General features: G+C 40.2%; 5 protein-coding genes across 16 annotated transcripts; 2 read left to right on the top strand and 3 right to left on the bottom strand.

Annotated features, from left to right (window-relative positions):
* Positions 1–14,014: 14,014 nt before the first annotated feature.
* LOC144703230 (polyadenylate-binding protein-interacting protein 9-like) lies at positions 14,015–16,618 on the bottom strand. 2 transcript variants are annotated; one of them, XR_013581503.1, is made up of 10 exons: positions 15,972–16,618; positions 15,766–15,873; positions 15,649–15,693; positions 15,241–15,313; positions 15,028–15,140; positions 14,885–14,944; positions 14,708–14,750; positions 14,560–14,628; positions 14,414–14,475; positions 14,015–14,333 (listed from the first exon to the last, which is right to left on the bottom strand). XR_013581503.1 is itself a non-coding variant. In XM_078575353.1 (10 exons), exons 1-10 carry the CDS (start codon positions 16,272–16,274, stop codon positions 14,282–14,284), a joined length of 933 nt encoding a protein of 310 aa, XP_078431479.1. In that variant the 5' UTR covers positions 16,275–16,617; the 3' UTR covers positions 14,015–14,281. The 2 variants fall into 2 exon arrangements, 1 of the variants encoding a protein (XP_078431479.1); XM_078575353.1 differs by having other exon boundaries at positions 14,703–14,750; positions 15,972–16,617.
* Positions 16,619–19,795: 3,177 nt separating this feature from the next.
* Positions 19,796–24,309, top strand: LOC144703247 (E3 ubiquitin-protein ligase DA2-like). 3 transcript variants are annotated; one of them, XM_078575371.1, is made up of 10 exons: positions 19,796–19,941; positions 20,045–20,317; positions 20,529–20,725; positions 20,807–20,858; positions 20,927–20,972; positions 21,049–21,130; positions 21,212–21,338; positions 21,533–21,611; positions 22,555–22,896; positions 24,285–24,309. In XM_078575371.1, exons 3-10 carry the CDS (start codon positions 20,534–20,536, stop codon positions 24,292–24,294), a joined length of 930 nt encoding a protein of 309 aa, XP_078431497.1. In that variant the 5' UTR covers positions 19,796–19,941; positions 20,045–20,317; positions 20,529–20,533; the 3' UTR covers positions 24,295–24,309. The 3 variants fall into 3 exon arrangements, with proteins under 3 accessions (XP_078431497.1, XP_078431499.1, XP_078431498.1); XM_078575373.1 differs by lacking the exon at positions 24,285–24,309 and adding an exon at positions 23,037–23,233; XM_078575372.1 differs by having other exon boundaries at positions 19,824–19,945.
* Positions 24,310–41,056: 16,747 nt separating this feature from the next.
* LOC144703385 (phosphatidylinositol/phosphatidylcholine transfer protein SFH3-like) lies at positions 41,057–47,854 on the bottom strand. The gene is made up of 15 exons (XM_078575565.1): positions 47,604–47,854; positions 45,635–45,653; positions 45,517–45,583; positions 45,102–45,396; positions 44,755–44,854; positions 44,262–44,528; positions 44,098–44,175; positions 43,920–44,021; positions 43,797–43,846; positions 43,623–43,722; positions 43,447–43,548; positions 43,077–43,383; positions 42,175–42,575; positions 41,443–41,520; positions 41,057–41,347 (listed from the first exon to the last, which is right to left on the bottom strand). The coding sequence occupies exons 1-15, from the start codon at positions 47,852–47,854 to the stop codon at positions 41,330–41,332; spliced, it is 2,235 nt and encodes a 744-aa protein (XP_078431691.1). The 3' UTR covers positions 41,057–41,329.
* Positions 47,855–56,961: 9,107 nt separating this feature from the next.
* On the top strand, positions 56,962–63,163 carry LOC144702970 (bifunctional dihydrofolate reductase-thymidylate synthase-like). 7 transcript variants are annotated; one of them, XM_078575003.1, is made up of 13 exons: positions 56,962–57,128; positions 57,480–58,006; positions 58,087–58,462; positions 58,644–58,688; positions 60,214–60,279; positions 60,401–60,462; positions 60,528–60,602; positions 60,673–60,838; positions 61,212–61,335; positions 61,811–61,917; positions 62,013–62,176; positions 62,293–62,366; positions 62,864–63,163. In XM_078575003.1, the coding sequence occupies exons 1-11, from the start codon at positions 57,081–57,083 to the stop codon at positions 62,121–62,123; spliced, it is 1,707 nt and encodes a 568-aa protein (XP_078431129.1). In that variant the 5' UTR covers positions 56,962–57,080; the 3' UTR covers positions 62,124–62,176; positions 62,293–62,366; positions 62,864–63,163. The 7 variants fall into 7 exon arrangements, with proteins under 7 accessions (XP_078431129.1, XP_078431128.1, XP_078431130.1 ...); XM_078575002.1 differs by having other exon boundaries at positions 62,293–62,768; XM_078575004.1 differs by lacking the exon at positions 62,293–62,366.
* Positions 62,326–66,308, bottom strand: LOC144702971 (interactor of constitutive active ROPs 4-like). Of its 3 annotated transcripts, none has more exons than XM_078575009.1 (5): positions 65,608–66,308; positions 65,041–65,118; positions 64,865–64,949; positions 64,574–64,712; positions 62,326–62,986 (listed from the first exon to the last, which is right to left on the bottom strand). In XM_078575009.1, exons 3-5 carry the CDS (start codon positions 64,876–64,878, stop codon positions 62,393–62,395), a joined length of 747 nt encoding a protein of 248 aa, XP_078431135.1. In that variant the 5' UTR covers positions 64,879–64,949; positions 65,041–65,118; positions 65,608–66,308; the 3' UTR covers positions 62,326–62,392. The 3 variants fall into 3 exon arrangements, with proteins under 3 accessions (XP_078431135.1, XP_078431134.1, XP_078431136.1); XM_078575008.1 differs by having other exon boundaries at positions 64,865–64,919; positions 65,608–66,307; XM_078575010.1 differs by lacking the exon at positions 65,041–65,118 and having other exon boundaries at positions 64,865–64,919.
* Between the last annotated feature and the right edge of the window lie 653 nt (positions 66,309–66,961).

Here is a 66,961-nt window from a genome sequence, read left to right as displayed (position 1 = left end):
AGGAGAGGAAAGAGGAAGAGACGAAAGGCCACACTTGCCGCTGCCGCCCGCCGCCCCGCCGCCGCCGCCGCTGCCAGCGCCGGTGCCGCCACCTTCGCGCACCGCAGCGCCCGCTGCTGCGCCAAGCAGCGCCCCGCCACTGCCGCCACGCGCCGCGCGGCGCCTGGGCAAGCTGCCCCAGCACGCGCGCGCCCCGCCCGTCGCGTTCGCGCGCGCGCCTGTTGCCGGCGCCGCTGCTAGCGCGCGCGCGCGGCCGCTGCGCCGGGCCGCCGCTGGGCCTCGCGCCCGCTCGCGCACTCGCGCGCCCGCCGCGCGCGCCGGTCGCCCGCGGGCCGCCGCGCAGCCGCGCGCTGGCCATATGCCCGCCGCCGCCGCGCCCGCTGGCGCCGCGCCGCCGCGCGCGCGCGCTGCGCGCGCGCGCGCCGCCGCGCGTATCGCCGCGCGCCGCACGCACGCGCGGCCGGCCGGGCTCGCCGCCAAGCTCGCGCGCGCTGCCCGCGGCCGCGCCGTCGCCCCAGCCGCGCGGCGCCCGCCACGGCTGCCTGGCGCCGCGCGCGGCGCGCCGCCAAGCGCCGCGCGTAGCCACGCCGCCACCACCGCTGCGCACATCCGCCGCAACGCTCGCTCACGCCACGCCGCGCTCCGCCGCACGCTGGCATCCTCTCTCGCGCACCTCACAACTCTCGACCCGACAACTCCCTCCGAAAACTGCCGCCCGCTGCTCGCCGCGTCGCCCGGTAGCGCTCTAGCCTCTTTCTCATTTATTTCCGTCGCCATTTATCTTTTTTCGTCCGCTGCCGGCCGCGCTAGGTTAGTGGGGTGGGGTGAGTGGAGATTGAAGAGAACAAACAAAACAAAGTTTCTCTGTCTAAGCTGGACGGCCGACGGGACGGACGTGAGACGTGGCGGGAGCAGCCCCCATTCGACCGGCGTGCGCGCCTCGCGCTCCTCTCGCCGACCAACTGGACTGGGCTGACCGACCCAGCTTGGCGACTCCCCCCCGCCCTCCGGCGGTTGGTTGGGCGCATTGCGCGCACGCGCGCAGAATCATTGTCCTCGTGTCTCACGCTCATATATATTTCTGTTCTCCGCATATCCATCGGTTGACGTCGTGGACGTAACCCGATTAGTTAGCGATACGACACCGAGTTCCTTCCTTCGGTGACGGTCGGACGCCGTTGAGACGACGTCCGGCATCACTTAGGGTATCATCATTCGTCAAATGCTACTAGGCAATCTGAGTTAGTATTAATTGGTGAACTCAAAATATAGGGTGTTAATTTTCTCATTGGTATATAATTGAATCATTAATAATTTATAACCCTTTACTAACACAATTATTTGACTAGTTAGTGATGAGCAAGGGTTGTCTCCATAGGGAACAGATGTTATGCTTTAAATACTCTTTAAATGATGATTCAAGAGGGATCAGAGGAGATGCGTATAAAATAGGAGATTGCGATGTGATGAATAGCAAGTGGTGAGAGGGTGATAATAATTATTTTATAAGGGTGATGTGAATAATTGATGTAATACGATGTCGGCCGGGATCGAGCAGCTCGTATTACGTCACAGGGAATGAATGGATGCGTGAGATCCAAGCTGATGAAGTGAAAGAACGAATGAGCAGTTGTAGTTATCGTTGGGTGAGAGGTGTAAGTCACGCCGGACAACGAGGGGAATGATCCTAGGATTAGACTCCCAATGACCCACTAGACCTACTAGACGACTAATTAGTGAGGGGCGTTTTACGGCCCACGAATGTTCAGTGTCTAAAAATCAAGCGAGAATCCTTCAACCTCAAGAATTCCTACACTCGACGACGGTGGCTATCCTATCCGATATTTATGACGACAATAATGGCAGAGGACGCGATAGCGGAGGACGAGACTGAAGAAGATAATAATGCTGGAAATATGGAGGGGAGACGAGACTGACCTTTGGGTATCGCTAGTCCAAGGCGTTCGTGTAATCCCGTCGAGTTGAAGGCGAGATGTCGACGGCTCGGGTCATACGATCGATTAGCGACGACACGTTCCAGTCAGCAGGTTTCCCAGCCTGGTGGCGAAGGTACTCGGTGATGCTGGGTCGGCCGACCTTTGTCGCACACGCGGGCTGGCGCCGCCGCGGGGCGCGCGCGCGAGTGGGCGCACGGCGCTTGTCGCGCGCAGCCAGAAAGGCGCGGTGGCGCACGCGCAGGGGAATGTGGCGGGGTGAATGACGCGGGCGAGCGAAGGAGAAGGATCAGGGCGCGAAGGGGTGAGGACGATGGGGTAAGAAGTTCAAGAAAGAGGGAGAGGGCGGACAGTCAAGAAAGGTTGGAAGGGAATGGGGAAGGGGTGCAAGGGTGAAGAGGGTCAAGAATTGGGTGAATCAAGAACATGGGGAAGGGGGGGGAAGAAATGGTCAAGAACGTGGGAGGAGGGGATCAAGAACGCGGGGAAATGGATCAAGAACGTGGAAGAAGGGATCAAGAACGTGGTAGAAGGGATCAAGAACGCGGGGAAATGGATCAAGAACGTGGAAGAAGGGATCAAGAACGCGGGGAAATGGATCAAGAACGTGGAAGAAGGGATCAAGAACGCGGGGAAATGGATCAAGAACGTGGTAGGAGGGATCAACAACGCGATGGGAAGGGGAATGGATGGTGGAGGTGGGAAAAGGTACCAAGAAATGACTTTCTTGAACTGTAACAACCAAGAACCCTCCAAGAAAGAGGAGTTCTTGACGGATCTGGGGTGTGCTCCCTCGACGGAGCAGATTGCCCCGATTGATGGCATGTCGGCGATGCTTCTTGAATCTCCCAAGACCCCCGGAGTAATCTCGACGAAGGCCTCTTTCGATTCTTGATGGCGGCGGCTTCTTGAAACTCTTTCCTCGCACCGGAGTGATCTCGACGGTGCACTTTAACACGTCTCCCTCGGAGTGATCTCGACGGGAGAGACGTGGGCTCTACCCACGGAGTGATCTCGACGTGGGGTGGGGCTAGCCAAACCCCCTACACTACTCTCTACGATAGGGGGGAGACGAATTGTGAATAAACTTTTCAACAATGACTCCAAGGTGTTCCTTGGGCATGCCATCAATAATAATATTAGGAGTAGGTAGGAGGATGTGGATAGATCAAACAGAAATGAGAAAGTGAGATAGATGAAGATGTGAAGTGATAATGAATGAAAGAGAAAATAGGATGATCAGATAGGTTAATGGATGTGAGTAGACATGGATGGATGATGGTGAAATTGAATGGTGGAAGAATAAATGATAATGACCTAACTGATGGGTATGATGGAATAATGGATAGGTGGTTGTGAGATGGAGAAGAGGATGATGGACTAGATGGTTTAGCCTTTTTATAGGAGATTGAGGTGGTGAGATCAAGAACAAGATTGGAGATGGGTGTAGATGATGGAAGATGGTGGTGAGAATGAGATGATGATGAAAATAAGTATGTGGATATAAATACAGATAGGTGATGGAGAGAAATCAATGTGAGGCAAGAGACTAACCTTAGATCCCTATGTTCCGAAGGGATCAAGGCACTTTTTGGATGCAGATCAGCCTCTCCAATTCTTTATTGATCTACCCAAATCACTCAAAACACCAAGAACACCATGATTGACCTTCCAAACCCTCACTTTAGGAGGAATTGAGGAATTGAGGCTATATTTATAGATCGAACCATATAGATGTAAAGAGACAGGACAAAGGAAGCTCATCTAAAACTTTCAGCCTAAAACTACTTATGATATGGCGGTTAGAATTTGGATAATTCTCAGCCCTCCAATTTTCTTTCTCCTCTGGATTCTGAAAAAAACATAGAGCCATTGAATAATTCCAAAAAATTAGATATTAATTCATAAAAATGTTAGAAATATAAATATTGATTTAAAAATATGATATTGGTAACTTGCAAATTATAGTGTTTAATTGATAAATATTTAAGTACATTTATATGTTTTAATGACCATATTTGCATGTTATCATATATAAATGGAGATAAATGACTTACACTTTGATATTATTATGGTTTCTAATTTTTTTAGTATTTTTTACATGATATTTGACCTCTTTGTATTGAATAAATATTTTTTACATGGCCTAAAACACTTTGCTAAATATTGGTAAGCGTTTTACTAATTTTCTGGAATTTTTCCATATTTTTATATAATTTTCTGACCATTCTATAGCCAACAAATGATTTTACAAATTTAAAAGAATATATTTTACTATTTCTCTAGTATTTAAAATATGATTTTTATTAACTTTATGGCGTCCACGTCATTCGCCCAAAAATTCGGGTGAATGTTGGAAGTGCCAAGTTAGTCAATGATAGTCTCATTATGGCATCGCGCATCGCAATGCCATAATGAGTGAATCATATACGCATGGCGCGGTAGGCGAGAACAAGAAAAAGGTATTTTTATGACTTTTTTGTGCATTTATTTGAAATGAATCCTCATAAAGTCGAGTACCACGTGCATTGATTGCACGCGGCTACCGACGCACTTGCTTTAATAAAAAGTGCACCATATTTAATATACGTCCGCAATCAATTTGCCGCTTGCATTAAATGCAAGCAAAAATCGATTGCGTGCCATTAATTCTGACGAAAAGTGCAGTTTGTCTTTTGTATTTTCTAAACCACTTAATTGAAGCGTCATTCTCCAATAATTGTGAACTGTGTAAGTGCGCAAAACGTGTCGGAACCAGATCTGAGAATGGGGAAAATGAGAAAGAAAAGCGCCAACCAATCAGAAAATGTCATTTTTAACAGTGATAAAAGAGATCCAACGGCCTAGTTTAATCCTCAATAAAATGATGATATCTTGAGATCTAGATGTCTGTTGAGCTGAAATTTTGAGGGCATGTTTGTCTTTTACCATCTATACAATTGGATCTTTAAATAGTGCTTTGAACCTCTCCCCAAGGATTTGGCCAGGAAGGACACAGGAGTTGCTTTGGAAATCAACATATCTAGATTCATCATTGAAAATTGTTAGCTTCTAATTTGTGTTTTGAACTTCTTCATGAACGATTCTTAAACGAGAAGGCATGGGCGAAATGTACATGCCTTTGAAGTTGTTTTGAAATAAAATTAACATTGCATTTTGATTTTTATTCGAGATCTGGCTTTTAATATTTAGTTTTAAATAGATTTGGAACAATTATGCATTTTTAGATTTCCAAATTACAGTTGAATTTCACCTTTTCCCCAAATTCTTCTACTTTCTCTCTCTAGGGTAGATCTCCTACTTTCTCTCCCTAGATTTCAAAAATGATTATTTACAAATTCAATTAAACATCTAAAATACCTAAATCCAAAATTTTATAAAAAAATTCGTCCATCTTAAAATACCTAAGTCCAATTTTAAAACCCCCTTTTTGTGCTTATTAATTCCCAATTTTAAATATAAAAATTGACTTATAAAAATTATTTTGATTGGGAAATTGATAATCCAAATTGAGTTGATCTTATAATTAAAATTATCCTATCTTGAGTGTCTTAACCTAAAATATTGAAATCAAAAATAAGTTTCTACTTAATTTTGATTATTTATAAACATAAGTAAAGTCTATTAAGTGAAAAAATCAATTCATCCTGACTTAAATTATTTGAAATCGGATAAAAATTCTTGCTTAGTGCCTCCCTGTGGTTCGACCCTTTTCTTGCTCTATATATATTATTTAGTAATTAAGGATTATTATAAATTTTATTGCATAAGTCTAAAAGCCCAAAACAACGACATAATTACACATCATTTTTAGGCTTATCAGATATCTCTTGAAGTATAATGCCCAAACAATGAGGAATAACTAAATTACAACTCAAGAACTTATGTTCTTTTACAACTTGACATCAGAAAAATCATTAAAAAATACTTAAAACTTCATTAAAATTCCGAATGCCCTTATAAATAAATTTAATCATTTTAAGCTTGATAACACGCATATATAAGCAATTTAATGCAAACAAATGCTAAAATATAGTCATACTAACTTACCAAAATTCGTGTTATCCCTATGCATTAGGAATTCATTATAAAACTTTTTGTCAATATTTTAGTGCCATGGAAATTGATTTTATTGTGTCATCTTGCTCAAGTAATCTTCTCTTATATTGAGGATAGATGATCCCATATTGACCACTCAATCATCTTCTGAACCAATCACTAGACCCAGCTAAGATGGTTTGGAATTTCATAAATAGGAAACATCAATCATAACCAAAGTATAATTGTTTATGTATTTTAGATGTCTTTTGTTTCTCAGGTTCTAGGGCCACTTACAAAACAATGATGTGACTCAACCTCATTAATACTCAAGTAAATTAACTATTTTCTATCTTTAGTGTCTCCACACTAATGTTACAATATCGTATACAATCATCATATGAATGAGAGTAGTTAGCGATATATTATCTAGATATTTCATTTTCTTTGTCAAGTATCGTTGAAATAGGATATTAAGAACTCATGATTAAATACAAGTTATATTTGTATTATAATATCATTGTAATTCACTTAGTTGGATGATGTCTTCATGGAATTCATCAAGAGAATCATATGTGCATTATAATAAATGTATTGCATTAACAAATGATGAAGACAAATTGCATACGTATTTTACTGTTGTTGTAATTTTAATTTTCAAAAATCAAATAAATTTGTTAAAATAGAATACTCACTCTAATTTTTATAACAAGTCTGAGGTCATCTCCATAGGGACTGGCCTTTAGAAGTTGATCTAATAGTTGATGGAGTGGGAGGGCCTTGCGGGTCCTCCTAGGCCATCAGATTGGCTCTAGCAGCTCCCCCTCCGCCGAAAACCCCAATCTGGCTGGAGGAGTAAAACAACCAGGGGCGGTGATAGATGCGAAGCCATCCCTTTCAACCTTCATGGCCAGTCAGATCCCTGCAAAAGAAATAAGCAAAAATTAAGGGTTAAATATAGCACAGCCCGTTATGGTGCAGGCCTCTGGCTGGATTGCCTCAAAGCCCACTCATTATTTCTTTGTTCTTCTCTTAAGATTGCGGCCCATTAGGGTGTGATCAATGTCCTCACTTGTTGGTGCGGCTCAGTGGGAATATGAAACATGTATTACTTTGGCCTTAAAATATGTATAATTTTTATTCCTTATTTAGGGATCACCAACAAACACAGAATGATATATGAAATGTGTGGTTGGTTTATTGGTCACATATTTCCATCAATTATGAAAGTTCAAATATTGATCGTCCTATAATTTTAGTATTGAAGTGGTTCCTCTGTATCTATCATAAATTTACATAAATCAGTCCTTGAGTATAAGTTATTTAGGTCATGTATCTTTAAAAGGTCAGGACATTCCCTCTTTATGCATATTTTTAGGAATTAAAATTTTTTATCACCTCTCTTATCTAAATTATTATTTGATATATGTGTTAGCTTCTTGTGGAACATCACATTCATGCGGGATCCATCATGGGTATCTTAGAAAAAAGTATGTCAAATGGTAGAAGAGGGAGATAACATGGAAAATGGCAGAAATCATGTCAACATATGTCTAAGGCATGCTTCAGAAGTAGCTAGTATCATGCATAAGGCCCACAAGTTTCCACTCAACCTCTGTGTTTTCCTAATATAAAAATGGTCTCATTGTATAGCAGGTATTTAATGCCCTCAAAGATGGTGAACTTCAAGTGACTTTATCTCAATAGGTTTATGATGACCCATCGGCAAGTGAAACAATGCACGTTAAGTGCTTGGTAGAACTCTACTGTAGTGGACATCATAGGTAGTCATGCAACCTTTACACACGACGGCCTCTGTTTGAGGGTGGGAGTAAAGTAGTCTTAGGTGAGTACTCTTTACTACACCTAGTAGTAGATGATATGTTCATCTAGCATAACATAATCTAGCCGTGATAATTAACCATACAAAACTGATGACACACAATAATTAGAAAAATATTAATACCAAAATTTTAGTATCAAAATTTTATTACCTAGTATACTAAATTATTTATCACACTATGAAGATGTCAACGTTTTAAAAAAAATAAAGTTAGGGGAGATTCTTCAACAGAAAAATCAGAATGAGGAATCCGTTTGTTAGTTTTTTAGTCATTCTAGTTTTTGAGGAAAGCAATAAGTTTAGATTTTTATAACAGGTTCCTACAATTCTTGTTTTTCAGTATTTCCAGAAGTTGGCACATTTCCTTCTTTTAAAATCAAGTTAGATTTGCCTGATGGCCAGGCAACATTATTTTGTTCAAGAATCCTTTCATCAAAGTGTTATTTACTCTGAGCTGAGAAGGTAAATAATTGGAAATTTAGCCAATAGTATGATTTCAATTTAGGAAGGGTTTCCTTTTGAAAGTTGAAAAAGGGCTCTTTTACTAAATAGAAAGTGGCAAGAGGGCTTCTTCATAAGGCAGACTATGGCTGGGCTCGTTTTCTCAGGTTTTTATTTAAATACACCCATAAATAAATTTGTATAGAGTGTATTTTAAAACAAAATAAATTCATCCCCATTAGGATAATTTAAGGGGTAATATACCTTCCCCTAATAACCCCTTATATTTTAAAACAAAATAAGTATGATACCCTTTTATTTGAGCACACAAGAAAGAAGGGACCCCCCTAGAAATTTTATTTCAAATTTATTTTTATTATGAACTGTAAACTACTTCCCAGAGGTTCCTTTTTTTATTTCACCTTTTGGAAGTCATATGTGAACTAAAGGAGAAGGAGCACCCTATTAAGATAATCTGAACATTAAATATGAAATAAGGTGTTAATAAATAGAGTCATAGTTAATTAATGAATTCATGTTCCTAATCATATGTATAATAAATTATAAAGAAATGATATTCCAATCAGTTTTTACTTTAACATGCAAATATGGGTATTAACCAATCGCTTAATTTATGGTGCTCATATATCCAATAAAAGTAGAGATACAGAAGTAATTATTAATATCTATTGTATTTAAACGAAATAAATTTATCACAACCAAATTAAACATCAATGATTCTCAAAGATGTTAAATTAATTTACCTAGTCAGAGTTTACTTTTGTGAGTTTATGATCTAAATTCTCTTACAAAAATAAAAAATGATAAAAAATATAATTGATACTAACTATGATGCAAAGAATGCGCTCTAGACTTGGGATCATTTTGCACAAGCTTATGGGACTAAGAATCAAGTGACTCTATTATATAGTATCAATCAGTCATGAGAGATGATATTTAAGTGAATGAAATATCAATTTTACATGTTTCAGATGTTTTCAATATATCTTATTATGAGGCTGAATTCTCAATAGAAAAATGATATTTTATGAGTTTAGTTACAAGGATAAACATTATTTATGGATAAATATCTGAAAGAGCTCTATGAAATACAACTAAAATTAACATAATGGAAAAATATTTGGAAAATTAGTATATTTTATTATTATATATATGTATAATGTAAAGACGGCTATCAGTGCTGGTTACCCAGTTTCAGAAACAAGCACATCGGTTTTCACCTTCAGATCTCTCTAAAACTTCAGCCATGGTAAAGCTTTGGTTATATTAAAAGTTCAAGGAATCCCAAGCACATGTATTAGTAAGAAACTAGATAATGGAAAGCTTGTATTCAAAGTTAACCAATCTTATGACTGGAAATATATTTACATGTAATATATAACCTGGTCATAATAGAAAAAAATAAATGAAAAAAAAAACTGATAGTTAATTTTTCCCGATTCTGTGTGTGTTGCCCAATACTTGATTATGAAGCTAGTTGGATGGAGTGGACAAGTTTTCCTTAATAGAAAAAGGAACCCTTCCCAAACCCTGCTTGCGGTTTTCATTAACTATTAATGGCCAATTTGAAGGTTTTAGACAAAAAGTAAAATGTTTCTCCTTTCCATGGGTTCTCATTTTATTCACGCAAATGCTAAATCATAACATGTTTGCGTCAAATGAATCAATAATACAGTCTTTGATACATATTTCATGTTTTTCACTTGTTAGAACCCATAAAAGAACCAAATAAAATGTGTACTTGTGTTTTCATCTTGGATAAAAAATAAGACAACAAATACAAGAACATGGTCCAAGGGTTTAATTCCAGTTGGGTGATTTCATTTTATACAAGACCCAAATTTTGATATAGATAATCACAAAACATGTTAATTTTAATAATATTTTATGTGCTTATTTAACCTTAAAATTATTTATTACGTTTGTGGAACAAGTTATGATTTTTAGAATTTTTGGTATTTTTAAAGAAAATTGTGACATGTTAAAATCATAAACAATAAAATTTCAAATCAAAAAATATATTTTAAATTTTATTTAGACATTTCCTGGGGTTTATAACATTTGTGGAATTATATTCTGATTTTTTTCCTGATAATATGATATTTATATGAAATATTCTCATGTTAGATTCATAAGGAGATAATTTTAAAAGTGATAATATATACTTCGATTTATTTAAATATTTTTTAGGAGTTCCTTTTCTCTTTTTCCAATTTTCCTGCAAGTTTCATGCACTAATGTCAATCTGCCACATGGATTGATGAGAAAGCAAACAAGGTTGTCCAGAATGATTCAACTTTGATGGGGAGATTGATGGATATTATGTGGCTGTCAAGCCAATCACACTGCCATGTTTATTTAAGTTCATTGAATAAAATATTTGCAGTCATTATTATTCCGTGTGATGTTTATAATGAAGACTATGAATAAGTGCAATGACTTAATGAATTATGATGAGATCATAATACAGTGATCACTAAAACATGTATTCTAAATATTCCTATTCGATGGATAGTCGAGACGGAAATCGAATTATCCGATAGAATAGCACTAGTTGATCCTACTTATATGATAAGTATGCATGATTATGTGACTATTAGTGTGAAAACACTAAGGACAGATAATGGGTGCTCTTTGGAGAAAGAGTTTACTAAATTAATCAGTTCAAATCCCTTAATGGTATTATACATTAACATCAATCAGGTTGATTCAAGTCACGGTTGTATAAGTGATCCACTGACCTGAGACATCAAGGACATCTCGTGAGTTGACAACTACGTTTTGACCATGACTTACGAGCCGCTAATCATGGGATTCAAATAAGCTATAGATCGAATGTAGTAAGAAGCTTATAGAGATGATTGAGTGGTCAAGATAGGATCATCCGACCTCGGTATAAGAGGAGATTGAATCAAGGAAGGCGATGCAGAAAAATCCCTAGCTAGGGTGGTGAGGATGTTGGAGAAGGCGTTCTCCAATGATCCCCGTTACACATCAATACTAATCGAGTGAAGGATTATGATTTGAGGATAAACCATACCGTAAGTTGTTCTTGAGTCTCGCGCAGATGATGGATTATACATATATGGTAATCGATAACAGTAAAGGTTCCATGAGAGAGTTCAAGGCTACTCGGTATCTTCTAGAGCACGAGGTGTAGCTTGGCACCCTACGGGTTGGAAACTTAACCTATCGATTGGGTTAAATCAACCTTATTTAATTGATCTGTATGTTGATATAGTTAATTAATTAGGTTGGCCAATAAATGTTATAGGGCCACTAAACTTATTAACTGCAATGATACATGGGCCTAGAGGGTCACACACACGTGGTCATAAGGGCATTAGTGGATATATTTTACTTTGTAGGGTTTTTGAGAAAAACCCTGAGTAAAGTATAAAGAGGGAAAAGGGTCTCATTTTAAGCACTCATGCAAGCCTGACTTGAGAGCTCCCTCCCTTTTTCCACTCTCTTCTCCACTCATCCAAGGAAGAGTGTCTTCATGGTGAGGAAATCTTCAAGATTTTCAACAAGAGTTGAAGGAGACGTGGAGATCCAAGCGCCGAGTGATCGCGTGGATACTTCTAGAGGGAGGACGCATCAACGGCTTCAGAACGATATCAAAGTGGCAAAGTCAAGGGTGGAACGAGTTCCCCAAAAGGTCCTTTTAATGTTTTATTTTAAAGATCAATTGTGTGGATCGATAGACATGCTTCCGCATCCATGGAACATGTTTTCCATGCTTGAACCAAGGCACCGAAGCCAACACAAATATCAAAAGATCTAGGAGTTTCGGGCTAAAGTTTTGAGAATAGTTTTGCTTTTCTCCCTTTCATCCATCCATACCACCTAATCTAAATAGATCCGCCATCTTTTTTAGAAAGGCACCTTGTCATTTTATTAAAATCACCAAATAAAATTATAAAAATCATGAAAAAGTTTCTTACACATAAAACCACATGATAGAGAGGCAGTTAGCCAATGGCAATGATAGTGAGGGTTGAGCTTGGGGGCGTCTAAGTGAGTATGCAGCCTTCACGATTGGGAGATCAAGATATCATGTAAAATGCACTAAAATGCAAGATTTGTTTCACACGTTCAATTAGGTATATGCCTTTTTAGTTGATTAAAATTAATAATTGCAAATACTAATACATGTCAAGTCTTTTCACCAGTCTAACTCTAGAGTAAAAACCAGACCAAAAGTTTGGTTTGCCCTAAAATGGCAAACATAAAATGTTGGTTTGGCCCTATCTGACCAAACAATGATCAGAATGTCACATTCCATAAATACACTTAATGACTATTGAATTTTTTAATCAACTCAAAATATCAACAATTTCAAATAATTTGTCTTGTATGAAGCAATCAAGCGTTTGAATACTTTGTTTACTCTCTCTAATCATATATTCCAACACATTCTTCCTCACTTTTTTCTACAGAAGATAATGCACTTCTTGCTTAAATATCTCTTGGTGAAATAAAAGCTTATTTTTCATTTTCTTGGTGAAATCAAAGTGTTGCACCAAAGCGCACTTTAGCGAATGAATGGAAAAGTTTTTCATTTCAAACTCCTTTATTGAATTGATGTGCAAGCACACCGTTAGTTTTTTCTAGAAATCAATTTTCGCCAATAAAACTACAACCGTATGACCAGTAGCTGGGGCCAGACCATCTAAATTTCCTAAAATAGTTATTATATTTTAAATAAAACCGAATTCCTTGTTCCCAAATCCTACCTACATGAGTTGTAGTATGTTTGGCTTTTCTTGAAGGAATTTCATGATAGCCCAATAATTCTTCTACATTTTAATATATAGAAGAATTATATGTTCGTTTTGTAGGATCATTGCAGAGACTCTATCGTGATGATTTTTTTTTATTTTGACTTTTGTCCTTTTACATTGACATTGACTACTCAACCTGACCCAACTGAAAAACCCAAAGATTAACCTGACCTGACTGGTCTAGACAAGACCAAACTTTAGATAAGGTTTAGGTCTTTGCTAAAATAATAAGTCCAGAGGCACATACCTTACCCACATCAACACTGATTGCATTAAACATACTATTTTGTTCATTAACAAATATATTTATTTCGTCAAGCCTTTGTGAGTTGTACAAATCTCACAAATATTTTGTCTAGTTACCTTTTTTTTTAAGAACATATGATTATACTTGACTCTTTAATATGTCAACGAGTGATATTTATCAAGTTAATATAATTACAATTTTATCAACTTATCTTGGTAAGAGGAAAAAATCTTGGCAAGAATAAATTAAACTCTAATTCGTTTGTCAGAAAAAAACTCAAAGGATCAAAGCTGCATGGTTTCGAATCAAGTTTCAAATTTATTCTTTTCATCAGAGACAGATGTGCCATTATCAGCATTTTACTGTAAGTTTTCTCAAAATGGCTTGAAAGATTTTTAGAATGACAGCGTCTGGTGAAAAATTAATACCTCCATTTTGCCAAATAAATATAAGTATATCCCCCTTGAAGAGTCTCCACATTAAGCATTTAAAGCCAAATCTTCCTGGAAATCATATTTTCTACTTCGAACCAATCTGCAAGAAACTAAACATTCAATTCCTTTAAATTAGATTCCAGGTCTCATCATATTCTTATAACTTATATTTCATTACTTAAATACTGTCCATTTCTTGGGATAAAAGAGCATTCCTGGCCTTGTCCGTTGCTGAAAATATTGAAGGATTTTTGAGGAAAAAAATCAACACGTATTTCTTTTCTATCATCTTTCTAACAATTCATCTTTCATACACAAAATACTCTTTCTCCATTGTAGGGGTGGACAAGCATATATAGGAAAACCGAGGGTTGTACCAGCGAGGAGGTGAAACAAAAACCGGAGGTTATAAAAATCAGTTTGTGCAGTAAAATAAGAATGCTAGAAGAGGCTCATGATTACTCACAGGGGATGCGTGCGTTGACCGAATAAGAGCGGCTTTCGTCCACAAAAATTCAACGCTGGCGGGGAACACGCGGTCTCACCGGCGTTTTTGAAGGGCTGACCCTGGTCAACACAAAATCCTCTCAACATAAAAATCTTACCTTAATGAAAAAGTCTCATCCCATAATTAATTAGAGATTTACCTGATTGGAAGATCTCCCAGGCGCATGCCACTGCGACTGAGCGCCACTGTGGCGCTATCCGCCTGTCAAAAGGGACAATTTTATAATCTTAATTTTAATTATGAGTTTCATCCAAATCTTAACTTTATAATCTCGCTGACGCATACCTGAACAAACTCAACGAAAGCTATGCGGGTGGAGTGAGCATGATCACCAAGAAGCCTCAGACGTGACACCTGGCCCAATCAGATGTTGCCAAGTCAGCAACAAAACAACGTGTACTTACTGCGGTGGGGAGAACCCTGCTAACCTCACCACAACAGGCTTCGAAAAATGCTCGCACATCTGTCTGGGTCACCTGTGCCGGACATGAAATATTTCGTATGAATCATCCACAAATACTTGCGATAGTTGTTTTTCTTGAATGAATCATCGATGAATTTAAAACATTTAATTCATCAATATTAACAAAATTAGATAGAAATGCAGTACCTTCTTGTCAATGTTTGTGCAGTATATTGTCCTTGAGCACATTTCTCTCTCATCCTCTGACTGTGAACAAATTGGGGAGAAAGGTATGAAATTACACCGTAAAAAAATGAAAATGATTGGGAATAAGAGGACAGCAAAGTCACCCGGGGAAGAAATGTGGGATTCACTGGCAAAATTGCAGTCTTTGAGGGTAAAACACGAAGAGGATAGTACCCAATCATGGTGCCAGAGAGGTTCAAAGCTGTTCTGGCACTGTCTGTTCAAAAGATAAAATCAAATTTGGAAATAATTAAAGAAGTGATTTAATAAAAGGAGAAAAACAGAATAAATAAAATATTAAGGTCAGGAAGACTGACGTTCATCCGCGAACTCGACAAAAGCAAATCTGAGAAAGGAATGAGGATCACCGCAGACGCGACAGTCCACGACCTTTAAAACATTAATATGATTTTCTGGTTAGAAGAATATAACTTCAAAAATTATGAATTCCTGACGCTTTCACACAGTTCATTTTAAACCCTTCACAATCCTATAATAATATCTCGGTAAGTTCATTAAATTATTAGAACAAGAAAAGAAAATCATTGAAACAAAAGTAAAGGTGACTAGTTTCGTAAATGGCGGTTAATAATAAATTATGCCGACTTTGGGAACTTTACCGCATAATAAAATAGGAGGTATCACCAATTTAACAAAATCACATTTCTAATAAACCGCAGGGAGATTTGTTCTTCCTCTATCATTTTTATCGGGAAAAAACTCACTTGCCCACAACAAGTAAAAAGAGCAGCAAGTTGCTCCTCCGTTACCTGCAATAGATGAGCACACAATAAGACCTCAGTACTGATAGAACAAAGAATGAAATGAAATTAGAATTATACATGCATATCAATGTCGGAGACGTAAACTGTGCGTCTGATGCTGTCATCTCGCTGACATTTGAGCACTCCTTCTGCCCTCCTCTTGCCTTGATTATAAACATTTCTTTTCTGCTAGAGGAAAAAAATCAAATGCTTTCTATAAAAATGACATAATTGATAATTATGCTCGCGAAACGAACAACGAAGTAAGATCAAGAGAACTTTACCCTGCGGGAATCGGCTCCAGATTGTTTTTGATTATCAGAATCTTCCCCACCGGTACTGATCATATCAAAGGCGGGCGCATTTGCCGACAATGGACTACTGGATTTCGACTTGGAGAGGGGGACGAATTCCTTGGCCGAGGGGTTGAGCTTCGAGAGAAGATCCACCAACTTTCTGACATCCCGCTGGAAATCGGAATTGCAATCTGAAGACGACGGCGAACGCGGAGGGGACGACGACGGATCAAGCTGATGGGGGAATTGGCGATCGTTCGAGCCGATCGCAGTCTCCGCCACAGCAACCATCTCGAAATTGATATCTCGAAGAACAATCGGATATCGGAAGCGGTTACAGATCCAAAAATAAAACAAAAAAAAAATCAAACCGACGAAAAATGCCTCGAGATTTCCCGATCGCTCTTCGTTTTGGACGATTAAACAGCAATCCAAATCAGAAATCAGCACCGATCACTCCGCATAATGCAGGAAAAGTACAAAACCGCGAACAATCAACAGATAACCTATGACATATCTCATTGAATGTGATCAAAATTTCTTCATCTTCTCTTTCTCCCTTCCGCCTGATCCGCGTGATCTGAGCTAACCACGAAGAGAGAGAAAGAGAGAGCGAAGAGAGAGAAAGAGAGAGAGAGGTGACTGTGGCTAAATAGTTTGTTGGGATTGTGGCTCGGTTTTCTAGGTAAGACACGTGGAAACATCCCAGCCGTCCATACTTCATCGCAGATCCGGCGTCGGACGGACTGTTGTAACTGACGGAGCAAGTGGATGTCCATTATTTCTCGTCTCACCCTTCCGATGTAACCCCAAAAGCAACTTTTGATAACATTTTAAAATTATTTTTAAAATAATTTATTCATTATCTAATAATATATCTCTGACCGCCAAAAGGTTTTTTTTAACAATTGTTGTTACTTACCGGTTACGACCGCCAGGTATGATCTCTCCAGAAGGGCGAAGCTTTTCCCTGCGAGAAGGACGAGACGGTCATTTCGTCCCTGGACGAAAAAATGGTTGCCTAGTTCGGACAGGCTTAATTGTCCACTGACGAAATAACCGTGGGAGTCAAGTGGCCAAATGCTGATGTGATGGTGGACGGGACAGTTGTGCCACGTGTCAAATTTTGAGTGGCCAAGCGGTCTGCATACTCACTGCTTTGATGGAATGGGACGTAGAAAAAAATATTTGAGACGGGACATTCTCTGGATGGAACAAACCTCTAAAAATAGTCCCCATCATGGACGATCCCGTTATTTGAGATTTTTCATATTTCTTTTACCCAAAGTGGCATTGTGAGAATATTGTAGTGACGAATTTTTTATTTTTTTGTTATTTATTGGGCCTCGAACTATTTTTTAGTCGGGGCAAATATTCCCATATATCCCGGGTTTTTAAAAAGGTCCGCGATCTATCCCGGGTTTTAAAAAAGTTCCGCCATCTTTCCCAGGTTTATTTTATTCGGCGATCTATCCCAGGTTTTCTAAAAGTTCCGCGATCTATCCCAGGTTTTCCCGACGATGACATTGCATCCGACGCGGACGCCCAAGTGGGCAGCTGGGCTGACCGTAGTAGACGTGGCATCCAAGTTGGACGCCACGTCATCGTCGGGAAAAAACCCCACTCTCTCTCTCCCTCCGCGATCTCTCTCTCTCTCTCTCTCTCTCTCTCTCTCTCTCTTCCGCGATCACCTTCTCACTCTCTCTCCCGCGATCTCTCTCTAATTCTCTCCGGGTCTCCCTCTCTCTCTCTCTCTCTCTCCGCGGTCTCTCTCTCTTTCCCCCTCTCTCTCTACGATCAGTCTCTCTCTCTCTCTCTCTCTCTCTCTCTCTCTCTCTCCGCGGTCTCTCTCTCCTTCCCCCTCTCTCTCTACGATCTCTCTCTCTCTCTCTCTCTTCCGCGATCTCTCTTCCCCTCTTTCTCTCTCTTCCGTGATCTCTCTCTCTCTCTCTCTCTCTCCCCTTCTCTCTCTCTCTCTGCGGTCTCTCTCTCTCCCTCCCTCCCTCTATCCGCGATCAGTCTCTCTCTCTCCCCTTCTCTCTCTCTCTCTGCGGTCTCTCTCTCTCCCTCCCTCCCTCTATCCGCGATCAGTCTCTCTCTCTCTCATTCGCGGAAGAAGAGGAAAATCGCGGAAGACAAATACCGGTTTTGCAGAGACGCTTCTTCGGGATCCTTTCGCCCTTGAATGGATCGCTCGTCGAAATCGTGGGAGAGATGAAAAGGTTTTTTTCCCCAACATTCTGATCGATAGATGATGACTTATTGGGTTTTTTCCGACGCTGATGTGGCGCCCGACTTGGATGCCACGTCTATTACGGTCAGCCCAGCTGCCCAGGTCGCCGTCCGCGTCAGACGCCACATCAGCATTAGAAAAAACCTGGGATCAATCGCAGAACTTTTGAAAAATTGGGGATAGACTGCGGATCTTTTAAACAACTGGGGATAGATAAAAAAAAACCTGGAATAGATCGTGGACAATTTTAAAAACCTGGGATATATGGGACTATTTGCCCTTTTAGTCGTGTGGTTATAGTATTTTTAAAATTTTAAAATTAGTCTTGGAATTTATCGCAGCCTATAAAAAGAGGAAGGTGTTCAATTTGAAATCGTGATTTTCCCGCGTTTGCGTTCCCTCCAGTTTGAGAGCGTTCTCGATGGAGCTTCCCTCGTTATTCGAGGATCGGCTTCGGCGGATGGAGAAGTCGAGGAACGAGCAGATCTTACTCCTCAAGGTTCTTTGATTCTACATTTTTGGTGTATTGCGAGGTGGAAATTTCGATTTCCAGCGACCGGAATATTGATGATGATCGGTAAATTTGTTGGATTGTTAGGCCGAGAAGGAGGTTCAAAAGAGGAAAGAGCGATTTCTATCGGCGAAAATCGCCGCGCTTAGAAGCGTAGAGCGAAGATGTCTTCTTCTGGAAAAGAGGCGAGCCGATTTGAGAAGCCAGATCCTTGCTAATAGGGCAAAGATAGAAGCCGGTGAAGAACGGCGCCGTACTTATGCCCTCGTATCCAGGTAATTTCCAGGCTGGATTGCTCGTTTGTGATGTAATTAAGATTTTTCGGAAGTGAAGAAAATATGAGAGGGAAAAATTGATTTTCTCCAGTCGCTTGTTGAATTTTTGTTGTTTCTCGTACAATCTCCCCTGTAATGCGGTTTTTACGTGGTTGAATCAGAGATATGAAGAAAAGGATCATGGAGTTGGAAGAGAGGGAGAAGGCCACGGAGGGGTTTTATGCAACAAAAACTGCCGAGATTGGTGCTTTTAAAGATTTGGTGAGACGGCGTTTAATGGAAGCTCGTTCAGAGGTGCAGAAGTTGAGACTATCCGTTGCCGAAGTATGTAACGTTCACCTCGTTTTCCTTCCCAAAAGTACAAGACCGTGTCATAAATTTTCCGTTTTATTAGTTCAGCTTTTCTAGCTAGGATCATTCGATCAACAGCGTCTCTCTTTTCTTCCAGCGGACAAAGAAAAGGCAAAAATTGTGACCATTATTCTTAGAAATAGAAAATATTAGAAGAAGATTGAGCTTTACCCTGCGGCTCTAAATATTCATGCAGCTGCGTTCAACCTTGAAGGAACGTCAAGAGCTTGATGGATGCACGAATAATCCCAAAGTTACTGAAGCAGAAAGAAGGAAAGAAGAACTCTTAGCTTCTGAAAGGAGTTTACAGACAACCCTAAATTCAAACATCCAGCTAAGGTCATCCCTTCAAAAGCAACTCCGAAAACTCCTATCCTTAGCCACGGACGGCAGGCAAACACCCAAAAGTTAAAGCCGCGATATCCCATAAATACTCGCCATCAGGTATTTTCCTGAACCGTGCTTTATATCAAAACAGACAAGTCGTTCATCACGGGGATGTCGCTCACCGACATGTACCAGCTTCAAATTTCTCTTCCTTTTCCTCTACTTTTTTCCTTGCCAACACCGCCCGTCCACCGCCAAGATGTGGGTAATCCTCGTTTTTTGAATTTTTTTAATATATGGCTGGAAGATATTTATTACGGAAATTATCTTTTTTAATTAAGACCCCACGTTTCGTTTTCGTTAGGAAACCTCCTCTTCACGTATCCCCATTCTCCGGAGCAACAACGCGGGCTGATCGTTGTGTTTGCCCTTTTCTCTGTTGGGGGGATGATGTCGAAGGCGGCGGTTTAGGTATTTGGGTAAATTCTATGCACTCCAAAGAGGAAATCAAAGCGACCCATGTCGATTAAAGAGAAGAAATTGGATAAATTCAGAGGTTTCTCTGCGAAAGGGAGTGTATCCACGCTTTGATCTTTGTTTGTCGGATCGTCAGGCTCTCGACCTGCAGTTTACATAGGTACATGTGGCCGATCCTCTCTCTCTCTTCCTCTCTCTCCATCTCTCTATCTGTCTATCTTTTTTTGTCGGTATCTTCTTGGTTTCTTGGGATTGTAAACGGCAGCGAGAAAGGGTTGCAACCGACGCTGGGAGTTTGTTAATGGGCTTTCCTCATGAGTTAAAGGGTATCTGTCTGATGCTTCAATTTTCTCTGTTGCTGTTGTTGTCAGCGAGGATGGGAAATAAGCTTGGGAGCAAAAGACTAGTGGTTGAGGAGAAGTACACCAGACCTCAGGGACTGTATCAAAACGCTGGCGTGGACTACAAGAAGCTGAGGAATCTTATTCTCAGATCGAGACTCGCGCCTTGCTATCCTGGAGAAGATGAAGGGTCCAGCGATCGAGAAGAGTGCCCCATCTGCTTCTTGGTATGTTCGTTGACGGAACACTTCCTTTTCATCTTTCCATTCGTTTTATTTTGTTTTAATTTCTTTTTCTTTACCTCCAAGTATTATCCGAGTCTCAATCGCTCAAGATGCTGCATGAAAGGCATCTGCACAGGTATAGTGCTGTACGTTTTTAATTTTTTTTTATCGTTCTGAGCTCAAATGATTATTCCTATTCTACAGAGTGTTTCCTCCAGATGAAGCCCTCGCGTTCCACGCGTTCCACGCAGTATCCTTTGTTCTTTTAGAATCTTGATGTTTTACGAAAATATTCCAGAAATGTGTTTTTTTTTAACCAAACCCAGGTGCCCTTTTTGCAAACGCCTTAATTATGGCGTGGATTACCGTGGCATGAGAACCAAAGAGGAGAAAGGGTTGGAACAGATAGTAAGTTTTAATCTTTCTATGTGAACAATTTGGTCTTGCTCATAACCTATGCTCATGCCTTCATTTCCAACATCTGCCTAGGAGGAGCAAAAGGTAATAGAAGCAAAAATGAGAATGCAGCAGGAGCAGCTTGAGGAAGAGAAGAGGAAAGAGAGGAGTCGGGTTGCTGTTTTGACCAGTGAAATAGTGCCCAGTAGCTCTAGCTCAGGTATACCTTCTGCCATTTGAATATTCATTGATTAACTTTTCTTTAAGTATGATTCTGTGGCCGAACCATTTTATGATCAAAAGTCTAAATCTTCATTTTTGATTTTTTGATCAAACAGAAGTATTATTATATTCAAGTGATCGTTAATAACTGCATTAAATACGCATTTCCCATTTTTTTTTTTCCTGACGCAGGCCTGAATGATTGGGTTGGATCTCCGCGGGGCTCTCCTTTGCCTGCCCAAAGGAGGCTCTTGCAGCCTCGACAAAACAGGTTACATTCTGATACATTTCCTAACAGGGGGATTTTCATCGTTTTGCGTTAGTATAGTTCTCTTTAAATAATAGTTAAGGACTTGATGAACCAAAGGACAAGTTGTGATTATTCCCCACGCTTGCTTGGGGTATTTTCTACATTTAACTGTAGTAAAGTCCCTTTGGTCTGCTATAATCACAAAAACTGTAGAAGCTAAATATTACTCTGACTTTTTTTTTGCTGCTTTTTGTTTCCTTTGAACTAGAGGTTTTTTGTTTTTACCCTGATTTTACTATAATCTGTGGATGCTTCTGTCGGCTATTGTAAAATTCTTGGGTTGGCAGATACACCAGAAAACCATTTTCCAACGATAGGAATTAAAACTCATCAGCAGGCACATGGGGCTCTAAATTATTTTCCGATGATCAGATGTGATGCGATCCTGGATCTAGGCTCATATCGGAAGGGGGGTAGAGGACGAGATAATGTATAAATTCCCGCGGTAGAGAGGTGGAACGGGAAGGATCGAAGAGGAGGCCGAGCAGAGGGGGGTGGGATCGGCCGGGGACGAGCCCCCTGAAGACGCAGTGAGGTAGAGACGATCACGAGGGCAGGGGATCGTTGCGGGGGAGGGAGAGACCAGACTTAGACGAGGAGATGAAAGACAAGAAGACCTCACTTCAGTCAACTTCTTCTTGGCTGTCCTCCTAAAGGGAGGGCATCCCTATTTAAAGGAAATACAACAATCACTAAATGACTGAAATGCCCCTGCAGGCTAACGTGACTAAACTACCCCCTAGGATCCCATCAAGATGCAAAATCTCTACTGAGATTACCTGATCAAATTATTTTCTTGGTTTTCCATGAGTGAGATTTTTATCAATTGTGATTGTATCTCTTCATCGTGTGAGCTTTTAATTTTTTGCTTTAAAATTTTTCATACGATTTCCCACAAATTCAGGTCGGAGAACGTCGATCTTGAAGACCTGATGCTCATGGAGGCAATCTGGCTCTCAATTCAGGAGAGCGGGCCGGGCGTAGAAACAAGGGAATCTCCAGACCCATCCGGCTCGGCCGACGGGCCAAGCCTGCTTTCGCTGGGCTGTAACGAAGTCCATTCTCCGACAGCAGGCCTGGCCCGTGCCGTGGCCTCTCTAGCAGAGATTCAGTTCTCCGCCGCCGAGGCGCTGCCACCGCAGGGAACAGCCTCGGGCCGTGGCGAGGGCTTTGAGGAGCAGATGATGTTGGCCATGGCAATCTCCCTTGCCCGTTCTAGAAGCTCCAGCTCTGACACAATGGACTGGTAAGATCCCCCCCTCCTTCCCAAAAATTCTTTTTCTTATTGCTGATTAGATTGATTCATTCATATTAGGGGAAAATTAAGAAATTTAAGAATGTACAGAACACGTGTTTCTCGACTCCTTTCTTTCTTAACTCTTACAGATGGATTGATACATATGAATTTTGAAAGAAGATATTAGAGAAACTCAGGATCAGGCGTAATGGGCTGGTATTTCTTTCCCTTCTCAGATATATTTTTTCTTACCGCTATTCTTTGTTCGTATTAAGGTTCAGCTTAGGCACTGTGGAATGCTTATCGGTTCTTATTATTTCATATTAGAGGAAAATAAGGTCCAGCTCAGCTGTTGTGAATGGGTTAGTTGGGCCCTCTGAATTATTTATCTTGTCCTTTCAAATAGATTGAATCGAGTCACATGGAAAAAAAATGGAGAATTTTGAGTTTGGTAGGATTGTATAAAAAGGGAGATTAAGCGCTATGCATTGTCTTTTCTTAGTCTTACCTATAGATTAATATTAGGGGGACGTTCATACTTAAGAGAAAATGGTAATTAGCTGAGGATTAGGGATGAGTCAAAACTTAATGCAGTTTTATTATTTATATTGTTTTGTCTGGTTACGCATACTAATGAACTAAAGTCGGTCACTCCATCTAGTTGACGAAATTATAAACTAGTTTGTCATACCTGAGCTGACCTGATTTTTTTATCTGTATAAAGTCTAAACTCGATGTCATTGGTCAGGCCTTGGATCTCGCCTTTGAGGACTTCATTTTAATTGGATTACGAAGTAGTAATTAACACGAGCGGTCAACCCTTATTTTCCAGATGAGAAATCAAACTTGAATTAAGTTTGATTAAAGCTTATGAGTTTATTCAACATTCCAGTGGAATTAATTATATTTCAAGTTTTCATCAAAGTTATGTCAGAGAAATTTTGATTAGTTACTTCATTGTGATCAAGACAATGAAGTATCATCCTCTTCAAGACTCACAGCGATTCATATGCAGATGGTCCAATATTTTATAATGATAATGACTTAGGGTACTACTGCCATGGTTGCTCAGATAATTGGAATCTACATGTCATTGATTTTTTTGAAACAAATGCATATGCAAATAAAGAGGAACCAATATAGAGGAAGTATTCAATAAGTGATATTTTGCTGCAATTTTTATTTCATGGAATTTATATTTTTTTATGGAATTAAATCTAATTAATGACAGAAAATTAGTGATAATTAATTCAAAAAAGTATAAGAAATTTGAAAAATATTAACCCCAATTGACCTAATTTGACCAAATTTTTATAATAACTTCGGGAAATTCATGCATTTTTTAGTGAGGAAACCTAATTAATTCTGATTAAATATATATGCCAACACTTTGTCAGTGTCAGGTGATGAATGATAGCGGTGGTGCGAATGGAGTGAGTGAGATAGTATTACCATGTAGATATGTTTTGGTGAGTGGTGAAGTAAGGTGAGTCATGCAGACTGTAGTGTTACAAGTGGTAATTGAGATGAGGCAGACATGCACCGACAAGCAGCACAATTGGAGATGACATGCATGGTGGAAAAAACCTAGGCTATCAATGACGATAACCAAGGACAAAGGATGATGACATGAGTTAAAAAAGATGAAGATTACAACCCCGTTAAAACATGCCTAACAGGCTGCATGGTGCTTTTTGTTCATCATTATTGATCAAAACATAAATACGGCAATCATTTGCTCTTGGAATGCAAGAATGGACCCAAACAAAATTTTGAATGAGCAAAACACTTCAGTAATCATAAATAGGAATAAAATCCAATGATACTTTTCTACATGAAGTGGGGTGGGGGGGGGGGTCTATTTAGATATCTGACATGGGAACTGGATAGAGGAAGTAAAGGAGGAATTAACCTAAAAAATTTAGCTCAAAAAATATTCATTTAGATATCTTCATTTCAAGTTGGAGTAATCTGATCTATGTGATATTCTCCATCCTTCTTGATTCGTATGGTGGGATTTCAGTGTAAAATATATTTTAAAAATACCAGAAGGGATAAAAATTTCAAAATATTAAAATATTCAAATTTATGTTTTTTGACTTATATGTTTTCATCATTAATATGACCTCGGCAAAATTTATAAAGATACCAAAACTTGAGGAAACTCGTAATTGTATTCTAAAAATAAAATAAACCGCTAAAGTTTTAAATTTAAATCCAAAACATACATATATTTCTTGACTTATACCATAACTTTGTTTATGGATTTAATGTCATAAAATCCTTGAAAATACTAGAAATTTGGATAAAATCAGTGTGTCATTCTAAAATATTGTTAACCTATACAATTATTTATATAAATCCATATATAAATAGTTACTCGTCAAAAAATTGCTTTTAGAAATTAGGATGAGAAAACGTATGTTAAAAAACCATAAAATTGAGAAAAAACTCAACTTAATTCTAAAAACATAAAAAAATAATTTAAATTTAATAACCTGATTTCATGATCATTTCATTAAAAAATAATCATATAATTCATAACATTTATATGAATTTTAGCATTTTAATGTGATTATTGACTAGGGACTCCTCTCATCAATTGGATACTACCTACATTGTGGTACTGCCATAGTGCTCAAAGCATATAAAATAGCCGTCCCCATTCCTCTTTTCCCCTTGATACCACATCCTTTCAAGATTCCAGTAAGACCTCCTTTGAGGGAACAGACAGATCAATTATAGACCAGGTTAATTATACTACCAGATAAAATGAGACAAACTAGTTCTGATAGACTTTTCTAACATTAAATTTGTAAAGAAAATTATTTTAAAGTAAGAATATGTATGATATGAACTTTTCTGCATTAAATTAATAAGGAAATAATTTTTGAATCAGAGTGAAATATATTTTAAGAATGAAACAATATATTTTATGGATTTAGATGAAGTAATCTGGGAAAACTTCTGGTTTTAATTCATTTGTCACTAGGTGTTGCAATCCTATTATTGATCCCTTCATCATCGAAACAAGATTTTGTTATGGCATCAAAATTTAGAATACCATAATGATGAATCATTTTCTGACTTGTGATCTTAATTATTTTTTTCCAGGAAATGTGGACCAAAATAAAAATGGTTGAATTAAAGAAAAACCAATTCAATTTCATATTTAAAGAAATGAGGGAGACAATGACCAATATGGAAAATAGGGGAGCTAAATCACACTAAGTGTGATTTGAAAAGCCAAGAAAGCATGTATGTGTGGCTTTTAGAATTATGTTCATAAATAATTTAAAATTTTGACAGTTATTTAATGTCTTTTATGTGTTTTTTAATGACATGATTATAAATGCTTGTTATTATTGCTTAGAATCAATTGCTACTTCTTTAGAATTATGTTCAGATTTTTCTCCATTTTATGACATTTTAACACAATTTTCTCGTAGTAATTTCATAAATAAAATAATTTATAACTATGAAAATATATAGATTGATGTAAATGATTATAAGAGTCTCTTATATCTTAGAATGAAATTCTTATTTTTTTCATCTTTGGTAATTTTTATTGAATTTATGACATTTATTCACCAAGGAAACACTTTTATGTGTTGAAAAACATAAATTTGAATTTATTAAAACATTTTAGGGGTTTATTGTACTTTTACAATGAAATTCTGAATTTTCTTTCTAGTTTTATGGATTATTCTGATTTAAAATTAATAAATAAAAAATTATGTTCAAAATTATTTTCTACTTTATTTTTATAATATTAAGGAAAAATTTAAAATTTCCAATTTTTCTCAAATTTATGCCTTGCTGGAAATTCAGAACACGGATCAAGGAGGAGAGGCTAGGTGGCTCATAGTGCACCAACTTCAAAGAAATAAATCTAATGATCCAAAAAAAACTTTTATGCTGAAAGTTTGAGGCTAGTTTCACTTTTATCTCATCTATTCATCTAATATATTGGATATATATATAGACCCCCCCCATACATTAAAAATGGCATTCCTGAATTTTGTTCCTTGTTATGATTTGGCATTGCTTTCACCACTAATCATGTCACCTCCTACTTCACTGCTCGTAAGTCTGCATACATTTCCATCTCCATCACCACTAGTGATATTAAAATCTGCATCATTTGCCTCACTTCGCCGCTTGCCAAAGTATTCTAATACAGCCATCTCCGTTGCAATTCTTGAGAGTTAAATTCTATTTCCTCTATGTTGCATTTCCATCTCCGTTGCATCTCCGTTGCAATTCAATTTATTTAAATGATGGTTATTGTAACTCGATTAGATTTTGAGTAAAAAAGGTTTAATTACTATTATTTATTAGAAAATTTATAAAATTTTCAAAAAATATTTTATGAATTTTGAATAAAATAGGTTAATTATTTTTGTGTCATTTTATATATATTTGAATTATTTTTAAAATTATATTTAATTGATTTAAAATAAAAAATATATAAAATAGTTAAATTCGAAATTCACCTATTCAATACTTGCTCACTGTGGATTTAAAAATTATAAATATCTTATATTAATCAGAATCTATGAATGACACACATTAACCATAAATCCTAGTATGGTTGTTGCATACTTGGGGGAAATGAACATCATGGATTATGATGTAGTCTGTATTGAGAATTCAAGGAGCACTTTTGGCTAATGGATACACTTGAAAATGTGATTGGATCACAAGGAATATACAGATAATCTTCGAAAAGTCTGAGGATTATGTTTCATGCTAGTGATTCAAGGTGTAGACTAGGAAATAATGAGAATAATCAGATGATTGAGAATTGTTCAAATTCAAATCCAGATATCTGACAATCTACAAGTTTTGGCAAAAATGTTGAGGGTAATTTCATCTCTCTCTCCTCTATCCATGTATACTCGCTGATTTATAAATAGAGCCTAATATCTTTGTAAAAGTTATCTTGGTTTTTTTCTTCTCTAGTAGGCCAAGTGTAAGAAAGTGATTTCCAGATCCACAAATTTTTTTTCGGCATCTGTTTTGGACCAAAAGAGAAATTGAGGGGGTTCTCCCACTATGGAAAATCACTTTGGTCTTGGCGGAGTATTAGAATCCATAGTAAGTTTCCATGAGTTTATGTTGTCTCCTTCTTCTCAACACCCATCTATTATTATCCATCCATTCACATCAATCAATCCTAGTCTACTCAACCACATTCAGCTCATGGGTGTCCATCCATATCAAATTTGTTGGGTTCTAGAGGCCTTGACATGGATGAATAAATCAAAAATGATTCGCAGCGGAAGAATTGAGTGAATTGAATGACATCAACAAAAACATAACTACCTTTCCACTAATTGCATCCATGATTTCTCATATCCCGGAGTGAGACGAGTCAATTGCTCAAGTGAGCAGCCTCTAGATGCATCCACTCGATCCTCAACACGTCGAATCAACTCCCTCTCATTGACAAGCCCCGTTCAAACTCCATTGTTGTCGTTACGTCATCCCGATCACATCGGGGATGGAGAGGGGGTGTGGGGAGAATTGAGAAGAAGGGGAAAGGCCCCTAAACAATTCTGTTCTGGGTGAATTTTGTTCAGGGCCTTCCCCTATTTATACTGAGTGGGTATTTTTTGTGAAAACCCCCAAAACTTAAGTATATCTTTCGACGTCAAAAGACCATTCGCGTGTGAACCTCAAGGCCCATGTATTAGTCTACTTTACGACTCCAGCAGCCCAATAACCTTTATTGGCCGTCCAAATTAATTAACTATATCATCATATAGATTAATTAACGCCGGATCGATTTAACTCAATCGATAGGTCGAGTCTCCAACATGTGGGTTGCCAAGCTACACCTCATGTTCTAGAAGATACAAAGGAGTGCGTATCAACTCACTTCATGGAACATGTTCGTCATCGATTATCGTGTATGTATTATCCCCAATCCACTTGACTCTCCTTGGACGACTTAGGGTATGGTCAACTGTCAAACCCTAATCGGTCATCCACGTTAGTACTGATGTGTTCGGATATCATCGGAGGACTCTCCTCCTGATATTTCACTACCTTGGCTAGGGACTTCATCTCATGTCTTCCTCGAGCCGTCACCTCTTATACTAAGGGTGGACGATCGTATCTTGGCCACTCAATTGTCTTCGTGAACTTCTTGATGTACCCAAACTAAGACTGTTTAGAATCCCATGATTAGAGACTTGTTGGCCATAGCCAATGTACAACCGTCCGTCCACAAGACATCTTTGGTGTCCAGGTCTAAGGACCACTTATACAACCGCGACGTGAATCAACCTAATTGATAGTTCGGTATAATACCATTCAGGGATTCGTACAGATCAATTCAGTGAACTCTTTCCACTAAAGATCACCCACTATCTATCCTTAGTGTCTCCACACTAATGGCTACGAGACTGGCCATACTCATCATATGAGTGAGGCTACATAGTGTTATTCTATCCAGATAGTTTGATGTCCTTCTCGCGTATCCTTTGAATATGAATATTTAGAACACATGCTTAAAGACTAGTGATCTTCGTATTACGATCTCATCATAATTCACTAAGTCTGATCATGTATTCTTGAACTTCATTATAAGTATCACACGTGCACTATAATAAATATGTTGTATTAATGAACATGGAACAAGATGTGGAATGTGTGATTGGCTTGCCGGCCACATATATTTCTATCAATGACAACATATTAAAAATTGGAAGGATAAAATGATACAACCTCAAAATAATCCCACTTTTGACATATCTTTCATTACTTACTAATACATTTCACTTTTTAGTATTCACGTGCAATGCTGATAAAATTTGAATGATATATAAAATGGTGAGTAAATTAGTGTGTGATGTGAGATCACATTTTAGTAATTAATTATCTTTTAAAATATATATTATGCATTCAAATTAATAATATGTTCAAGAAAGATATAGAACGGCTTATATAATAATGATGGTTGATGTTGTAACCATTTGTGAGGAAACAATAAGGGGAGAGGGTATCCCTATTGCAAGAGTTAAATCAATTAATCCACAGAAATCATTAGAAGGTTTTAAACTTAATTATAAACTGTTTTGATTTAAGCCACACCCATGTAAGTATTCCTTTACGTAAGACACCAAAGATGCCTCGTGGATGGACAATAACATTTTCACTATGGTGTATTGAGTTTCAAGTCATAAGAATCCAAATAGTCTTACCTCAGATTCATTAAAAGGCTTACAACAGTTGTTGTGGTCAAAATAGAATTATATTCACCTGCTATGAGATGAGATAGAATCAAGAGGATTATGCAATGTTGATAAAGATATGGAAAATATGGTAAGCTAGCCGCTTTATTACCTTTTACTTATGCAGAGTCCTTAGGCAAGGTAAGGAAAGTGTTATAAAATGAATTATGATGATTCCATATTCCATCAAATGTTACTAGATAGATTCCATATTCCATATAATGGAAGTGTTATAAAAATATATATTATTAAGTACTCGAATTATATTCGAAGAGTGTTGCATACAGAAAATATATCCTCATGTGTGATTAAATTCATGCAATAAACTTAAAATTATCCTTAGCATAGATTAAGGGTTGATTCCAATAGAGAAACTAGTGAGTTACTAGAAGGAATATAATTTGAGTACTTAAGAACATATAATTTTAATTTTTAAGAGCTTCACAATTTCAATAATAAAATTGAAAACAAGGTTTTCTTATTTCTTATGGATTTCACATGTAGTTGGTATACCATTTTAAAAAAAAAGGAACGGTGGTGCTATGAGGTGTTCGGTAGTGATTTGGATGTTCTAGATTATGGTCCACATATGAAATGCAACAGTCTTGTAGAGGAATAGAGTGCACCATTTTGGGTCAAAGGTTACAACATGAGTGCATGTTGGGTGTGCAGCCAATGCAAGGTGATGATAAAAAAATGACTTCATTAATGAGAGAAGGGGGTGTGAATAATGATCTTTTGTGATGTAATGGCACCTTATTTAACCTCCTTAGAAGGGATGATCAGGATTAATTCTTATGCTCCTGAAAATCGACATCCTTGCTCGATCTAGATTAAGAATGGGGTAAAAATAGAAAAGTAGGTCTGATTCACATCATGTGGAAATATTGTGACCTAGGCATGCACACCAAAATAAGATATATTTAAAAATACAATAAATTTAGTAATTCTTTGACCAAATAATGGGATCCTAGAAATTTATGATTTTGGCCTTGAATGACTCCTTTTTTATCTGTGCCTCCACCTATAGCCCAGGTCATATCTTGGAAGTTTCATTTTATTCCACTTGACTGAACTCTTTTGTGCTCTGACACTTTCAATATTATCATACAAGATATATGTAGCATAGAAAACAAATCAAATAAAATAAGAAATATAAAAATGAAAAGCCTTTGGTCATCAAATCATATTTCACAAAGTCAAAATTTTATATTGTTTAGTTCCTCAAATGAGTCATCTCAAGTGATATGTGTCTGACATCTAGACGTATCCACGATCCCCAGATCTTTGAATATCTTTTCTTATTGTTCATCAGTACCATCATTGATCTGGAAAAATATTCTTACCATTTAAGCCACACTACAAGGGGCGGGCACTCAAGAAGAAGGGGGCAGAAGGGGGAAGGGGCCAGGGAGAGACTTGCACGTGTGTTTTTCTTTGGACTTTTGGTCCTTTAGTACCAACTAAAATTTTTTATCAATGGCCTTAAAATTAAATTATATCATGCAAAATACAATTACCTCATTTGTGTGACCTCTACGCTAATGTACTTATCTAAAAAATGATTTTATTACCCCCTAAAGCTATTTTTGGCTGAAATATAGACTGATTAATCATATATTTATTTAACCAAATAATTAGGACATTCCACCGTCACATGAGGTGCTAAGCTATCTATCAGCAATTGATATGTATAAGACACCATCTACATGATACTCCTAGAATGAATCGGGGCATCATAAGCTATCAAACTCAATTGGTCATCCAAGTTATGATATGGATTGGGAAATCATTGTAAAATTCATTTTCCTATATTACCTTGGGCAATGACTTCAAAGAATTGATCTCTTTCTTGATACTGTCTCCTCTTTTAATGATATGAAATAATGTTATTTTGTCCACACATCACCTTTGTGGTTTTTTTTCCTGCGTCGGAGATAAGCCATTTTGAATACTATGATTAGGGACATATTCACATTACAATCTCCCATCCACAATATTCCCTTGTGTCTCACATCTAAGGACTGCTCAAAAAAATGTGATAGAATTGATCTGGTTGATATTTACATATGAGCCCATTTAGGGATTTATACATATAAATTCAGTGAACTCTTTCCTTAAGGATCAACCAGTATCCCCCATATGTTTCACACAAATGTTTATGAGATCATCCATCCTTATAGTATGAACAGGACCAGAATGTATTATTCTATCCAGAAGTTTTAATGTCCTTATTAAGTAATATTTTAATACAGGTTTTATATATGTGTTTAAAGAAAAGGGATTATGGTAGTGTTATTTCATCATAATTAACTTATCCTTTCTCAGATCTTTATTTCATTATAAACATATCACATAAGAATGACCACAAATTTGAATTGTAGTAATGATTTCTAAAGACATGTATGTGTGATTGGTTTCAGGGGATATGATTCACGGAGGAGTATACTGAGTTAATGTAATAAGGAGACACAAAAATAATGCATTAGGCGGCGAAATCATGACATTCATACTATAAGGATGAAATCATGGTTTCATGAAATAACCACTTCAATCTTAAATTACATTTTTTTCTATATTTTTGAAGTCTAGTGGAAATTTTATTCTATTTTTAGAGGTTTATTAGAAACCAATGATAACAAGAAACTATGAAGTTAAGTGGAAAAAAAGAGAGGTTAAACCACAACCTAGATCACAAGAGGAAGTGCATGAGTTAAAAACAATAAATGGCAATTTAAAGCCCAAATTAGAATCATATGACCTAGTCAATTTTGGACCTGGAACTTATTTTTAGATCTCAAAAATCATCAAAATTCAAGGTTTTTTGCATCTGATCAACGTATTCTGTCCCTCTAATAATTGTGCATTGAATTGGAAGAGATTTGGAGTTATTTAAGGAACTATACCACAAATCATACCTACTCTTAATCTAGTTTTTTGGAAAAGCATATCCTCTTCTCCATTATCTTTGTAAGAGTATTTTTTACTAGGAGATGCAAGAGGTTGATCAAAGATTACGAAGTAATACACCACCCAAACTAGGATTGGGACTAAAATAAAGTTTGAGTCAACTCCCTCATTGGACGTATTGAGATTTACCCAAATGTTTTTTACCCATCTCTTTTGATAGCTAAGATCCATAGAAAACCAACAAAAAACCATGCTCAAAATTATTCATATAGCTCCTTACACCTGGACCAAGCTACCCCCATTCCTACTGCATGTTGATGTGACACTAATAGATCCAACCCACAAAGACTTCCATGACGTGTGCACCAGACCATTACTCCCATGGAAAGTAATTGAGCTAGAACTACTTGTCATGATTGGGAGTCAAATAGACTGATCAAACCTGTCAAGCATAGTTAACTAGATCCTAATCTAGATATAATTGACATATCCAGCCAGCTGGTCAGTTCTGAATGAATCATCACCTATGCCAATATGTGCATGCTACTGCATGCCAAGCTGCCGGCCATCCAATGCAACGATGGTATCCACCACTGCCAACCACTTCTCAATGGCACTAGAGGGCCTGAACAAATATATTTTGCATTCCTTTTATTGTATTTAATTCCCAAAACTAAGGAAAAATGATTAATAAGTAAAAAAATATCATAAAAGTCAAATAATTATTTAACTATTTGTCTTCAAGTTTTATCTATTTCCATTATTAAAAGCATATACACATTATTAAAAGGTAAAAAATAAAAAAAAATATTAATTTGGTTGCTCACTACCCCGCTCCCTGTATGTTAGACCCTTACTATATATTCAAGAAACACATATAAGCCAGGGTTCTTCAATGACTATTTTATTAATATCTAAACAAAACTTCAATTGGGTTTCTACTTTGCCCCGCTCCTTCCTGCTTTCTAAGTCCATCAATCTCTCTCTCTCTCCCTCTATCTTCCCGCTAATTGTCCATATCTTCTCTCCCTCTAGCTCTTTTCTCTGAGTCATATTCTCTCTCTCTTCCCCCTTATTGTCCATATCATCTCTCCCTCTTGATCTTTTCTCTGAGTCTCTCTCTCTCTCTCTCCCCCCCTCTCTCTCTTGCGTCCATGATTTTTCCTGTTTTTATCCCTCCTTAATTTCCTTTCGCATTTGCTATCGATCTCTCCTGACCCATCCATTTCCTTCTCTCTCTCTCTAACTCTGCCACCCCATCTCTCTATATCCGTCTCTTTTCCTCTCTTCCCTTCTCTATCCATTTCTCCACTGAATTTCATGCCATATCCCCGAGTACAGAGGCAGAGATCACCGACACAGTAGAAGTGTGAGTCGGAGTACGAGCATGAGCCCAGATGACACGGGCACAGATAATCAAAGGAGCAGGAGCCGAAATGTCAGTATGGACCATGATAAGAGCCCGGCTCGACAAAAATCTGATCGTAGCCGGAGCCATTATGAATACAGGTGGGTGGTGATTAACAATGTATGAGTTGTCTGTTTGTTTGACGCAATGTCTAATCTTTGATTTCTATGTAGTGCCTCGTCTGCTAGGCGTAGTCCGTCTCCACATAAGAGTCCATCTCCTCACAGGAGCCCAACTTCGTGGAGGAGCCTGTCTCCGAGCAGGAGTGTGTCTCCATGTAGCAAAGGTCACTCTCATTCCCAAAGTGCTTCATCTGGCGATCGGAACTCTGTCTCGAGGAGCCAGTCTCCCCGCCGATCTGATCAGGTGCTTTTTGCATTCAAATTATTTTTAAAGTATATTTCCTTGGGAAATAATGTGATCATTTCACTTGGGTTTGGGTCAACAAGTAAAAAAGTTTTCGTTGTCATTCATTTTTGGTATGTGACAGATGATAAGTGGATGATGATTCATCATTGTGGTGATCATCATCCCCTCATTGTCGTCACCGTGGATGCCATATCCCAGACCTCCACTGAATTTCATGGTTTTAATTGTAGGAGAACTAGGTGTAATAAGGATATAATAGATGGGAACAAGAGCCCGGAGACCCTCTTTAAGGAATCAAACGGGTTAGACCTGTTTTCTGTTTTCATTGCCACGAAAACCGTTTTCTGGAAGGAATTAGTGAACAATGAAAATTTGTTAAAAAGCACCTCACATTCATTTTATCTCCTTTACTTCAATTTCCGACAACCTCATGTCCCTCCCTGCCATCGATTCTTCTCTACTGGGCACCGTCAATTCCTTTCTGATGACCTCACTTCCCTCCCAGATTGAAGATCTGCAATTTCGGATATTCCAAGGTTTGACGTCGTTGGATCCCGGAGTGAGGCTGATTGGCTGACAAGAGAGTGAGAAAGTCAAGCGAGCATTGCAAGCGGGCCCCCCTAGAAGACAGAAACAAAGATTGAGCTCCCTGATTACAGAAGAGAGGAAACAGAAATTGGCACTAAGTGCGGGAACAAGTGGGAAGAGAGATTCTTCTCTGGCGTCGGCGCCCGAAAAGGAGAGACATGGCATATAACACCCACCGATGACCGTACGCTTCTCCACTGATTCATGAATATTGAGTAATTATTTGTTTTTAAAATATCTCTAGGATGGTCGAGAGCTTGGGGAGAAGAGCACCTCGGAAACGGGCATCTCCTTCGCTTGCTATCCTTGATTACATTTTTAGTTAGTCACGACGCTTCTCCATTTTCAAAATGTTCTTCAACATGGGAAGAGCACGACGTGAGAGAGGTGAAACATTATCATCGACGAGGAGACCCACTACGAGTAAGTCAACATCTTGGGCTCGCGTCGTTGAATTTTTCTTTATTCTCTCTATCTCTCTCTCTATCTGTGTGTGGAAGGGCTGAGCCTCTCTACAGCTGGGGCAATGCGGTGGGGGACTCGAGCCAGCTATTGTCTATTCACCCCACTTCGTGGTATATAGATAAGAGAGTGAGGATGATTGGCTAACAAGAGAGTGAGACAGTCAAGCAAGCATTGCGAGCGGCCCCCCTTAGCAGACAGAAACAAAGATCGAGCTCCCTGAGTACAGAAGAGCGGAAACAGAAGTTGGCACTAAGTGGGGGGACAAGTGGGAAGAGAGATTCTTCTCTGGCCTCAGCGCTCGGAAAGGAGAGATGTTGCATTTATCCCCCACCGATGACCGTACGCTTCTCCACTGGTTCATGAATATTAAGTAATTATTTGTTTTTCAAATATCTCTAGGATGGTCGAGATCTTGGGTAGAAGAGCACCTCGGAAATGGGTAGCTCCTTCGCTCGCTATCCTTGATTACATTTTTAATTAGTAATGCCAGATGTCATTTACGACGTCATCTGATCGGTACCGAGGACGATGGCTCGGTACCCAGATAGTGATGCTGGACGTTGACGGTGTTGTCGTCCGATGAACAGATAAACCCTAGCGGGTATATGTAACTACGATGCGAAGAATGAACGTTCTACGTGTCATACGTGCGGCTCTACCTCGAGGGAGGTGCCGAGCTCCAAGCTTCAACAGGATCACCGGCGACGGTGGCCTCTCGAACCTCGCCGAAGGGGACTAAGGCGACTACAGCACAGAACGGAATCAATCCGCCGGGACCCACACGTGACGGCCGGGCTCGGCCCGTACCGGTAAGACGCTCCAGATGTTCGTAATTTACGCTCAACCTTCCTCTCTCACCTATATCTAACCCGAGCGCTGTGGAGGCAATCAAAATAATACTGTAGAAGATAATGTAATGGGCAAGTGGGAAGACGGTGTGCCTCGTTGAAGACGGTGTACCTCGTCGGCTTTTGCTCGTCGGTGAATCTCTGCGTTGAATTGCATCCTGGTGCAGTTACGGGCTGAGTTTAAAAGTGGGAAGGTGCCGGAGAAGGGACTGGCATGGTTCGACAGCCCTCAGGCTGGAGCGCACAATTGAGAGTCGGCTGGGGGGCGGGGGGTAGCGATAGTGCAGTCCATCGAGGGGCTGTGCTGGCACGAGTAGCAGCCTAGCAGCTCTGCTACTCTAGGTAGATGGATGCCGGTTGGACAGTGCGACGAAGGAGGAGCTTCAACTCGGGCGAGTCATGTATCAATTGACAGCAGGAGTCACCGTCGGCGGTACTTGGCATCGCCGCTGACATGACACCTTGCACTACTCACAACGGCGACAAGCCGTGAGTAGTGGTGCTTCCATCGCAGGAGCCGGGTGGTGGGGTCCAAGGTTGACCGGCGGACCAAGCCAGAGGCGCCCACTCGGGTCCTCCGTTTGACCCAACGCGCAAGCGGGGTCGTCGCTTCAGCGCCGAGTGTCAGGCAGGGTGTTCCTTGTCAAGGGGTCTCACGACCCAAACAGTCTCCCAGTCAATTGAGCTCACAATCGAAATAGACTCCCGGTCAATTGGGTTCACAACCAAACAGATCGCCAGTCAATTGAACTCACAATCAGGACGGATTCCTGGTCACTCGGGTTCACGACCCAAACCGTCGGTGGATTTCTGGGCCTTGGCGTGAACCAAGACGCTGTAGGGATCGTTATCGGCTTCAATAACTGCCAAATATGCTGTGAAGGGCAGTTAACAGCACCAGGCGTGGATACGTCTAGGCCATTGGGCAGAATCAAAGTCGGGATGTTCCAGTGCCGTTTGATTGCACCATGCTGAACGGGAAAGCGGGGCGTCGTCGAGAAAGGGGGGGGGGGACAGGTTTGGGAGACCCATGCTCCGTCTTCACTCTGAGCTTCCTTTTCACCACGCTATTCCCCTCCCCAACCTCTTTCTTCTTCTTCTCTCAACAATGATGCAATTCCACAAAACACAAGTCTGAATGCTAGGGCGCCCATGCTTTCCCTTATCACGGGAAAGTAAATGGCCCCCTAGCTGGACAATAAGAGAGGGGGTGAGGAGAGAGCGAGGTTCATTAAGGGGGGCCCTTATAGAATGGACCCACCCCATTACAACACAATAAAAATAAAATAAAAAAAGAAGAAGGGCATGAGGTGCGGGGGAAGGTTCCAATGGGCAAGGTCCCCTCCCTCCAGCACAAAACATAATTAAACGACGGGGCACACACACGAGAAAACACGGACGAAAACACGAACACGAGAAAACCAAATGAAACTAAGAAAGTCGAACGAATACGATGAGCTTTTCGTTCGGAGTACTTGAATTCGGGCGCCTTCACGGTCGCCTTGGCGTGCCGGTCAGGTTGAACGCGAACCGGCAGTAGTGCTGATGGTGATGACGGCGTCTTTGAAGACATCTCTTTGGACTCTAGCTGCTCCGCACCATCAGTTAGTCATGGCGCTTCTCCGTTTTGGATTCATCAGTACGGGAAGAGCACGACATGGGAGAGCTGGAACATTATCGTCGATAAGGAGGCCCAGTACGAGTTAGTCAACATCTCAGGCTCGCATCATTGACTTTTTCTTTATTCTCTCTCACTCTCTCTATCTGTGTGTGTGGAAGGGCTGAGCCTCACTACTGGTGGGGGGATGCGGTGGGGGACTCGAGCCAGCTGCTGTCTATTCACCCCATGCCGTGGTACACAGATAAGAGAGTGAGGCTGATTGGCTGACAAGAGAGTGAGACAGTCTAGCGAGCATTGTGAGCAGGCCCCCCGAGTTTACATAAACCAGGGTGCTTCAATGAACCAGGATTCTTCAATCACTATTTAACTCTAAAGTGTGTTTTATCAATCCACACACGTTAGATGAGTTTTATCTTATCCAAGATAAGTCGCTACAATGGGCCATGTCTCATCCATAACAAAAAGTGACTCATGTCCCTAATCATCTAACCTCTTGGAAGGCCTCTTAGTCGACTTTCTCAAGAAAGTCGTCATCTATTTGCAACCATAACTGTTCCTTTCTGTGCTTCATTTAGTTCCATTTGCACTCCACCTTGGCCCATTTCCCCTAGACTTAAACCATATGATTATATGTATTAGCAATAATAAATCCTTGATAAAGACAAATAAACAAAAAACTCGTGCTAATGCAACAAATTTAATGTTAACATCTCAGTCATGGTAAGTCCGCATAATCAAACTATCAGACAACTATATGAATTGAAGACAATCGCACATGCATAAATTTCTTTTTGGAGAAAAAGATTGCCCATAGATCCTGTTAATCGTACCCATAATTTTTTTCTAAAAAATATTGAAAAACCCAACAAACAAAAATATTTACTTTTGTAATTTATCACAAACAAAAATGATGACGAACTCTCATTTTCTTTTTTGAAGGACAAACGGCGATTATTCCACATTCTATTCTTTTGATCAAAATGATTGAAAAAATGTAGCTTTGTTGCAAGTAGACAGCTCATTTAGGCAGCGTGAGGTCGCCAGGTAGCACCTGTGTTCATGAGGAAAATGAGGAGAGAGTCTCTAGAGGGCCATGAAGACGCTGAAATCTTCTTTCTTCTTGCTCGCACTGATGCTGGCAGCTGCTGCTGTGGGGAGCTATTCTTCACCGGCACAAAGCGGAGAATTTCGTCAGCATGGCAAAGCAGAGGAGATCGTGAAGACGGCTGACGAAGACGACTATCGTATCTTTGACGCTGTTCCGGTAATGTGTCCTGATGTGCAAGCCGCGCCCATACCTCACGCCTGATAGGTTAGGGAAGCCGATATACCTCTTTTTATTTCTCAGATTCATGGGGCGGAAGGGGGGTTCGTTGCCTGGCTTCCTCCCTGATTGTAATCAAAAGATTAGATCTCTCTCTCTTTCTGTCTCTCTCTCTCTCTCACTGTGTGTCTCTCCCATTTCATCTCTCCCTCTCTACCACTATCTTGCCTTCTCTCCGTGTCTCTGCCTCTGTCCCTGTCTTTGTCTCTGTCTCTCTCTCCCTCTCCATTTTCTCCCCCTCTCTATCTCTATCTTGCCTTCTCTCTGTGTCTCTGTCGCTGTCTCTCTCTCCCTCCCCATTTCTCCCGCCCCCTCTCTCTATATCTATCTTGCCTTCGCTCTGTGTCTGTCTCTGTCCCTGTCTTTATCTCTGTCTCTGTCTCTCCCTCCCTATCCGTTTCTCCCTTCCTCTCTCTATCTCTATCTTGCCTTCTCTCTGTGTCTGTCTCTGTCTCTCTCTCCCTCTCCATTTCTCCCCCTCTCTCTCTATCTCTATCTTGCCTTCTCTCTATGTCTGTCGCTGTCTCTCTCTCCCTCCCCATTTCTCCCGCCCCCTCTCTCTTTATCTATCTTGCCTTCTCTCTGTGTCTGTCTCTGTCCCTGTCTTTATCTCTGTCTCTGTCTCTCTCTCCCTATCCATTTCTCCCTCCCTCTCTCTATCTCTATCTTGCCTTCTCTCTGTGTCTGTCTCTGTCTCTCTCCCTCTCCATTTCTTCCCCCCCCCCCCTCCCCTCTTTATATCTTGCCTTCTCTATCGCTCTGTCTCTGTCTGTTTTTCTGTCTCCCTCTCGCTCTCTCCCCCTCTCCATCTCTCCATCTCTCCCTCTCTCTCTATCTAGCATTCTCTCTGTCTCTGTCCCTGCCTCTGTGTCTCTCTCTATCTCCCTCCATCTCTCCCTCTCTCCTTCTCTCTCTCTCTCTATCTCTATCTTACCTCCTCTCTCTATCTCTCTCCCTCTCCCTCTCCATCTCTATCTTGCCTTCTCTCTCTCTCTGTCCGTCTCTGTCTCTGTCTCTCGCTCTGACTATTTTTCGATTCTTTTTGACAAATTCATTGTTTTCGAAGCGACAATTCATTATTTAATCCACCAGTTAACGCAAAGCCCACAGTAGTAGGCCCTGTATATCTACCACAAAATTTTAAATAACTCGATAGATAGTTTTCAAGCATATCTTGGCGAAGCCAGAATCATCTTAATTGTATCTATCCATCCATCCATCCATCTATCTATCTATCCATCCATCCGTCTATCTATCTATCCGTCTATCTATCCATCTATCCATCCATCTATGATCTATCTACAAGGCACTAATGTATGAGCGTAACGAAGCAACAAAATATACGTATTTAATGCGCATCAATCCAGTCTATCAAATACAAGAAATCTAGCTACCTTTTTTTATCTATCTATCTATCAAGACATCTATTTATATTACGGCTGGAGATAACATCTATCAAATATAAGTAATGCATTCCCTCAACATCGGGAAATTTGGCCATCCAAATATCGTTGCTGCAACAGCAAAAACCGCGTTATCAGATACCCAGATGCACGCGGTTGCCGTATTATAAGCAAAACCTTGGAAGAGTTTATTACATGCCGAGGCACAAACTTTACCCTGTGCTCATCATGTCTCTCTCTCACACACCCAGCCCCTCTTTTGCGCTCACCAGCGGAACAATCCCTGCAAAAGATAAAGAAAAAAGAGACGATCATTAACATCTTAAAAACAGTTATGTAAGGAAGTAGCAGAGGCGTTGCAGGAAGTGTGTGGCTTACCCGCTTGCTTTTCTTCTTCTTTTTCTTCTCAGCTTCCGCGAGGAGCTCCTCCTGTCGCGCAAGAGCCTCCTGCAGGGCCTGCAATAAGTCGACCCTTGGTCAATGCTTTTCCCTCACTTGACATTCGATGAATGAAAATTGTTTCATACCCACATCTGTTCCCATATTCTAGACTAAAAATGTTCTTACACACACATCTGATCTCATATTCCAGATTAAAATTGTTTTCGCACATATCTAATCTCATGTTCTAGACTAAAATTGTGATCACGCCCACATCTGATCCCATATTCTAGGCTAAAGTTTTAATCATACCCACATTTGATCCCATATTCTAGGCTAAAATTTTAATCATACCCACATCTCATCCATTAGTCTAGAGTAAAATTGTTTTTATACCCACATCTGATCCCATATTCTAGACTAAAACTATGACCAAACCCACATCTGATGCCATATTCTAGCTTAAAATTGTGAAATATGATCCCTTATTCTAGCTTAAAATTGTGATCAGACCCATATCTGATCCCATATTCTAAACTAGAATCATGACCGTGCGCACATCTGATCCCATATTCTAGACAAAAATTATGACCATACCCATATCTGATCCCATATTCTAGCTTAAAATTGTGATCATACCCATATCTGATCCCTTATTCTAGCTTAAAATTGTGATCATGCCCAGATCTGATCCCATATGCTAAAATAAGTAACAAAAAATCATCGCACCTTCTTCGTTGACTCCAGGGCGGCCTCCAATGCATCAATGCGGCGGGCGGCAGCAGTCAGCAGCTCCTCTTTCTCGGCAGTCAACTCACGGGGCTTGACGGTCAGCACATTGACTTTTTCTTCCAGCTCAGCTAGGCGCTGAGAGACGGCGCCAAATTCCGGAGTGGGCCCAGTGGGACCCAGCTGCCTGCAGGCATTGACTGTGGTCTTGGTAGGGGTGTCAGTGCGATAGAGGGTGGCACAGTCAACGGCCACATGGGCAATTTTCCGAGGCATGCCACGTGTCAGGCGAAGAATGGCCAGAATGCCCATGGCAAAGGCCATGGCCCCTGCCAGGATATGGCTGCTGATGGCGTCTGGTGCCTTGATGGCCTCCAGGATAGGAATGGGCCCACCTACATCTACTCAGGAAGTCAAAGATTTAATTTATATGTCACAAAACTTAGGTCTCAGCTCATGTCATTCATCAACTTTGTCAACCCTAATTGACATGGATGATGATGTTGACCAATTTGGATGATGAACAGCGATGTGGCCATCAGTCAACGTCCACCACCACCATTTTTGCTTGACTTAAGGTATAAATTATTTGACTAATCACTATCTCATCAAGCTCAGTGTCATTGCCTGTCATTGAGGATGATCATGATGGAAGTTTGCCTATTAAGCATGCGAGTTGACCGACGTTGACGTTGACACCTAAGAGCAATGAGGTCCTCCTTGTAAATGAATTCCCAAGTATGGTTAGTCAACCCAAGTAGTGTTGGGTTGAAGGGCTGGGATGGCCAGTTGACCTAACCCTACTTCTACTTAACCCATGATGACTTGGGCCAATCCATCCTAGTTATAGTGGCCCCGATGAAAGGTTAGTGAATTTAGCCCAGAAAAAAGAAATCTCTTACTTTTAGAGGTTGTTAACTTGTACTGGGTCAGTTCTTTCTTCCAGCAGGCATCAATGGGCTTCTCTGCCACAGGGGTATACTCGTCATAATCTATAGATGCAAGCGATGATCCTCCATAGGACTGCAGCACCAAACCGGAGATGTGAAAAGATTTGATTAATAAATGTTTACAATAATGTTCAAGAGGGATTCCTACCTCTTCACGAACAGGGGAGAGACGAGTGCGTTTAACCAGCTCCCCTGGTAGCTTATCGGAAGAATCCAACGCTTCTCCATGGAAAGAAGTCCGGCGCTGAAGCAAAAGCCAATGAATGGAAATCAGAAATGTTTAACTATCATGGAGAAGATAAACAGTGGCAAAGAATAATGCCTGAGCATGGTTCATCTCATCTTCATAGATGGTCTTCTCATCCATGCCAGAGAATGATGAAGCCTGCCTCTGGCAGCATTTTCCTTCCCCATGTTGAACCATCTGGAAAATTCAAAAAAAAAATGGTTTTAAAAACTTTAAAAAAGTTCTTAAAAAAGGGTGTGCAAAGAGGGAACCTTGATTATTTCCGGATCTTTCCATGGGCCTTTGTCTGACCTAAGACATCCCCCTGCCCCAGGGCATGAACAAGACCCACCCAGAAACTCCGGCAATTCACTGAGAAAAACTTACAATCATGATAAGTTATAAAAATAATGACACATAAACACCGTTTTTTATAAAACCATTACCTAGCATCAATTACTTCCAGTAACTTGCTCTGGAATTTATTGCCTAATACCTGGTAGAATACATTGCACTTGATGAGTTGAATAAACGATAAGACTGATTAATGGGAGGGGCAGAGAACAAACATGGATTTTCTCCGTGGTTTTTGGGTCAAGGAAAGACTTGACGGTGCTCCACAGCATTCTGAATCCAGGACCGGCGTTGATGATGAACATGCGATGCAGTGTCTACAGAAAAATCTCAGCCGTTAGATTCCGGATCATGCCACTGAACACATGATTTCTCAAAACATAGAGTACCCACCTCGGGATAGTTATTTCCATCAATGTTCTGAAGACGGCCAACCAAGTCTCTGGCAGCTTTAGTAAAATTCTTTATCCCCTGAAAGGTAAGACAATTTTTTGCGTTATTTTTTTCATTTTTCTTGATGAAAGTTACATGTTTTTCAGCTGGAATACTATAGTTACCACGCCTTGTACATCAAGGATGGTTGTGCTTTGGTCGATATGGCGCTTTGCTGCAATTGAACAAGCCGGGAACTTGACCTGAAAGTTTCTCTCAAACTCCTTGACGTGGTACTTGACGTAGCGGTCCAAGTTTGTGACTTGCATGAGTCTTGCAGGGTCGACTTTCCCAAGTCTTTCAATGTAAACCGGACGTCCTTCCTTGTCAACTCCGTGATGCCCGTGTGGATAATGCTCAAGGACTTCGTTCAGTTCTTCAAATTCGAAATCCTACCATGGTTGAATAATAAAATCCCAACATTTTCCGATGAATTTCACTTGACTGAAAGTTAAAACGGGAACTAGATCGTGTGATAATGGTTAGGAATGCTTTGCCAAAGCTGTTGTCAAGTGGGGTAGTAACATTGTAAAACTTACTTTTGGGTGATGATAATCAATGGCAGAATCACAAGAAAATAAAGTTTTATAATAGTTTAGGTGGATTTTTATTCTGTACCTCCAGAATTGTGTCAGCGCCGAAATCTTTCCTCCACTGAAGCATATCAGACCACATCTGCTTGGCTTTCTCCACATCAAATTTCCTTGCTTTAAGAAACCTGATTTTTTAAGAAAAGAAAATTAGAGAAGAAAGCTGGCTATTTTAACTGCATTGAGTCCTTCTGATTTGCAGACCTGTGTTCATCCATCCAAATGTAAGGTATTAATAAATAAATGCATACATATTTTATATGCTGACTTGTTTATTTTCATTTTATTTTAGATAACATAAGGTACTAGGATTCCAGAAGTCCTACTACACACACCTAAAAGATAAAATAAATTGATGGTTAATAAGAAAAATACCTCAGCATCATGTGATAATCATCATGTTTTGATGGAAGTAACTCCTCCAGAATTAAGGTTTGGCGAAATGCATCGACAGCCTTAAGTTCTTCAGCATTGCAGACATCCTCAATAGTAACGGAAAATACTTGGCTATTTCTCCTGACTCTTTTTGTCAGAGAATGACCAAATTTCGCAGAGGCATTCATGGCCTTCTTCTTAAGAGATCCTATTCTTGTTTTCTTCTCATCTTCAAAGTTTTCAACGTCAGACCTTCTATCACGACGTTCGCCGTGAATAAAAGGTTTGTCGAGACCTGGATAAAACAATTAAAATTTTAAGAAATAATTATAGATAAATCTTGATTTTTAATGGCACTGGAGTGTGATTTTGTTGTTGGTGTTGGTATGATTTTAAAATTATTAATATGAATTACCGTAAGCATTGTATCGATCCAACGGTCCAGAGTAAACATCCGCCATTTCTAGGGTTCTTAGTGTGTCCTTCAGAAACGGCAAAGAGCCAAAGGTTTAAGAAATCATATGAAATCAGACCGACTGGCGCTCCAAACCCCTGCAGTTTAACAATCTCACATCAACAAAGTGCTGAAAACAATAACTTTTTTGCATTTCTACAGGCTCCTTGTACGTTTAAAATTATTTAAAGTCTTGAGAGAAAGAGTCTGTGAAGGATAAGAGATATAGAGAAAATGAGAGGGAAAGAGTGATAGAAAAAGAGAGAGATAAACTAACAGAGAGAGAGAGAGAGAGAGAGAGAGAGAGAGAGAGAGAGAGAGAGAGAGAGAGAGAGAGAGAGAGAGAGAGAGAGAGAGAGAGAGAGAGAGAGAGAGAGAGAGAGAGAGAGAGAGAGAGAGAGAGAGAGAGAGAGAGAGAGAGAGAGAGAGAGAGAGAGAGAGAGAGAGAGAGAGAGAGAGATAGAGACGAAGATATATATAAAGAGATAGAGAGATAGACAAAGAGAGACAGAAAGAGAGAAAGAGAGAGAGAGAGAGAGAGAAGAAGAGAGAGAAAGAGATTGACAAAGAAATGGAGAGAGATAGAGAAAGAGATAGAGATGTAGACAACGAGAGAAAGAGAGAGATTGACAAAGAGATGTAGAGATAGGTAAAGAGATAGGGAGATGGACAAAGAGAGAAAGAGAGAGATTGACAAAGAGATGTAGAGATAGCTAAGAGATAGAGAGAGGGACAACGAAAGAACGAAAGATAGAGAAAAAGAGAGAGATTGACAAAGAAATAGAGAGATAGGTAACGAGAGAGAGAGACAAAGATAGAGATAGAGAGACAGAGACAGAGATAGAGAGAGAGAGAGATAGCCAGAGACAGAAAGACAGAGAGATAGATAGATAGATAGATAGCCAGAGAGACAGAAAGAAAGAGAGAGAGATAGATAGCCAGATAGACAGAAAGAGAGAGATGGAGATATGCAGTGAGGGACAGAAAGAGAGAGATAGAGATAGATAGCCAGATAGACAGAAAGAGAGAGATAGAGATAGATAGCCAGATAGACAGAAAGAGAGAGATGGAGATAGATAGCCAGATAGACAGAAAGAGAGAGATGGAGATATGCAGTGAGGGACAGAAAGAGAGAGATAGAGATAGACAGAGAGAGATGGAGATATACAGAGAGGGACAGAAAGAGAGAGATAGAGATAGACAGAGAGAGATGGAGATATACAGAGAGGGACAGAAAGAGAGAGATACAGATAGACAGAGAGAGATGGAGATATACAGAGAGGGACAGAAAGAGACAGATAGACAGAGAGACAGAAAGAGATAGACACACAGAGAGAGAGAGAGAGGGACAGAAAGAGATAGAGATAGACAGAGAGACAGAAAGAGATAGACACAGAGAGAGAGAGAAAGACAGAGAGAGATAGAGATAGACAGAGAGACAGAGAGACAGAGCGACAGAGAGAGAGAGAGAGAGACAGAGAGAGATAGAGATAGACAGAGAGAAGAGAGAAATAAAGAGAGAGATAGAGATAGACTGAGAGACAGAGAGACAGACACAGAGAGAGAGAGGGAGAGAGAGAGAGATAGACAGAGAGAGATAGAGATAGACTGAGAGACAGAGAGACAGACACAGAGAGAGAGAGGGAGAGAGAGAGAGAGAGAGAGAGAGAGAGAGAGAGAGAGAGAGAGAGAGAGAGAGAGAGAGAGAGAGAGAGAGAGAGAGAGAGAGAGAGAGAGAGAGAGAGAGAGAGAGAGAGAGAGAGAGAGAGAGAGAGAGAGAGACAGACACAGAGAGAGAGAGAGAGAGAGAGAGAGAGAGAGAGAGAGAGAGAGAGAGAGAGAGAGAGAGAGAGAGAGAGAGAGAGAGAGAGAGAGAGAGAGAGAGAGAGAGAGAGAGAGAGAGAGAGAGAGAGAGAGAGAGAGAGAGAGAGAGAGAGAGAGAGAGAGAGAGAGAGAGAGAGAGAGAGAGAGAGAGAGAGAGAGAGAGAGAGAGAGAGAGAGAGAGAGAGAGAGAGAGAGAGAGAGAGAGAGAGATGTCCACCCCGTACCTCCAAATCGAACGCTGGTTCCACAGAGGGGGGAGGGAGAGAGAAACGAGAGAACGGGGGTTCTTATATGGCCTCTGGGTCTTTATCCGAGGTCGTTTTTTTATCCTTACGTTGACACGAGTTGACCGGAACGTGGCCGCCTGTCCGTCCACATCTCCAGACACAGCCTGCCAACCAATTATTAGTAATCCGTTGACGACACTTCCTTTGAGGGAGAGCAAATCCCCTCCACAGACTGCAAACTGTTCCATGAAAGTTACATCATGGAACGTCTAACGGATCAAAAAAAAAAAATTTAGTATGTTTTTAGAATATTTCCGACCCTCTCTCTCTCTCTAAACTTTGGTTATAAGTGCTGGTAAGATACATGTTGCATGCAAATAATATACATGTTACATGTCAAAATGTAGATGTAGCATTTCGTCGCTGGACTAAAATTACCTATATTTCATCACTCCGATTCATCCACTGAAAAGTTATGGTGACACGTCACCAGTTTAATAAAGAAAATTGTTATGAACTTCATTTTGAGTTCATTAATAGTCAGCACCTGCCTGTACTTTGCCAGGGACTTTAAATTATTACTTGACATCACATTCCATTGATTTGAGTTCAATTCATATTTTTGCACGTCCAGTTCTGAAATTTGACTGATGTTATTTCTATTTCTTAAATGCAAATAAATTGTTTGGCTAATACCAGCCATATAAATAAAAAAGTATTAACTTTTTTGTTTTTTTATCAGTTCAGGATACATAAACAAAACTTGAGTGTTACTTTTGTTTCATTAACTTAACGAATAATCCAGTGCTCTTTCTTTTTTCTAAGTAAAAATTACAACATCTGATTTTCTAGTTTTGTCTCTACTTTCCCGTCATTAACTAAAAAAAAGTTTTCTATTTAGCAGTCATAAATTGGAAAATATATGTCTCTGATTTATTTTTCATTAACCTGGCACTATAACCATCTCTGATTTAGCAGCCATGAATCTAAAAATATCTTACTTTGACTTATTATATATTAATGCAAAAATATATGTTTCTTGGATTTGTTTTTCATGATATAGATCTCTCTATCTCTGCCTCTCTATTTATCTATATATCTATATATATCTATAAATCTATATATATATATATATATATATGTTTCTCACACACACAGAGTTTCTCTTTCTCCTTCCCTCCATCCTCCCTTTCCCTTACCCTCCATCTCCCTTTCCCCTCTCGCCCTATTCTTTGTGTAAATAATCAATCTTTTCTTTCTCTTTTTCATTGAGCTTATGATCAAATTTGTAGGCTTCTTATTTATATTGGATTTTTTTCCCTTTATTTACTTTATTTATGAATGATCTGTATCAACTTTGGCATTTACTAGTTGACCTGACAGAAGATAGATTGGACATTGGTCCTTTACTGAACCGAAACTGGAACCAAATTTTGGGTGATGTTTAGGTTTTACTAAAACCAAAAGAAATGCTCACTGTCAATCCCATCAAGCAACTGCCTTATCAAAATCAGGGTTAATAATTTAGTTGTAACTTATGAACAAAATTATTGCATGAACCAATATCTTGAATAATATACTTAGTATCTTAATTATTACACTATTATTCATTTTCTGGAAATCTGGTTTCTGTCTGGTGTTGGTATGCATCCTTTTTATGCATTATGACAGGCCTAATATGGTTGACATGGTCATTAATGGTTGGCCTTTCTTCGGCTGCAATCTCCACATTAATCTACCGTTAGAGGGATATTTTGGTCAAATTATAATTATCCTATACTGAATACTATCCCTTCCTGAAAATTATATGTTCCTCTGATTTTGCCTCCCAATAAGACCAATGTCTAAGGCATAGTTAAGTCACTTTCTCCAATTCACTGTACCAATTGAGGCATATGTGGATAATAAATGTGGATCAGTACCTCCCTTGTTAGCCCCATGATTATGAAGTCATTCCCTTTCCTAAAAGTATCTAACTTTATAGATAAATCATACATAGGGTATATAAAATATATTTTATGGAATAAGGATTTACTTATCACTAAAAAAGTATTATACATTGTTTTTGGAAATTAAGGTTTCAGCTGGTATTGATCAAACCAAGAGGCAAAGAATTTTATGAGTGTACTAATTTTCCTATTCCTTTTCTATTCATTATGACAGACATATTTTATTGTGAGACCTGCTTTGATTTTTATGTTTTCAAGAGTATATCAGAAGAAGACTAAAGTATTGTAAACTTAGAAGGGTTAACACCAATAATTTTATCAATCACTGAAGTATTATTCATAAAGCTGGAAATTATGTTTTTCTTGTCTTGTCTCAAACAGGAAGCTGATTTTTCTACATATTTTATACTCTTGCTTGCATACTGAACATGGCAGAAGTACTACATGGTGACTAAGGGTGACCAATGAGTTGGCTGACATCTCTAGTTAAATATCTTTATAGATGGATATTTGGCCAATTAATGAAGTTTCTTCCCAATCAATTTACCTAATTATTATCTCACTTATTCAATTATTATTTATTTTCAAGAAATTATATTTGATGTAATACGAGAGCGCCGGGATCATCTGCTCATATCACAACACAGTAATGGTGACATTAATCCAATTCTGATAATGATGAGAATGTAATGAAGTTGATAAAACACCCTAATGAGCAAGCAGGTATCCCGTCGGACCAAGTGAAAAATCCAGTAAATTCATGAAGGAGGGAAAGAATCAAGACACACTCTCAATGACCCTTAAGACCACTCAAATACCTAAGGCGTAAAAAGCGTTTGATGGCTCAAAAGTGTTCACATTTTGATATCAGGAGATTTAATCTTTGATCCCAATGAAATCCTACCTCTCAACAAGCGGTGGCTATCCTATTCAATTATCCTTCAAATAATTTGGCAGAGGAACTGATAGGGGAAGACGGCACTGCAAAAAGTAATAATACTGGTATGAAAAGGGGAAGACGAGGTGGCACCTAGCGCGAGACAAGTTCCGCGTTTCAGCTCCCACAAAGGCGACTTCGTAGTCGTCGTTTGTAGAATATGAGAAGCCTTGATACGGGTACGAGTTTCAATGGGCGCAGTGTGTGGTGAAGCATGATGCGTGTTGCAGTGCGACGTGATGTAGGGCGCGACGCGCGGTGGGGCACAGCGTGCTATCGTGCGCGGTGCACGTCAGGCGTGGCTCACGGCGCATTGCAGTGAAGGGGCTTGCAATGGGCGTGGGGAGCGGAGGGCCTCAGCGCGCGATGTGGCGCGGCGCGAGGCGCGCTCGCGGCTCGCGGATGGGAGCGGCGAGCGAGGGTGCAGGGCACACCGCGTGGCACGGTGCAATGCGCGTGTGCGGCGTGCAGGGTGGCACGGCGCGATGCGCGCGTGCGGCACGCGGATGGGAGTGGCGTGCAAGGGGGCGCGGTGCGTGACGTGGCGCGATGCGCATCAGGCGCTATGGCAGCGCGCTGCAGGGTGAGAGCGCGTGGCGCGCAGAGGGACGTCGCTTGAAGGCAGGCGATCGGGTTGGCGGCGGTCAGGGCGATGTCGGGAGCGACGGCGGCAGCGGTGGGCGATCGATATCCTTCAAGTTCAGCCCATGGGGTTGATTCTTGAGGATTCTTGGAAAAACTAACAGATCAAGAATTCCAAGTTCTTGATATTCTTCAAAACAAGCATCAAGCAAGAGACGGCCGGACGGCGACGAGACAATTCACGGAGTGATCTCCACGTGAACGGCGTACACGACGCCGAGGGCACACAATCTCCACTTCCTATCTAGATCTAACTGCTATCTACTCTCTCTAAAGACACCAAGAAGAAAAGTTCAACTTTCAATTTGGCAAATCCTACCTCACTTGGTCATGACATCCCCTTATATAGGGAGGATGAATGCCAAGCGGACAAACCTAGGGGGAGAAACTGTCGCAAGACGAAGTCCCCCCTAAACAAGCACTAGAATGGAAAACAAAGATAAACGAATGAGACCCAAAAAAAATGGCCCAATCCAATTGTTCAACAAAAGGAAAGAAATACAACCAAAAAAATGTAGAAAACTTACGAGCAATTGTTTTACGCCGAATACTTGAAGTCGGGATCGCGAGCATCGGCGCGAGCGGCTCGGTGAGGTTGGATCCGTCCCGTCCCGGTGTTGACGCGTTGGTCCCCATCAATATTTCTTACTGGTCTTTGGGAGCCCAAGAAGTTAATTCGTGTTCATATTTATTAAGACATGCTAACTGACGTGGAGACTTATGTTGAAGCATTGTTTGGATTCCATATCCACTTAAGTATATCAGTAGTGTTCGCTTCTCCAGATATTTACATTGTATATCGATATAAAGATGGATATGGGTGTCCGATGTCATTAATAACATTAACAATAGTCAATATTTCTGTTATCTGATATCTGCATCAAATGACATTTCATCAATTGATGTCAATATCAGATATTGGATGTATGTTTATGATATCTAGTAAAGAAATCATATATAAAATGTACATATAATTATATATTCTAAAATAGGAATTGTAATTCTTATGTGTATAATGGGAATTAACTTATATTTATACATTCAGATATTAAGACCTAGACAAGAGCGCACATCATGCAAGAATGAGCCAATGACTTGGGGGGGTGGTGTGGGGAGAGGGGGATGAGACAAGAGAGCATGGGTGATGAAGCAAATATGCTTCGTGGGGAGAAAGATAGGGTGGGGACTCTTGGGCACCTTGAAACTTTAGTCGGTGGACAATGTGGAGTGGGCTTGGAGTACAATTGTGACGGTTGTGGTCTGAGGGGGTGGCCTGCACTAGAATAAGGCATGGGCCGCATTAGAATGATGGGTGGGGTGCACTAGAACAAGGGGCGGGGTAGAAGGGTGAGAGTTGTGGTGTGACGTGTGGGTGCACTAGAATGAAGAGTGGATTGGGGGTGTATGGTTTTATTTTGATAGTAAAAATCATTTCTGAACTGAGGTTTGGGTTGGGGAGTTCCGCGGTCTGATGATGGAGTTGACACATCCTCTAGATTGGACACATAAACATGGGTTGAGCTGAAAACCATTTCTAGAATTTGAATTTTATTTTATTAATTGACATAATGATTATATGATTGAGATCGTGCCTGATGAAATAAAACTTAAATTTAGTACTTTAGTGGAAATAGGTTATGATGATGACTTTTGGTAACCATTACTACCAAAAAGTTGATATGAAGATCTATACTTCACATGGAGGAGTATGCATCTTATATGTGAAAATGAGTCTTATATAAGATGTGTTCAAGGAAAAGTATGCAATTTTCATGCATGAAATTTGTTCAAGGTGGGGATGTGAACTCTAGTTCAATCTGGGTACTCAATCATGAAGATGCTTAGTTGAGTATTTAATATTTATATATTATGTCTGTTTTAAAAACTAATACTACTGTTTATCAAGTATTAGATGAACTAATGTAAATGGCTATATGCCTCACTACTCATAAACACCTAGTAATGACTACTGTGAGAGACAGAAAGTCACAGGTAATTCCAGTCGTCAAAGTGACATTGAGAACCCCTAGTAATATGCAATTAAATGTTGTAATGATATTTAATCATGTTAGTATCACTTTTTGTGGAGTACATCCCACCTCTTACCAACCCTTTTTACTAGGGAATAATATTGGACTCATGCTGGCAGGCTAGCTGTGTCATGTGTGATGAGATCAACAAAGATCCACTTAAGTAATAATGTTATGTATCATGATATAATTTTATTATAATCAAATGATAATAGATGAGTTCTTTCATAACCTCTTAAAAAAACTTAGATGCAAACATTTCTAGGATGTGTCGAAGATGGACATTCATTTTTTTTGAAGTTATGAAGTAGATTTCTACAGTTTCTGCTCCTAAAATTTCCCATCCCCCATGATGGCAGACTACTATAGTATTCAAAACTGCTGACTATGGAAGCATGGACGATGAATGACAGTTACAAAAGGATGGCACACCACGGAATGGATATTCATTCAGTCATTTGTCCACATCAGTTTGGATTTTATCATCCTGACCATTCCGTAAATCAGTCCAGTTCGGTCATTCATCTATGACAAAGAACTGAAAAATGGCAGAAATGATAGAAATGTTTTTCTCTTTCCCTTTCTCCCCTTCGTTACCTCTCTATCTCTCTCTCTCCTCTCTTTCTCTTTCCCTCTTCATCATCCCTCCATTTTCTGTCATCAGGCATCTCACACCTATAGTGCACCATCGTTCATAACAGTTTGCATCTTGTCCCATCTTTCGTCCCATTTTTTAGAGGTTTGTCCAAAAAGTCTCCTGCAAAGTTCGTCTTGTCCCAAATATTTTCATCCACATCCCGTCCAAAAACCGATCTGTCCAAGACATTCTCATCCCACCCAATGTTTGGGGCAAAAAAATATGTCATGATCGTGTATAAAGTGTGGGGCCATGCAAACAAGGGCATTTTTGTCAAGGCGCAGAAATCAAACTGAGATCTGAATTTGTCATCATGCAAAGCAGTGCACACGCCGGCCCTGCATCAGCATTAGGCAACTCAGAATTTGAAACGTGGCATAGCACACACATTGGCCAGCTGGAGCTCTCACGCTCCTACATAACTCCCACGGGACACAGAAACCATCCTGTCCTCCGTCCAAGGGCCCAGACAGGATGAATAATTCATCCATGGACAAAAAATCATCCCACCTAGAGACCGACAATGACTCTACGTCCCGTCATTCTTCTGAACTCCTGGACGAGATGATTTTTTCGTCCATGGACAAAATAACCGTCCCATCCACGTCCCACTAATGACTAATTATAATTCTAGATCCTCCAGGACATGGACGATGGACGAGACGGGACAAAGATTATCCCGTCTGACGTCCACAATTAGTGCAGGGATGCGGACGGAATGGTTTTTTCGTCCAAGACCTAGAAGGGACGGTTTTTTGGTCCAAGTGGACGAAAACTATCCCGTCTAGAGGTCTCGAGACGAAAATAACCATCCCATCCACGTCCCACTAATGACTAATTATAATTCTAGATCCTCCAGGACATGGACGATGGACGAGACGGGACAAAGATTATCCCGTCTGACGTCCACAATCAGTGCAGGGATGCAGACGGGATGGTTTTTTCGTCCAAGACCTAGAAGGGATGGTTTTTTTGTCCAAATGGATGAAAACTATCCCGTTCGGAGGTCTCGAGACGAAAAAACCATCCCAGTTTTTGTCCAACCTCCAGACAGGACAGTTTTCATCCTGGGATGAGAAAACCATGTCGTACATGGACGATGGATGGGACGAGACGAAGATTGTCCCATCCGATGTCCGGAATCAGTGCAGGACGCGCACAGGACAATTTTCGTCCGAGACCTTTGGACGGGATGGTTTTTTTTGTTTGAGTGGACGAAAACCTTTCTATTCAGAGGTCTCGGGATGAATTTATGTCCAAATTTTCATCTAGGGACGAAATAACCGTCATGTCCGCGTCCCTACACTATCAGACTAGACATGTGTGCTCTGTTATTTCTGTGCAATTGTGTGCGAACTGTACGTTCTATTCGGTTATCCGAACATAACAAAAATGAATTCACACAGAACATCACACAGACCTCTGTGCGGTTTGGATTGTGCAAATTGTGCGAATTTTTTTTAAGTTTTTAAAAAACCCCATTCGATTTCTTCCCTCTCTCTCAGTCTCTTGCGGTCGTTGCTACCCTAATATCCTCTCCCTCTGTATCTCTAGTCTCTGCTCTGAGGCTAGAGACTCGCTGCTCCGGCGTTATCCCAGTAATACTTAGTCTCTACGGTGTCTGTCACTGCTCCAACGCTGTATTTGGATGAGGATCATAGTGTAGGCAGAAATAGGAAGCGGAAGTTTTTCGGATTTCTAAGGTCTTGGTAGTTTTTTGGATTTCAGCGGTTTGGCCTTCTTGTAGGCGATACTTGGTGATGAAGGGCAGTGATGTCAGTTGTGTGTGAGTTCAAAATTGCGGCATGCTTCATATGGGTCAGCTGAAAATCACTAAGAGATAACTTTTTTGGCTTCAGTATGGACCTTTTCACATCACCGTGTGGCCAACATAGCACACTGTGGAACACCTAATGAAGGAAAGACACTAGTCCCTCAAAAATATATCTGTGCATCGATATTTGAATACTTCTAGACAGCACCGAGCTTCATCTTGTGATGTTCCCAACCTCCATTGAGAGAAAGAGTCTTGTTAAAAAAATTAGTCTTAATCTATTCATTATTGATGTGTGATTAATATTTAATTTTGCAGTCAATGTTTAGTGGTTATGGATCCATGAGATGTAATTATGATTCATTTTTTTCAAGAGCCTACAAAAGGCAGATTAAGAAAGAATGGGGGAACTAGTTGACATATTTGAGAAAGGGGGCACGTGTGACTGAAAAGTTATAAATGTAAGGGGAAGATGAGAAACAAGGATAGAGATCGATTTCAAGAAAAATTGTTCCTGACTTGAGTAGCTGCAGCTGAAGGCTTGCAACCAGAAAGGAGAAGAAGGAATCCGATTCTTCTCAAACTGTATCTCTTTTCTTCTTCCATATGTTCTATCTCTCATTTACATTTACCAGTTTTGATTTGACTTGGTTTCGATGATCATTGGAATTTCAGAGTATACATTTCTTGATTCTCGTTTGAAATTCCATTTCTGGAATATTATGTCAAGGGATGTAAAACTTAAAAGAGGTCTTTACAACGTACTCAAAAAGCATAATTGAGGAGGCATGGGATTAAGGAGGATGGGTCAGCATCTTAGTAAAATGTCATTCCAACAGGGATAGGAAGCAGTGAAGGGATTTTGCTGAATTTTATTCAAGGAAGCTGGAGTGGATGTCTAGCTCTAAGAGAACATGTTGAGGAGTATCATAAGATGGTTATATGTGTTTGCTTGACGCATTGTGCGAATTTTGTTCACTTTGTGCGAATTGTGTTTGGATTGTGAGAATTGTTCTAATTGTGGGAATTTTGTTCGGATTGTGCGAATTTGTGCGATTTTTTACGACATGCGCGAATTTTGCGAATTTTGTGCGGATTGTGCGAATCGAAGATTGGTTTTAATTTTCGCACAAAAAGAGAACAGAACAACGGACAAGGTTATGAGTGGTTCTTTTGTGCGAATTTTTTGGTCGTTTTAAACAAATGTCTATATCAGAACACCCATATCTATATCAGACTAGTGTTGGGGGAGGATGACGGGCCGAACTGATGTTTCGTTTCGTCCCGTCCGATTCCGATCCGTTCGAAAAGTTCAGTAATCCGTCGTCCGTCGTCCGTCCCGAAGCTTTCATATATATATATATATATATCCTTTTGGCGGCACTAATCTTGTTCAATATCATTCGATTGGGGTTTCAATCTCAGTTGGAGTGCTGGATCGTCGTCTCTGCTTCTTCTTCAAGAGGATGCGGTCATAAGATCATCAGTTTGGCCAGCAAATTTTCATGGCATTCGGAGGTTTCCGTGTTAGGCTTTGCGGGTCTTGGTGCGTGGTAAGAAGTTCGGGATCTTGTCCTTTCGTCTCTTTTCTATTGGTATTTCTAGATTAGGGTTATTTCCGAGGATGATCCTGAAAAACCGGTTCAAAATTTGCATTTTTTTCAATATACATTGCTTTGATTTACTTTATATTTCTGCATTTGGGTTTGTAGTAGTGACATTACTGTTATTTTCTTCGTTGGTTTTCGTTTTTCCTCGCATGAAGGATTTCTAGTTCAACGCTGTCAACCGCATTGTTATTATGCATTTTTGGCGCTTATTTGCTTTGTTTCTCTTCGAATTTGTTTACCCATGTGGATTAGAATTTAATTCTAAAACTTTTTCAGGTTTTTCTACTCTTTTAGGGCGTACCAGCCTCGATCGACGTAGGATTTTCTCACTTAATTGATAGGCCTTGGAAGAAGGTTCGGCAGTGCCCGCCTTCTCTTAGACTTTTGCGTGTGGTCTGTAACACTACGATGAGTAACTTAACTAATGGCGGTCCTACAATTCAAGATGCCCCTCAAAGGCATTTCCAAGTTGTTGTCGCTGCAACTCGGAGCATGGGCATTGGAAAAGATGGAAAATTGCCTTGGAAATTACCTTCTGACCTCAAGTTTTTTAAGGAGGTCACGACTAGAACTGCTGACCCATCCAAGAAAAACGCATTGATAATGGGTCGAAGGACGTGGGAAAGCATCCCTGCCCAGAATAGACCTCTTCCCGGGCGCCTAAATGTCGTATTAACGCGTTCTGGTAGCTTTGATCTTGCAACGGCTGAGAATGTGATAATATGTGGAAGTATCAGCTCAGCCTTGGAGTTATTGGCGGCGTCGCCTTATTGCCTATCGATTGAGAAGGTTTTTTTAATTGGAGGAGGGCAAGTTCTGGGGTGAGATTTTGCCTTTTTTTTTAGACTATTTGTTGCTCGATTACTGATTCTATGTTTATTATCATGGAAAACAATTTCAGGGAAGCAATGGCTGATCCTAATTGTGAAGCTATTCATCTTACGGATGTCGAAGCTAACATTGATTGTGATGTTTTTATCCCTCCTGTTGATGAATCATTGTTTCAACCGTGGAGTTCCACATTTCCACGAGTTGAGAATGACATTCGGCACTCCTTCGTGACATATGCTCGTGTTAGACGTCAAAGCAGAGAGACAGACGAAAGCGATGTGAAGAATGACAAATTTGATGTCGATAGATTCTCATTTTTGCCCAAATTGGTCTTTGATAAGCATGAGGAGTACGAGTATTTGAAGCTGGTGGAGAATATCATTGCAAATGGTGTTCAGAAAGATGACCGCACTGGGACTGGCACATTATCACTCTTCGGTTGTCAGGTACTTTATGAGCTCTGTAATTTCTTCTTTTTTTTTAATTTAGACTGCGACATATTAATTGAATTATTCAGTATTCATATGTAAATCCTCTTTAACGCATTATGTGTCTTTTTGTCATATTTTAAAGTTTTCTGACTGTATCAGTGCTGTGAAATATTTTTGTCTCTTCAAACCTCTGCAGATGCGGTTCAATCTCCGTCGATCATTTCCACTTCTTACTTCCAAGGTAAAGACATGTAGTTTTCCTTTTTCCTCTTTTGGAGAGCTTTTGTATTTGTGTCTTCTGACATTGTGAAATAGGCTTTGGAGTCCACGATTGACAATGATGAGTTGACTGTTACAAGGACAATGACTAATAACCAGCGTTCTCATCTTTATCATCGGTCAGGTGATGAATCATCATAATTTTCATCCCCAAATTTCATCATCATCATCATCCATTGAAAATCTGCGGTGAGAATGATGAAGGACCATTACCGTCATCTTTATCATCCATCTGTTGATGATGAGTCGTCTTTCTCATCACACTTCATCCATGACCAAACATGTATGATGATGTCAGTGACGTGATTTTGGAATGACGATGATTTTTTTTTGAAGAAATTTGGGATGACTACAATCTTGACAAACATGGCATTCCCTGCCAACCTTAATGAAATGGCTGTAGTGTTAGTGAGTTTGAAGATGACAAATTAGTTGTCAAATTGTCCTCATTATCCAACTGTCCTCAGTGATGTCATCTTCATACTTGTCTTTATCTAAGCCTCGGATGGATGACAATGACACTGATGAAGTTTAAGGACGACAATGATGGATACTTGTTGGTCATGGTCTGCAAACCCTTTTGAGAGGACAGGAGTTGCAATGACAAATGGGCAGTGACAATGAAAATGAAAAATTCATATTAACGACCCTCTTTTTTTAACCATCAATGGCAATAGGATCGCCATCCATAGTCCAATTCATCATGGTCATTGTCCCGGTTGTTCAACCATATTAATGGCAATGAGATTATCATGCCTGGTCCAAGTCAGCCATGTATGAAAATGACGTTGATGAAATTTGTCAGCTTCCAGCTGATCAATGAGGAGAAGGATCAACAGGGAAGCTTCTTCCTGATGTCTTTTCCACCTGTCGTAACCCAAGCCACCAAAAGAGAGAACTCAACCAAAAATATGACTTGTTTTCATTAGGAGTTACCCAGTGCTGATAATGGGTTACATCAAGGTCTCTGCGGACCCAATATGGTGGATCCGAGTAAAACGGATCTCATAAGTCACTTATACAATTAAGTGAAATACAGGGATTAGTAACACAAAGATATGAAAGGAAAGCGAATGAGCGTCTGCTGAGAAAAATTAATGATGACATCGACACAGACAAGTTCCTCATTTTCCAACAACTTCTCTCTGTATACTTCTGATCTAGCTCATTTTTTATTTTATTTTATATGTAAATTTATTTTATTTTATTTTAAAATTCTAATTTTCTAATTTTATATCTTTGAATTGCTGGATTTTACGTTCTCATACCTCTTGTCCTATATTAGAATTCTATTAACTGTATTTTGCAATATGGTTTGTATTAATTTCACGGACATATGCCTTTTTTTCTAGATTTTCTGCCTTCTATCGATATTGTACTTCTTTGAATACCTCATAATTAAGTTTCTAGTAAAGCGGCTTACATTTTTTCCTTGTTACAATTCATTCATGTTTCTATAACTCTCTTTTCTCGTGGCTTTTTAACAGAAAGTGTTTTGGAGAGGTGTCGTTGAAGAACTTCTATGGTTCATCAGTGGCTCAACTAATGCCAATGTAATGAATTTTCTCTTCAATGTCCACCGTTATGTTCATCTAGTTCCAAAATTTATAAGCGTTATAGGAAAACATCCAATCTTCATCGTTATGATTTCTCAAGATCCACATCCTTCTATAGGTTTTGCGAGAGAAGGGGATTCATATCTGGGATGGGAACGCTTCTCGGCAATATCTTGACAGGTTTCTGCCGTCCATCTAAATGCCATCTGAGAGGCTATCTCCTACTAATTCCTTGTTTGCATCAGCATTCGCCTGGATTCCAGGGAGGAAGGCGATCTTGGGCCGATCTATGGATTTCAATGGCGACACTTTGGTGCAAAGTATGTGCATGTCATGACATATTATAATCATTTTGGTAGGGTCTGAGCTTTTTTACTCATCACGTTTCAGATATGAAGGGATGCACGCTGACTACACCAATAAAGGATTTGACCAGCTGCTGGATGTCATTGACAAGATAAAGAATAACCCAGATGATCGTAGAATAGTTCTTTCTGCTTGGAACCCTTCTGACCTCAAGTTGATGGCTCTCCCTCCGTGCCACATGTTTGCGCAGGTATTCTGCTTAGGGTTCCTTCAATGAGGGTGACGACGACGATGAATAGTCGTTCTCATTGTATTACTGTTTCTTTTAGACATCATTTTCAATATCATTACCAATGGCAATCATTGGTTTTCAGGCTCAGATGGAGCATTTAATCACGTTGCCCTTTTGTCATTGTTGTCCATCAGTTCATGTCGCATTCATCATCTTTATCCTCATTTGTCCAGTCCAAGGGGAGGATGACGGCAATGCCAAATGAGTCATTGTCCCCCTACCCTAGTTCAACGATATCCTAGTTAATATTTCTGGCAACAATAAGTTCTTATATATTTGTAAATTCGGGATGAAAGTGCTAATTATCTTTTTTATTCTCATTGGCTTTCAGTTTTACGTTGCCAATGGGGAGCTATCCTGCCAGATGTACCAACGATCCGCAGATATGGGCCTTGGAGTGCCATTCAACATAGCCTCATATTCGTTATTGACATGCATCATTGCCCATGTTTGCGGTAAATCACTCCTTCCTTCGTTTCTGGCACCAAATAAATATCGTCAAATTATTTTTTTAACCTATGTTATTTTGAAGAAAAAAACCAACCTATGTTATTTATTTCACCTGGTTGACATGTTATTTACACGAATTTCTTCTTTACACTGTTTCAAAAAGAAAACCAATTTATTCTTTCCATTGGGTCCTAGATTTGTCATATCCTCATGTTAAGGTTGTTTTACTCTTTGGTCCTTGCGTTCTTGTTTTATTTAAGCAGCTGACATGTTATTTGATATATTTTTTTCGTAACCTGGATTTACTCATCTAGTCGTCCATTCATTTTTTTTATCCTAGGGGCCTGTTATTGATTTATTCATTGGATTACCACACATCTCTCCCAGTCTATCTGCATTGAATTTTTTTCTCAGATTAGTAATTAACGTGTTGTTTTGTTTAGTTTCTGATTAATTTGTGAATTATTCATTCGTTGGCAGGACTTGTTCCGGGAGACTTTGTGCATGTTCTTGGGGATGCTCATATATACAGCACTCACGTGAGGCCCCTTCAGGAGCAGCTGAAGAAGCAACCCAAGCCCTTTCCCGTGCGTTGATTTCTTTGGAGTCAAAGCAACGTTCTTTTTTATTATTTTACCTCCGTATTTGATAGAATGGTTAATTATATGGACTCTGGTTGCAGGTTTTGAAGATAAATCCTGAGAAGAGGGATATCGATTCCTTCGTGAGCTCGGATTTTCAGCTCATAGGCTATGACCCTCATCAAAAGATTGAGATGAAAATGGCTGTTTAGAGCTCTGTCATTCCTCATCTGCTTGATTTCTCCTCCACCTGCTACCACTTCAGGTACTTAAAATCCCACTCTTGGTTGCTTACATATGTATCTCTCTCACTCAATATCCAAGAATCGGCCTGTAGATTTTCTCTCTCCAAAGCTCTTATCCGGTTTTCCTGGTGTGCAGGACGACCAATTTCTTCTGAAAAACTGCCAGAGAGCGAGAGAAACGAGGCTATAAACAACAAATAAAATAAATCGGTAGGCAGGAAGACATTAACATCTTCTCAATTTTGGCCTTTCTTCTTCCAGAGATCTCCGAGCCCAAGAACACCACTGCTCCTCCTGCTTCCATTCCCCTCTTGGTCAGCCAGGGCGGAGACTGCCACGTCGGCAGCCTTCCTCCACTGCTCAATCTGGACCTTCAATTTCCCCATCTCGGCCTCGAGCGATGACTTGATGCCGTTGGATTCCACCAGCTGCTGCTCTAACTGGACGGAACGGGCCTGGGCCTCGGCCAGCTCCTCCGTCACCCGCACCATCCTCAGCGCCATCTCCTCCTCCCTGGTCCACGCTGCCGCCGCCTTGGCCGCGGCCTCCTCGAGACGCCTCCTCAGCCCCTCGTTCTCGTCCGCGTATCCTTTCAGCGCCTTCTCCATTTCCGTCAGCCTTGCTTCCATAACCCCTGTCTTCGACCTTTCTTCCTTTTTGTCTCCGTGTTCTCCCGGCGGTGTGATCATCTTCTTTGCCTGTTCCAGCTCCTGCTGTGCGTCTCTCTTGGCGTCTTTCGTGGAGATGAGCTGCTCCTTGAGCTTCCTCAGCTCGTCCTGCACGTGCCCGAGCTTCGTCTCCAGGTTCCCCGTCTTGGCCCCCTTCTTCCTCTGTGGACGACATCGCTCACATTAGTCTCTCAAGATTTGTTCTTGATCTAGTCTGAGCTCCTGATGTTTGGTGGGAGCATTGTTCAGATGCATTGACTGATTCCTATCAAAATCTAAAGGTGATGTGTTCCTCGAGTCTTAGGCAGAAGGATATCGGGATCTAGGTGTTTATCTTAATCGTCATCATCATCATCATCGTCCTCAATGGCGCATCATCATCCATATAACCATGGCTTTGGGCCCAAGATTCGAATGAAGAAAACTTTTGACCCGAGACATGGTTAATCTCAAACCTGATCCTCAAAAGGGTCATATTTCTTAAGATCTGATTAACACTTATTTACAGTCTAGTATGATCCCTCTCAAGGACTTACGTAGGTGGAATTAATTTGCAAAAACTATATAGCTAAGTGATAATCATCATCATCAAGATGGTATATAGACCTCATGTCTTTAGGTGTCTGATTTTAAAGGTTTAACGCTTCTTCCAGGAGAAATATCACCCAAGATCTAGGAATGAATCTAACATAAGGAATATATTATCTTTCAAAGAAAATCATGATTGTATCTAGAACCTTGGTTGATGGGTTCAATGTGCGTAGGGAAATGCATGAAATCTGCGGATGCCAATGATGATGAGCCTCATTGGTGGGGACTCAAGAGTAATTCTGATGGTGGAAATGAATATGAAAGAATTTAGTGATGATAATGAGAATCATAATCATGATGATGATGCTGAATCTTGTGGATTGGGCTCGCAAAGAATGCTGCTGGTTGGGATGATGGAGATGAAAATGAAAATCATAGTCAAAATGATGCTCAATCTTGTGAAGGGGCCTCACAGTAAGTGCTTCTGGTTGGAACGGTGGTGATGATAATGAAAATCATAATCATGATGATGATGAATCTTCTAAGAGTGGGCTCACAAGGAATGGCTAGAGACATGACCCATCATCTATTGAGAGTGATGGTGATGATAATGAAAATAATAATCATGATTATGCACCTTGAAGATGAGGGCTTGCTAGAGACATGACCCCAGTGCGAATTAAACATGAATGGTTCTAGTGATGATGATAGCGATATTAAAAATCATAGTGATGGTGATGACGAACACTGTAATTGGGGCCTGGCAGGTAACACAGGTGGTATGATTAAAAATGAATCTAACAAGTGATGATGATTGTGATGATACTGAAAATCAAAATCACATTCATAATGATGATGATTATGATGATGATGATTATGATTATGATGATGATGGTGACGGTGGTGGTGATGACAATGAAGGTTGTGATTGGGACCTCGCTGGTGACACAGGAGTTAAACATGAATCGATCAAGTGATGATAATTGTGATGATAATGAAAATCAAAATCACATTCATAATGATGATGATGATGATGATGATGATGAACCTTGTGACTGGGAACATTGCTGGTAACACAGGTGATATGATTAAACATGACTCTATCTAGAGATAATGATGATAATGAAAATTACAATCACATTTACAATGATGATGATGATGTTGATGGTGATGGTGGTGATGGTGGTGATGATGATGATGATCATGATGATGATTAACCTCGAGGATGGGTGCTCGCGAAGAACGCCGCTGGTTGGGAATAGAGGCATTGACATCGGGATTCGGCATCTTTGGAAGAGTTGCAGATCGGGGAGCTTGCCGCAGCATTGTTGGCTTATGAGAAAGCTCAGATCCGCCCCTAAATAAGCACCAATAAGAAACAGACAGAAAACCCACTAGGATGAGAAAGCTCCAGCAACGATTACTCCAAAAAAAAATCCAAATCCAAGAAAAACAAAGAAAGCCCAGTAAATCAAACACCTTGAAGAATCTCAGTTAAGTTTCTCTTACCTTGACTTAGGCATTGGGTCAAGCTCCAAGCCAGAACTGAAGCTGGCCTACTCGCCTAAAGAAAAGACAAGAACAGGAAAAAACACTGTGAAGGGTCACGATTGCCGAAGACTAGAGACAACAAAAAAAACCAATACTGAGCATGTTGAAGAAGTAAACGACAAGATGCAACTCACTGTTTAGATCTAAAACTCCAGAGATGGTCGATGGCGGTTTAAACTTAGCAGCAAGAACAGCGAGTGGATAGGAAGAAACTGGGCAAGAACAAAACCCAGAGATAATATCAAAAAAAAATGAAATTTCCTAACCGAGAGATTGGTGGGGATTATTTTAATGATTGTTCGGTAGAAATGTTGGGGAAAAAAAATTTGGGGGTAAGGAATTATTGGCCCCCACCGACCGCAGAAAGAGGGGCGACACGAAATTGATTGAGTCACATGAACGGAATCGCGGGCAGGGTAACCAAGACCTTCGGTTTTGGAAATTCATTTTTTTTTCATGTTTGTGCATGTGCTCGCGAAGAAACAATGAATACGAGCATTGATTTCTCCGGGATAGAAAGATGGACCAGCCAAGCGAGGTTAGAGGAAAAATCTCGACTTTGATTTACCTCTTCCACTTCAATGGTTCGTACCCACATGATAATTTCGACAAGAACTTAGCCAATGAAGATGATAAACTGAGAAACAATATAAAATTCATCTGATACTGACGATAAAATGAAAGCAGCCTATGGATCTCACCTTAAGTTGCAGTACCCATCGCCTCTGACAGTGGAGAGAGAGGGTGAGAGTGAATTTTAGTGGGTGAAAACGGAAAGAACGAGGAAGAGAGAGAGATTGAATTAGAGAGATAGATGTAGAGAGAATGAGGGAGTGAACGAAGAAGAGAGAGACTTAGAAAGAGAAATGGATATAGAGAGAATAAGATAGAGCAAATGGGGGGTGAACGAAGAAGAGAGAGTCTTAGAGAGAGAGATAGAATAGTAGAGAATAAGATACAGTGAATGGGGGAGTGAACGAAGAAGAGAGAGTCTTAGAGAGAGAGATAGAATATTAGAGAATAAGATACAGAGAATGGGACTAGAGGGAAAAGGAGAGAGTCTCAGTGAACGAAGAATAGAGGACAAAGAAGAGCGTACTAGAGGGAAAAGGAGAGGAGAGATACATATAGAGAGACCAACGTAGAGAGAATGAGGGAGAGAACAAAGACGAGAGTACTAGAGAGAGAGATAGAGAGAGAGAGAGAGCTGGTGCTCACAGGTGAGATGTCCTTTGAGATGACGGAGAATGGAAGTGATAGACTGATACGGGACCTGATATGGAAAACCGTTTTTAATAGTTCATGGAGTCCGTGCACGTTATTCCCTAACTCCTGCTGGTTAGTCTCCCATCTCTCTCTCTCTCTCTCTATCTCTATCTCCTTTGGTCTCTCCATTCTCTCTCTCCCTCTCCCTCTTTCCCTCTGTCCTTCCATCTCCCTTCCCCCTTTTCCCTCTCTCTCTCCCCTCTTTGGTCTTTCCTTCTCTCTCTCTCTCTCTCTCCTTTGCTCTTTCGGTCTTTCCGTCTCTTACTCTCTCTCTCTCTCCTTTGCTCTTTCGGTCTTTCCTTCTCTTACTCTCTCTCTCTCTCTCCTTTGCTCTTTCCTTCTCACTCTCTCTCTCCTTTGCTGTTTCCTTCTCTCTCTCTCTCCTTTGCTCTTTCCTTCTCTTAATCTCTCTCTCTCCTTTGCTCTTTCCTTCTCTTAATCTCTCTCTCTCCTTTGCTCTTTCCTTCTCTTAATCTCTCTCTCTCCTTTGCTCTTTCCTTCTCTTAATCTCTCTCTCTCCTTTGCTCTTTCCTTCTCTTAATCTCTCTCTCTCCTTTGCTCTTTCCTTCTCTTACTCTCTCTCTCTCTCCCTCTTTCCCTTTGTCCTTCCATCTCTCTTCGCCCCTTTCCCTCTCTCTCTCTTACTCTCTCTCTCTCTATCTCTCCTTTCCCTCTGTCCTTCCATCTCTCGTCCCCCTCTTTCCCTCTCTCTCTATCTCTCCTTTCCCTCTGTCCTTCCATCTCTCGTCCCCCTCTTTCCCTCTCTCTCTCTTACTCTCCCTCTACCTC

Source organism: Wolffia australiana, chromosome 5 (assembly GCF_029677425.1).
Source record: "Wolffia australiana isolate 7733 chromosome 5, ASM2967742v1".
Taxonomy (NCBI): domain Eukaryota; kingdom Viridiplantae; phylum Streptophyta; class Magnoliopsida; order Alismatales; family Araceae; genus Wolffia; species Wolffia australiana.
The sequence above is the reverse complement of the archived record's forward strand: the minus strand, read 5'-3'. Positions and strand labels throughout refer to the sequence as shown.

Coding starts and splice junctions, on each gene's coding strand:
- LOC144703230 (XM_078575353.1), bottom strand. CDS start 16,274: ATGGTTGCTGTGGCGGAGACTGCGATCGGCTCGAACGATCGCCAATTC. Junction 14,629..14,702: donor TCGAAGCCTGTTGTGGTGAG/GTTAGCAGGGTT, acceptor TGATTGGGCCAG/GTGTCACGTCTGAGGCTTCT. Junction 14,334..14,413: donor CTGGGAGATCTTCCAATCAG/GTAAATCTCTAA, acceptor TGTGTTGACCAG/GGTCAGCCCTTCAAAAACGC.
- LOC144703247 (XM_078575371.1), top strand. CDS start 20,534: ATGGGAAATAAGCTTGGGAGCAAAAGACTAGTGGTTGAGGAGAAGTAC. Junction 20,973..21,048: donor CGTTCCACGCGTTCCACGCA/GTATCCTTTGTT, acceptor AACCAAACCCAG/GTGCCCTTTTTGCAAACGCC. Junction 21,339..21,532: donor GCCCAGTAGCTCTAGCTCAG/GTATACCTTCTG, acceptor TTCCTGACGCAG/GCCTGAATGATTGGGTTGGA.
- LOC144702970 (XM_078575004.1), top strand. CDS start 57,081: ATGGCATTCGGAGGTTTCCGTGTTAGGCTTTGCGGGTCTTGGTGCGTG. Junction 60,280..60,400: donor GTGGCTCAACTAATGCCAAT/GTAATGAATTTT, acceptor ATCCTTCTATAG/GTTTTGCGAGAGAAGGGGAT. Junction 61,336..61,810: donor CATCATTGCCCATGTTTGCG/GTAAATCACTCC, acceptor ATTCGTTGGCAG/GACTTGTTCCGGGAGACTTT.
- LOC144702971 (XM_078575009.1), bottom strand. Junction 62,987..64,573: donor CGCGAGCACCCATCCTCGAG/GTTAATCATCAT, acceptor TGTCGTCCACAG/AGGAAGAAGGGGGCCAAGAC.
- LOC144703385 (XM_078575565.1), bottom strand. CDS start 47,854: ATGGAACAGTTTGCAGTCTGTGGAGGGGATTTGCTCTCCCTCAAAGGA. Junction 45,397..45,516: donor GGATCGATACAATGCTTACG/GTAATTCATATT, acceptor TGTTTTATCCAG/GTCTCGACAAACCTTTTATT. Junction 43,549..43,622: donor AAGATCCGGAAATAATCAAG/GTTCCCTCTTTG, acceptor TGAATTTTCCAG/ATGGTTCAACATGGGGAAGG.